Below are 70,883 nucleotides of genomic sequence, written 5' to 3' on the forward strand. Positions count from 1 at the left end.
GGACAGGACACTGAGATGGGGGAACACTGAGCAGCGTCTCAGACACACCCGCACCTTTGCAAGTCTGGCCCAGATCTCTCTTCAGAACCCTAGCCCTTGGCTCAGCTGCTCCTGTGGCATCTTCGGTGGCCAGGGGACCTCAGGAGTGCCTCACACTTCCCTCGTCCCAGGTGAGCACACACTGGCAGCCCCTGTCTTCTCTCAGAACCCACATCTCAGCCAAGAGCCAAGTGAATGGCCACCCAGCGCCACAAGCCCAAAGCACAGGAAAGGCTCCCTTGCCCTCTCTTTCTGTCCCACTTTCAGTCGCCATGTTGGTCCGTCTGACCTTCCCTCTGCTTCTGTCTAACCTCAGGGCAGCCCCTAGTCCAAGCTACTGTCCTCGTTCACTCAGCCATGGCTGTTCAAGTGTGTCGGAGTGACAGGCCTGTCTTCCCTTGGCAGGTCTTCCAGCGGCGCAACACTGGGCAGCTGGATTTCTTCAAGCGTTGGCGGACCTATGTGGAAGGCTTTGGGGACCCCATGAAGGAGTTCTGGCTTGGTATCATCTCGGGGATTCCGGGAGGGCTGTGGGGGAGGAGTTGTTTCCCCCTCAAAGGCTGTGTGGGCAGGTCTAGAAGGCCCCCCACGTTCAGGAAGACATCCCAGGGACAGGGACAGGACACTCGAGGAGCCTGCCCACCAGGATGTCGGTTGGGCCATGTTGCTGGGAAGGCTGTCGTGTGCTGGGCTCGTGACGGGGTGGGTGCATCCCAGGGGGTCTTCATGCTGTGTGTCAGCAACACGGGACCCTCCCCGGGGCCTTCACGTCTTAGAAAAGTTGGCCCACTGGGATTCGGGGCCGTTCCTAGAAGGTCATGGCTGGAGCCCTGTGGCTCTCCAGGCCTGCCAGTCAGTGTGGGAAGGGTGTTCTCCCTTCTCCTCCTGCTCGAACGTGCAGCAGATACTCATGGGGAGTGAAACAGCCACAAACATCCACAGGGAAAGGAAGAATTAAAGAAATTGTAATCTGGAGACTCCGTGTCTGAGAGGGTAGGTCATGGTCATGGTCAGCTTGGCCAGGAATTCCTTCAGAGATCTTAGGGTGGTGGCTGACATCCTCGTCCACGTGGTGAGATGTGGGGATGAGAGGGGGAAACGCTTCTGCTTTAGAGACAAGGAGTCGGGGGCAGGTTCCCCACCTGGTTGCCCCCGACGGCTCCTTCCCAGAGGACACGGTTTCCCCACTCATAAACACGGCTGTGCCGAAGAGAGAACAGGAGGAGAAAACAAGCCCCCCCAGCAGAGACAGAGTGAGCAGAGGAGGGAAAGTCCACGGCAACTCTCCGTGCTGGCAGTCACAGATGGTAGCAGGCGTGTGCCTGCACACACTGCCTGATCGGTTACTGGGACCCCCTCCGTTGCTTTCAGGACTCGACAAACTACACAATCTCACCACTGGCACCCCTACTCGCTACGAGGTGAGAGTGGACCTCCAGACCGCCAACGAGTCCGCCTACGCCGTGTACGATGCCTTCCAGGTGGCCTCCAGCAAGGAGCGGTACCGGCTTTCTGTTGGGAAATACAGAGGCACAGCAGGTGAGAGCGCACCTCTCCCCCCGGGCTGGGGTCCCTGGCTCCCAGTGTGTCTCCCGATCAGACTGCCACGTGCCATGGTTCAGGGGGTGGTGGGGGGAGAGGGGATGTGCTCCGTGGAAGTGAGCTGTCCTCACTGATGGCTGAGGTGGGGCTCCCTGCGGGGGGCAGCGGGGGTGCGGGGGGGACACCAGAAGTTTGCAAGCAGTCCTTGAGGATCTTAAAGTGGGAACTTTTGTTCATTGTGGGTTGACTCCCACCCCCCACCCATAAAGACCCTTATTTCACGCTTCCCTGGTTCCGTCAGCCAAGGAGCCCACATCCCAAGTGACTCATGGGGCCTGTGCACCTGTCACTGGGCTCCAGCAATGGGCTGTGGTCCTTGCCCAGGAGTGTGTGTGTGTGTGTGTGTGTGTGTGTGTGTGTGTGTGTTACTATTTAAATATTTCGCAGTGCTTTGGTGTAAGTAAATGGAAAACCGAAAGGTGCTGATTCGAACAGCAAGCAGTGTGGGTCTTACGAACCCTGTAGAGCTGTGACGGCACAGGGAATGTCTCACCTCCATTAGTGGCTCAGAGGACTCAAGCCGGCTGGTGGCGTGTCTGTCCAGTTGTGAAGGAAGAGAACAAAATCAAGCGATGTGACCGAAACACTGGGGTGATATATCTGAATATTCTGTTTCAGAGGACGTGGTGGTTACTGTTTTAATATCCTATCTTCCATCTGGATTTATAGTTTTTAAATGCTAACAAGTAAGTCCACTGTTTGAGCCTGCGTGGTTTTGACTCGGGGGTGACTACGTAGGGATGCGGTACCAGCCAGATCCGCTGACTGTATGGGCCGTGGTCTCTCCCTTGAGACTGTCCTGAAAGCAGCTAAGTCACAACAGAAAATAACTTCTGCAAAGAGCCACGTAAGTGGTGAGGAGAACAAGAGCTACAGGGTGTGAGAAGAGGGGGGCATTGAGTCTCAAGGTGTCACTGAAGGAAGTTCCCCACCAGGCAGTGGGCTGGGACTGGGTCTGAAAGGGTGGGACTTAGATGGGAAACGAGGAAGGGGTCCCCAGGCCTGGGGGCATCCATGGTGAGCAAGGACTGAGCAGAGTCCAGGCAAATGGGGTGTGCTCATGAAGTCAGGCCACTCTAGAAGCCCTAATGGTGGAGGACTGTGAACAGATGCCTCTTAGTGTCTGGGGCCATGAGCCAAAGTGGCCAACTGCTAAGGCAGTTTCTTGTAGGTCTTATAATTTAATTGTTTTTAAAAAATTACGTGGATTCTGCACTTCCTCTTGTTTCCTGGTGCTTAGCACGGAACCCGGTGCAGAGCAGGTGAGCTTTAAGTGGGATGTTGCTAGCCAGAGCTCTCCATGCAGTCCTACAGATGTTTTGTATCGGGAAGGATAGTCTCTGAGACCCAGGTATCTTGCCTCGGGGTCAGTGAAGGCGTGAGCTTGGTGACATGGGGACAAGAGACGGCACCCCATCCCGCATCTCTCCCCAAAGCCCAATGACTTCCCTCCCTGCTGCCTGGGAACCCTCTGGGGCTACCTCTTCTCCTCTCTTCTCTCATGTGCATATACGTGTTCTGAGAATTGTCTTAAAATACCCAAGAAACGAACTGATGCTAATGGGAAAATGAGTGAAAAGGAGTCAATATATTCGCGAATTAATGTGATTCTCCTCCCAGGGACTCTATTCGCATTTTAACTGTGATTACGGGATAATTCCCATTCTGAGATTGTTCAGGCCCACAGTGCTGGTCAGTGGTGGATGTGTTTTTCCACAGGAAGCCTCGGGAGACTTTCAGATCACATGGCATTTAGCCAGCGACCTGGTCTCCCCGATGTGCCACCGTTCCTTCTTGGAAACTCTGAAATTGAATGGTGGGCTTCATGGTATTTTAGCTTTCCTTATATATGCTGATTGGTGCCCAGGAGGGTTTTGAAATTTAGGAAGCTTCTGGCTGCTCATGTCCTAAACGATGAGGTCGTGTTTAGAGGAGGCGGCGTTCAAAGAGAAAGTGAACGGTTTGATGTCTCTCTGCATGTGCCAGCTCCCCCGATTAGAGCTCTGCTTAGAATCGGGGGTTCATGGCTGTGGATTAAACATGCCTAGAAGGATCACCATCACTCCCGCTGTCCTGCTGGGCCCTCAGCTTTGGCTTTCACTGAAGTCCCCATCAGAGAGCCCCTGATTCCTCCACAAGGAAACTCCAGCAAGACAGTGCTGGGTAAATTTCGTTTCTGGTTCTGAATCTTGGAGTGGGGCAGGGAGGACATCCAGTGAGTGCTACCTTTAGGATGCTAGTCATCTCCTGAGAAATTATCATGAAAACAGAAACAGATGTTTTGGAGTGGTGCAGAGTGACTTCTAAGGTAAGGGCTAACCCACCATTTACAGCTGGTCTCACGTCCCACCTCCATGAGACAAAGTGATGCCCACCCAGGGATGCGTCCACACCCTGGGGGCACTTGGAAGCGAGACTGAAGAACTCCATCGGCGTTTGCTGGGCTGGGGCCAGGGATGCCAGAGGTCCACCGTGAAGAACAGCTCTATGCAAAATTGCCTTCCTTGCTTTGAAATGGATTTTTATATACTGGTGCTTAAAAGGAAGGGGAAAAATTGTTAGGTCTGTGGACAAGAAGGGAAAGCCCAAAATGGCACACATCGTTCTTTATTGGCCCTTTCTTGGTTCCAGGGTTTAGAGTCCAGACACGTGGTCCTGTGGGACTCCAAGGGGATATGCTGTGGATGGCTTCCTTGGGTCTGAGGTGGCCCAGCTGCCTTGGCCTGCCTTCCTGCCTCAGGAGGTGATGGTGGAGTTACGTTAGATGAGATGGGAGATGACCAACTCAGTGGCTCCACCCTGGGCTTTTTTGAGCCTGCCGCCAACCCCTCCAACCCACCACCCAAGGAGAGCCAGCTGCCCACCCCAAGTGGGTAGCACAAGTTAGGGGTGCTTATCTCTCATCCGAAAGCCCTGAGAGACGGGAGAGGGTCTGACCACCACTGGCTTTTCTATTCTGTCTTACTTAGGGAGATAAGCTTAATAAATCAGAACACGGTGTTGGCTGGGGGGGCTTGACAGCCAGAGAAAAGTGATTTTTTGATTCATGGGTACAGTCGCTGTCTGTGCTCTGAACGTCAGCACGCTTTCAGTTTCTGGAAGCAAGGAAATCCGTCTGTGGAATAAACTGCCACACTTAGCCCCAAACCTGCTTCACTGTTCATGATCCCAGCGCCCAAGGTCAGAGAACCACAAACAAATCGTTAAGAAATAGCCTTTGCACAGACTCTTTGAAAACAGCTCTAGGAACTTGAGATGCAAGTTAGGTAAGCTGTGCTCATTAAAAGTGTCACCAAGGGAGCCATCGCGTGTTATTTTAAGCTGTAGTTAACTGTCTGCCAGAAAGCTGAAGGGGAGAGGAGATGCGAGCTAGAGGGAGAGCGACAACATGCCTTTCCTCAACTGGAGGAAATGAATGGGGGCAGAGCCCTTCAGCTGACTTAGCTGGAGGGGCCTCTGCGGCGGCCCTGTCCCTGCTCCCCCAGCCCTTTTTGCTGGGTAAGGGGTGGCAGGACCCACTCTTTGAGCTGCCAAGCCAGAAGGACAATCTGGGAACTTCTCTTTTCCTGGTGTGTTGTTCACTCTTCCCAGAGATCTGCCCCTTGCCAGCCCCAGCGACGTCCTTGAGAGCAGGCCCCCTTGTCTGTGTTCCCAGAGCCTCGCGTGGTGCTGAGTCCTGGCGGGGACAGGGGAGGGTGAGGGGGTCCCTGAATAAATGAAGTTGCAGACTACATACAATCTGCAGGTCTCTGACGTCACCTTGCACTCCAGGGGCTTATGAAAACACGGACTGCCAATGGGTTCTACCTTCCTGGTTTCAGGTTCGGTAGATCTGGGGTGGGCCTGAGAATGCGCATTTCTCGCCAGTTCCCGGGTGGTGGTTGCTGCGGGCTGGCTCTTGTTAGCATAACTAAAGATCCCTGCAGAAAGGAGGAAGCCACCAAACTAAGAGCCCTGGGCTTGGAATCTGAGGCCTGAGGTTTGAGTCCTGACCTCCCCCCACAGCTGTTTGTGGACTGTGGGGCCTTGCCAAGTCCCCAGAACTCTGAGTCCATTTCCTCCTGGGACCAAGAGCTGCTGCCCCACCTCATAGGCTACCCTGAGGGGGTCAGAGGAGGGTACTTAGGTGAAGAGGGTCCGTGGCTCAGAGACCTGATGAAAACCAAGTGTTATTGTAGGAACACGACTTGATTTAGCTTGGGATTGATATAGGCCCTTATCGCATCTTATGAGCTGAATTAAAAAGCAGACTGATAAGAAGATGACAAGGATGGTGGGGAAATAGTAGAGATACAAGTCAGATGAGGTGAGTAAATTTCCAGACAGATGTCATGAAGCTCTAAACCAAGCCTATGTGCCAGGAAGTCTCCGGAAACTCAGGTGTGTGTGTGCGAGGAGTGCGTGTGCGAGGATTGTTAAGGAGACTGGTGCTTCCTCGGGTGTGGGGTCCAGCTGGCCTCTGAGGAATGGTTAGGATGTGGACTGAGGAGGGCAGAGGGATGCTGGAGGCAGAAGCATGGGGACAGATCCGGGGACTGCTCAAGGTGCGCGTGCCCGTGGGGACAGTGGGCTCCGAGACTGGGAAGCTACAGCTAAGTTCCAGGCCTGCAGAGCCAGGAGAGAAAGAGCAGCTCCCTCCAGGCGGTGGGAAAGGGGACATTAAGTCTGAGGGCCTAAAAGTGGGTGCGTGTGCTTCAGGGAAGGCTGGGAGGGCTGTTGTGTTGAGATAAGTGCAACCAGAGGAGCACAGGCTGAGTGAGGGCATCTGTGAGTGATCTGCAGGAGGAAGGCCTTGACAAAGGGGTTTGTCAGATGTGGTTGGGGGTTCAAGTTCAGGTGCCTGGGAGGCTGGTTGAGCAACGACGCGAAGACAGGCAAGGGTTACCCTGCGGAAGGGGTATCAGGTACTGTGAGGAGAGCCGATGGGTTTGGTTTCCGATGTTTGGTTACTTCACACGACTGCAGGGCCTCCCAAGTGCGAATGCTTTTCAGGCTCTTGGAGAGACAGGCCCTAAGTTTGGGTAACAGGCCAGTTAGGAGAATCTGTTTGTCTGTATCATGTTCTCCTCTTGGCTGTTTTGAGAGAGGAGTGATTCCCTGTGACGTAAGTGGCTGGATTCCTGGCAATTTTGTGCCCAAAAATTGTCCTGCTGAGTCCAGAACACGATCACCATCTCAGGGGCAAAACTTCAACGTTCACCTCTCATCTGTCCTCTCCTGCAGGGGATGCTCTGACTTACCACAATGGATGGAAGTTTACAACTTTCGACAGAGACAATGATATCGCCCTCAGCAACTGTGCCCTGACCCATCATGGTGGCTGGTGGTACAAGAACTGCCACTTGGCCAACCCCAATGGCAGATACGGGGAGACCAAGCACAGTGAGGTAAGTGACAGGGGAATTTTTTGGCTCAAGATCTCCTCAAAGCTTTCCATTCTCAGGGACACTCTCCAGGCTGGTTTGGCTACCCCTCTCCTTCTGATGCCTCCACTCAGGACAGGAGGGCTTCTTCTCCAGGCTCCATGGCCTTGAGGTCAGGGCCTTCCCTGCCCATCTATAGAAGCTCTTCCCCCACCCCACCACATTCCCACCGGGGCTGCACGCTTACTTAGTGTAGGTGGGTGGGAACTCAGGCTGTCCGCTGCTGGACAGAGACAGATAATGTGGATTATGCATGTCTCCATGTACTGGTTCACACATAGACACTGTCTTAGTAATGAAATACCGTAGGCTGGGTGACTTGAACAAAACACATTTATTTCTCAGAGTTCTAGAGGCTAGGAAGTCCAACATCAGATTATTAGCAGATTCAGTTCCTGGGGAAAGCTGTCTTGAGGATGGTGGCCTTTTCACTGTGTCTTCATATAGTGGAGAGAGAGCTCTGGTCTTTTCTTCCTTTTCTTATAATGGTAGTGATCCCAGGGCACCTGGGTGGCTCAGTTGGTTGGGCGTCTGACTCTTGGTTTCAGCTCCGGTCATATCTCGGGGTTGTGAAATTGAACCCCGTGTCAGGCTCTGTGCACTCAGCATGGAATCTGCTTGATATTCTCTCCCCCCTCCCTGTGCTCTTCTTCCTGTTCATTCTCTCTCTCTCTCTCTCAATAAATAGATAAATAAAATCTTTAAAAAAAGGGGGTGCTAATCCCATCTTGGGGCACCCACCCTTCTGAGTTCATCTAACTCAATGTAACTCACTCAACTCATGTAACTTCAACATATGCATTGGGGGCAGGACACAAGCATTCCGTTCATAACAGACACTTCGTAATTCTTTCTAGTTGTTCTCCCAATGAAACCAGAGCTATTTTTCTCAAATCCTTTGATCACCAGGAAAACAAAGTCCTTTCCACCTTTGAGTAGACCCACCTATGGATCCGCTTCCTCCAAAGCCACTCAGAGTCTACTCAGAGTGTTACGCTAAACTCCATCTGAGCGTTCTCCACGGCTCCTCTCCCCTTCCTTGCTCTGAAATGTTCCTACCATTGATTTCTCAGACCTCTATGAGCTGTGGGCATCCTCTTGACTCCTTGCCAGCTGTGGAACAGCTCCTGGCTGCCCCCACACAGCTCCTTGAAAATGGCATCCTTGTTCCCACTCATCATGAATCCATCCCCTCCACGAGCTCCTCCCCACCTTGGGTTTCTGATTTCCCATCCTGGGTCCATTCTAGCTTTCAGGAAGCCAGCTCTCCCCAGAACTCACCTTGTGACTGGTATTACCGTAAATATGAGCGCATCTCAAGTCCGGGTACAGTTTGATTACTTTGGCCTCCACCAGGCAGCAGGGACTCTCAATCCTTGTGCGATTCTTCAAAAGGAAGAAGAGATTTTCCCCCAGGGAGGCCGAGGAGGGTGGGCCTGTGAATCATGGTGGCAGCATGTGGGCTGACCCAGGGAAGCCTGTGATCAGAGATCAAATATTTGAAATGAGCAGCCAGCATGCCCTAAACCATCCCCATATTTGCTAATAAAAGACATTCATCTGCTTAATGTGCTTTTCACAGTCTGCAAGGCATTTAAGCTTCTTGTTTATTATTTACCTCACAAATTAAAATACATAAAATTGGTCACTTGGGCTCTTTATTGGCCAGGTTGCAAGGTTATTAAGTGAATTAAATATTATTGCGCTCACCAGTCAAAAGACATAAAATGAAATTTAGTTTCCAGCAGGTTATTTGTTACCCCAGAGCTAGTATCTAAACAGTCTAAATTGAAAATGATTTTACACGATTGACCAATTAACATGTTTATTTTTGCCTTTAATTTTTTGGAAGGAAAAGTACGAGGCAAAGATAATGGGTGTGTTGCTGTCCAGGTTGACCATGTATTGACTTTGCTGCTGCCGTGGTCTCCCCCATTGCGCTGGGCTCACACCCCATCCTTCCAACTACTGGGGTGGGGTGGGTGGGGTTGGGGCCTTCCAAGTCATCAGCCTATCAGACCTCAGCTGCCCAGCAGAGGGCGCATGTCTCTAGTTTCAGCCCTACTTCCACAAGGACCCCAGTGACCACTTGTCTCACTTTTTCTCTCCCCTACCAGGGAGGGTTTTCCTGGGAAAGAGGCATTCCTTCCAGCGTAACCCACCCCTCCTTCCTACCAAGTTGCCTCTTCTTGATGCTGGCTTTTTTTTTTTTTTTTGTAGGGGGTGAACTGGGAGCCATGGAAAGGACATGAATTCTCCATTCCTTATGTGGAGTTGAAAATCCGCCCTCATGGCTACAGTGGGGAGCAAGTCCTGGGCAGAAAGAAGCGGACACTAGGAGAAAATTCGAGAGCGTTCTGATGGCCTATGGAAGCCGTCATCGCACGAGGCAAGACTGGCCTGGGATTGGGGCTGTCTAGGCTTGGGGCAGGGTGGGTAGGAGTGACTGGTTCATGGACATTTGGGGGATGCTCCTGGCCTCTGGTTTCTCAGATGGCTGGATAACCTTCAGGACAAAGCACGTGACCAAGCTTCAGACTATACAGGTCACTTCCCTGTCACCTGCATTTTTTCCCTTCTATACTGGGGGCCTGAAAATCAACCAGTGGTAACATATGAGAAAGACAACACCAGACTGCAAGGTTTTCCAGTCTAGCTTCAGGAACAAAAATATGGGATTAGTGGGGAAAAGGAAAAAAAAGAATCAACTTGCACTTCACCAATTGGAAATCTCTGGAAATTGGTATATGTATATATGTAAAGCTCTGCTACTAGAAACCTTTTTCTTGGAAAGAAGCACCAAGGAGGGGTTCTTTTTGATGGCCAAGGGGCTAAAGTGGCCTAATGCTTGTTACCTCCCATCACCACTGGGTTTTGAGAAAAAAGCTGTAAATCTTTCCCCATTTAAAAGATGCTAGTGTTGGAGGAAGAACAAAGGGACCACAAGGGACCAACATGGATTCCCATCTAGCTTAGTTGTGACCAGCATCCAGCATGCTGGACACCAAGCTTCTGTGTTACTGCTCTTCTCGAAGGCCCCCTTCCCACCTATTTGCATAATCACTTGCATAGATCTGCATATGTTGTGAATAAATTCTCACTCATTTCAACTTTAAATAATTGGACTCTTTTGATGACTGATTCCTCCCAAAGACTCTTCTGTGACTCCCTTTCATGTCCTTCGGTCCTCAGCCTCCCCTCCTTTCCCTGGCCCCCCACATGGTCAGACCCTTAGGTTTTCTGCAGCTTCTCTGAGACAGAGGCGTACTGTTTGAATGGGCACTTGGCCAGTTGGATCCTTTGGGCTTATTTTCCTGTGACTCTGGAAGGTTTTTCTGTAGCAAAGTCCATGATCATTATTAAAGTGACTTAAATTCCTATTCAAGAAAGAATAATAAACCACCTGATTTAAAAAACAAGTGCCTTGTGTTATTGAACTCACATGAGTGCACTCAAATTCTAAATTTAACCTAAGTGCACGTAAAGGTACAGTTTGTGCATTACGGTGGAATTTGGTTGGCCTGTGGCCGCACACTTGGGTGATAGCAAACAGTGGGGTTTGGAATGAGGAGAGGTGAGGAAGTGGGAAGGGAGGCACGTACCCTAAGCCCACAGCACTGTTCCAAGACTACGGAATCCTTTCCTGCCTGGGCTTCTCTAGGCTTTAACCTCTGGCTGAAGGCCAAGCCATACTCTTGAAATGGTTCACGTCACTGCTGTAAGTTTTCAGCATCCTTCTGCAGCCCGTACCACAGTAACTGCTGGGTCTGGTGAGGATGGTCCAAACAAGAGGTCAAGAAGAGTTTGTGTCTGCCTGTTTCGTCCCAGGCAGCGTGCCCTGCCCTGGGGGGGAGAGAGGTGCCATCGCAGAGGTAAGCGAGCGGAACAGTGTGGGTCCTGTCATTCATGCCTTCAGTCACTACTCATTCCAGCAAACGCTGATGGGGCCCTGTTAGGGGCCGGGGCCCTCTCAGAGTCCCAGTGCTGAAGAACTGCAGACAGTGCACCATTCCTGTCCTTGTGCTTCAGTTCTATCGGTGGAGAGGGAGAAAACCAACAAATAAATGTACCAGTCCAGAGGGCCTAGCTCTGTCAGAAAAATAAAATCAGATTAGGAGGTGGAGGTTGGCCTTGGAGCGGGAGACAGCGCACGTCTCTCCAAGGAGGAGACATTTGCAGAGACCTGCCACATTACTGGGGTCCCGATCCAGCTTTGTCAGGGCTGGGGCTGAGCTGATTTCCTCGTCCTCTTGACGGTACCTTGGTCCGGCTTCTCGGTTTCGAGTCCTCATGTCCCCTGCAGGCCCAGGAGGGTCCTCACCGTGATGGGTCAGGAGCTTGGTGCTCAGCCTGGCAAAGGCAGGCTTTTTAGAAAAGGAGGGCTTCTTTGCAAAGTGGATCAAGGCCCAGAATGACTCAGGGCCGGGTGGTGCGTGGTGGGCATGCTTTCTGACTCCTGACATGCTTGGTAACCGAGCTGGGTCAAGCAAAGATCGTGGGGCCCCTTCGTTAGGCCTTGGGCCTTGGAAGGTCTGAGCTGGGGCTGCTGCCCTGTTGGAGGGGGCTCCTGGAGGAGCTCGTCTCTGTTTTGGAGCTGCCTGTGAGGCCAGCCGCCCACCCCTGCATTCACCCGCCACAGTATTTTTCCACCGCCAGCAAACATAAGAACTGGCTGGAAACGAGTAAAGTCTTGCTTCCTTTTTCCAGCAGGAGCCCTGCTGACCGAAGGGACAGGCAGAGAAAACAGCTGCTCTGTAAGCTTCTACGTCATGGGGCAGAGAAGGAAGTCGAGAGAAGTTCATTTTTAAAGGGTATTTATCTGACTGAGGAGAACATTCCAGTCCTAAATGTCTGTGCTGGATTCACTGTAAGGGAACCAGCTCTAGCAGCCCCACGCTGGGGTCACACCAGAGTGTAGGTCCTCGGGCAGTGTGTCTGGACAAACCTGCTTTTCAAAGGGGCACCTCAGAGTCAGATTATGAGCCCCCAGGGGTTTGAAGGTGCAGGGGCAATCCGTCCCCGTGAGGACAGACTGGAGAGAACAACAGCTGTCCCAGAAGGATGGGCTGCAAGTCAGGCAGGGGCAGAGCAAGGACAGAATCATCACAAGCAACTGCTGACGTTTCTGAGCCATTCTCTGTTGCAAGATGCTGCTGGTCAGGCCATCACGGACAGAGCCCAGGCCCTGTCTCTAGTGGCCTCGGATGCGGCGTGGACGGACAGCTGTGGGCACAAACCACGGCAGCAGGAGCACGTCAGGGAGAGTGAGTCGGCAGGGGTGTGGACTGACCCTGCGAGCAAGCATCATGGACATGATGGTCAGCATTAGGTCTGGAAGAAGAGTCTGCGTTGTCTGGGAGGCGGGGCACCTCGGGGGAAGGGAACGCGATGGCGAGGATGGGAAAGCGTGGAGGGTGGTGTGGGTGAGGGAGGAACGTGGTTTCCTGGTGGGATGAGGAGTGCTTGGTGGGAAGCCATGCCAGAGAGGTGGGCAGGGGCTGCTCTCTGCTCGCACCGTGCATCCGAATCAGCTCTGCTGTAGTTATATGGAACCTGCTTCTCCTCCAGGGACTCTGTCTAAAGGGGTTTCAGCTGAGCCCTGTGCCTCCAGGGTTTCCAAAGCCATCATACCACGGGCCCTGAGGACCTCTGCCGGGACGAACGAGCCGGGCAGTAGAGGGCATTCATGGGTGTTGAATCCTGCAGTCACGCTGGTGGTCAGGATCGCTTTTTGGACATCTCCGTCTGGTGGCAGGATGGAGAATGATGGGAAGCTGCTCAGGGGAGTTTTGGGGAGCGGGTAGGGATGCCCAAGCAGGTTAAGGGCTCTTGTGGTAGACCATGGCTCTTGGGTCTGTGGCAGAAATGGTGGGAAAGGGGAGAAGGCACAGATTAAAGAGATTTTTAGGAGGAAGGATCAGCAGGAACTGAGGGGCCTGGGTGGTAAAGGGAGGGCTCCTTTCATGGCACGGTTTAGAGCTGGTTGTTTCTGACAGCAGGTCCTCTGGGAATGGGGCCCCAGAGTTTATGTTTATCTCATGACATCACAAGCTCTGAGCTTTTCAACTGAGAATTCTTAGGGATTCAAGGATCATTAAAGCCAGAACACGCTGAATGAGCCAGGGAGAAACACTAAGAATGACTCAAGGGATTGTGAGCACGGGGATGTCAGGAAGGACAAGCACCAGGTGTGGTGTGGGAAGAGAGGATACGTGGACGGGGAGACATGCGAACGGACCTACAGCCAGGCAGGAGGAAAAACAAGCACAAGGAATGAAAAGCTCTCGGCAAAACATAGTCGTTTGCTGGAGCAAGTCCTCTGCTGACAAAATTTCCAAATCATTCCTTTAAGCTTTCCACCAGGGCAGTGAAGAGGATCAGGAAGGAGTTTCTGCCCACAAGGGACATACCCGCAAAGTAGACATGCTGTACCCACACAGGCCAGGAGATGGCAGTGTTGTCCCATTAGGAGCATCTCCCTTCAAGGCCACTTTCCAACCCTCTATAAAGAGCCGTTCTGGGGGTCCTCACTTTTCTACCTTCCTGAGTAACATGGCCTGGAGAATCAGCTTAGGGGGGATGGCCCAGCATCCAGCCCATGCTCAGTGATGGTGCAGGTAGCGTTGCTGCTGGACTAATGCACAAATCAGGAAACTGGGAAATACTTTGAAGGGATTGGCTAGTGAAATCTGGACTCTAATCCCCCCCAGCAGGTCTCCTGGGCTGGTGCTGAGACAGGAGATGGGTCCCCCGGCCTGATGAGAGGTGAAGGGGGCGGCACCCCCGGAAGAGATTTTAGGCAGCTCCTAATGTGTAAATGTATCCACTTCCCAAAGTCCTTCTGTTGGTTGGTTGTTTCTATGGGGGAAATGGGGAATGGGTAGAATTCCACTTCCAATGTTCTATAAAGAAGTTAGGTTCCCAGGTTAGCCCATACATGCCTGTTTATTCTATAATGCTGATAAATTGCAGTGCACGTGTAATGACAGAAATAGAAAACGATGGTATTGCAGTATTGTAATTTAAATAAAGGAAGGAAGCAAAATGGGGTGGCAATGGTCCTTTACTTGGGTAAGTGAAGAAAACTACGTTTAATTAGACCAGAGAAGGACGCAGGTGAGGCTTGCTGTGGACCACCTGAAGGAGACATCTGAATACTGTGAAGGCTTATGGGCGGAGCCCTTAGGTGCATTCCAAAGGTTTCCGACTCAAAGGAGGTATGGCAAGCCAACGGTCTTTGAGGAGCCCAAATCCGTAGACGAGCCTGGGTCAAGGTGCCTGGCGTGTGTGGAAGGGGCACTAGGATAGGATCCTGGAGACTTTGGCTTCCATTGCAGGTCTGGACGCGTTGCCATCTTCTCTAGACCTCATGTTCTTCATTTATAAAACAGGAATGAACTCAGTCCCTGATGTTCTCCCTGTAAGAATCAAATGAGATCCTGAAAACACTCTTATGTAACACATAGCACCCTGGAATGGTAAGAGGGCTTGGATTTTGGTGCTTATAACTTTGGTGCTTATAACTGCAATCAAAACATTTGGATCTTCTCTCTTCTTTAATAACGGTGTACCTCTAGCCAGCTCTAAGATGTATGTGCCGTGGATAGCCAACAATGGGATCGTCACAGATCACAGATGGAAGGAAGGGAAAAGGCAGAGTGAGAAAGAATCAGACAGGGGTTCCTGGGGGATGATATGAATTGAGTGGTACAGGAGCTCTCCACGGCAGCATGTCCCCAATAGTGTTCCTTGGGACCCTCGCCCCATCCAGGTCTGCTACAAAAAGAGGTTTCATGGCCAAATAAGATGGGAAAACTCTGAGTTAAGGAGAGTTACGCTAGTTTCTTTACTATAGTACCCATTAGAACATTTAGTATGAGGCATGACAGATAATATGAGGCACCCACAGATCCCATGGAGTGAAGAGGGGAAGTCATGTAGTTATGTAGTATTTTGCAAATGTATTTGACCATAAGATTTTTTTTTCCTGTTCTTTTCTGAGTAGATAATATTTCTCAAGGTGTGGTTCAGGGATCACTGGCAATTACCCAGAGTGCTTGTTAGAAGAACAGGTGGTCTGGACCCACTATAGACTTAGTAAATCTATCCAAAGGGCAGAGGGATGCAGAATCTGCACGTGTAAGAGACACCCAAGTGATCCCTTTACTCTTCTTCCCCCCCCCATCAATACATTATTTAGCATATGGTATGCACGAAGCTCCGTTCTAGTCATTGGAAATAAGGTGGTGAGTAAGAGAGTTACTTTTCAGGCCTCATAAAGGCTGCTTCTAATGAGGATGAGCTGGGAGGGGAGCGCGGAAAGACAAGAACACACAGAGCGTAGCATGGTCTGGTCTTGAGATCCAGAAGACTCGTGTGGTTAGGGACATCTTCCTGGAGGCAATGATGTACACTAGAAACACCTCACCAAAAATGTGTAAGGACAATTAAAACTCAGGGTTATGAAAATCCCCCATCTGTCAGGGGAGCATGGCAATCTTGACCCTGACGGATCTGTGAACATCCCATAAAACCCGGAAGTCTTTAGCCCATTTAGTTTGAAGCCCAGCGGTGGAGCTGGACTGATGTTCTAAGGGAAACGCCACAGGAAGTGGAAAGATGTTGACCCGAAGTATTTCTCAATCTGGCCACAGAGGGCACTGTCACACAGGGTGGCTTGGTTGCTCGCAGAAAGGGCCGAGTGGGTACCCTACCCATGACATATTGCAAACTGGGAGTATCCGTATTACTGTAGATTGTGCAGCGTGTGGTGAAATTAGGGACCCTACCACGCCAAGAGGAGTAGAAAAACGCACATTACGTTCAACCCCTATCTCCTTCGATCTGTCTGTATCATTTGACTCTATGGGCTCACTTTCTTCTTAAAAGTTTCTTCTCCTTTGGCTTCAAGGATACAACTCTCTCATTATCTTCCTTCTACCCTTAATTACAACCGCTGACGTTTACAGAGCTCTGCGTCGAACGCTTTATATGCTTTATCTTATTTGCTGCTTTGTCCCTGTCTCTTTGAGAGAGGGACTTATCATTAACTCTCCTGTTTAGGTAAGAATTTACAGAGATTAAGTCATGGCCTAAATTCCATAACCAGGGGACGATGGAGTCAGCATCAGATTCAGGACACCCTTAGTCCTGAGTCCTAGCCTAATGTGGAAGCAGTGACCACATTGGGCTGTAATGGTCTATTAGCTTGCCTGTCTCCCCAGCTGGGCTGTGAGTCTCTCCAGAAACACTCTGTGTTGCTGGCATCTGCTAAAGAAGCAAAAATGCTAACAGAGTAAGTCATCTCAAAGAGGGAGTTAGATACATGCACGCATGGCCATTCCCCAATGAAGGATCACAGGTTTCTGAAAACATCCCTTTGAACCCATGATGGGGACAGACAGCTATATTGAAGGAACTCTTTTTTTTCCTTAGTCCATGTAATCCTGTGACTTTGAATTTGGGGAGAAATACTAAAATCAAAGGACAAGGGGCCAGCGCAGAGGGTTCTGGTGAGTTGAGAACACTCAAAGCCTTGTCCAGATCCACACGCCCAACGCTGCGGGCAGGGCTGAGCCTGGGCAGGTGGGGCTGGTGGCCTTTAGCCCTGGTGTCCCCTCAGGTGTGCAGCAGCTGCTTCCTGCTGGTTTCTGGACCACAGTCCCTGCTCTGTACTGGAAAGTTTGGAAGTCCTGGAGGAAAGAACAGAGGGCTGGACGAAGACTCTCCTTGGGCTGCTGTGAGTGTGTGGCAATGAGGAAGGGAGCCCAGGAATCAACTACCTCTACGGAAGTGTCAGCCCGCCCGGGGGGAAAGAAAGCAAGGGGGAGCCGGTGCTGTAGGCCTGTCTTCCTAGGCCCTCGTTGAAATGCAGTAAACACGGAGTTTTACCAGCCTGTTTGACTCTGCCACCCTCGTCCCCACCAAGCGATCAGAAGCTGGCAGCCGCACATAGCCCTTGAGCGCTTGAACTGCGGTGGTTATAACTCACCTACTGGATGGTTAATTTAATTTAATTTTAATTAATTTAAATAACTACCGTATTGGACAGTGGTGAATGCTACCATATTGGAGAGTGTAGATAGAGGACATTCCCATCTTCTCTACTTCTACTGGACAGCACTGGTCTGGAGGGCTTCTGCTTAATGGCCGGCTTGGCATCATTGAGGGAGGACTCTGGAGCATTCCATTTCACAACCAGTGCGAAGCTGTGGTCCACTTGAAAAAGAGATGGGCGTTTATACATAGGTGTGTGTGTGTCTTCCTGGCTGGCTGGCTGGCTAGCTATGTGTGTGTGTGTATCTAAGTACCTATGTCCGGAACTATGAACATATGTATGTATCTATGTCTCTGTGTGTCTACTTCACTTTGGAGCTCTCCCCTTCCCAACACTGGGTTTAACTTAAAGGTCGATTTTTTTCTTAGTTTTTGCTATTTTCCTCTCTCTCCTTTAAGAAGACATTGATGGACCTCATTGAAGGGAATGCTAAGAGTTTCCAGGCAGCATCAGTGTTTTTCCCACAGTTGGCACCTCTCAGGTGCCTGGTCTCCGAGGTGTCTGCCCTGCAGGCAGTGGAGCGAGAGCCTAGTCCTGGTCCTTTGACCTATAACTTTGTCAGGGATCCTGGGACAGCCGGGTCTTCTGTGTCCTAGTGGGAGTCACTGCCTCTGTCATTTCGGAGTGATGTCTGGGAGAGGGCAGTATCTGATGTCAAGAAAGTAACTGATGCCAACAGGTAAGGATGCCAGGCATAGCTTTTTATTTTCAAAGTCTTTTATTTAAATAAATTTTTCTTTTGCATGTGTTTGAATTTTCCAGAAAAAAAAATACTGACAAATACTATACAGATTGGACCATTTATACTCTTCTTGAAAAGGTGACTACCCTTTTTCTACATTTTCCCTTCCCCCCATCCCTTCCCCCCAAGAAATAAAAAAGCAAATGCATTAAGCAGTGGGGAGAAGACCACCTCTGATGGTGGTGGCCGAGTTTGGCTGGAGCTGTTCCGATCCCCGAGCCCGTGGTGGTTTAGGAAGCCTCTTCTTTATCATTCTTTTTGCCTCCATTAGCTTAAAGTCTCCAAGATGGGCCAAGCAGACTCTGGTCTCAAGGTGCCCCTGACTGCCAGTGGCAGTTCTGGGGAAGAGGCTGGGGAGAAGGAGTAAATGTGAGGAGGAATAAAGAAAGGGCTGGACCTGGCATGGGGTGCTGGGAGAAGCAGGAATGAGAGAAGAAGAAAACACAGGAGAGAAAGATGAAGATGGGCGGGAAGAACAGGGAATGGCTCCGATGACTGCCTTGGGTTCCTTGCATGGATCCATGCATTCAAAAGAAGTTTGGGGGCCTAGGGTACCCCGGGCATTGTTGGAGGGTCCCTGGTGGAGGTTGTCAGGAGAGGCTGGGGAGGAGAAAACCTAAGCCTCGTTCAGCAGCATCTGGGTCTCCTGAGTCTGAGGCTATGGAAGCAACAGAGGACGGTTTCTGGGCATTTCGTGCCTGGAGGTAGTTCAAATCCATTTGATTAGGAAACAGCAGGGCACTGCACCTGAGACAGAGGCCTTGTCATGGCAATGACAACCGACTGCCGTCTTAATTCAAACTAGCAGCCAGTTGCCATGGCAACCATGTTCCTTGTGTGGTCCTCCGATCGGAGCGATCCTCTCTCCTACATCACATCTGACACACAGCCTTGGCCATCAGTGCTGCGTCTCCCCCAACTCATCCATCTTATGGGGCTTGAGAGTTGGAGGCAGGAAGGGCAGCTGCTCCCAGTGGGCAGTGGCCGGCATGGGGAGGCACAGGAATTTGGTGTGGGGTGATGGGAAGGGGACGGCTAGATGTTCCCTGACAGGCTGCCCATGTACAAGGGGACAGAGAAATAGAGAGTGCTTCTTTCTCTGCTCAAAGGGGTTAAGGAGTCAGGGCATTTGGGGCCCCTTGGTGCCAGAAAGTGGATGTGACTGGTTCTAAAACACATGAGGGCCGGAATTATGACTCACAGGGTCACTTGTTAGAAGACCTTGGTGCAGCGGTCACCACCAGACACCTGCCCTCCTCTGGCCTGGAGTCTACCTGGAGGGCATGTGAGCACGGGGGAGCCCCAGGGAGCCAAGAGCACACATTTGTCCACGAACCCAATCTTGCAGAACAGCTATCGAAGTTTAGCTAACATTGTTCATTAAATTGCAATTTTACTGTCACCCAGAACGGCCTCCGTGGGGAAATATTTCAAGAGAGCTACCCAGCAGATTTGCAAGTGACCTTTCAGAGCACAACCTGCTCCCAATTTGGGAAGTCTGTCTTTGTAATATGGTCACAGTACAATCAAAATACCAATCAGTTTTTCCTATGAGTGAATTAACTCGGCCTCCCAACCTCAGCCTGCTGCGGGGACACTCTCCCCAACTCCCTGTGGACCTCGTCTACCTGTCATCATGGGGCTCAGGGCACCCATGTCAACCTGGCTGTTGGTTCTGCAGGCGGCCTCTGGGGAGCATTCAATGCCCACCTCCCGTCCTTTGCAGCAATTAGTGGGCTCAGAAAAGAAGGTCACTTGGGGGGATCGGTAAGGCATTAAGCATTTACCCTTAACATCATTGCATATCCAACAGCAACCACAGACAGTTCTAAGTACCTACTGTGTGCAAGGCATGTGCCTGAGCTTCGAGATAAATAAGCATAAACCTTTACACAGCTTCATTCTACCTTCAGTGACACTCTGTAACTTCCCTATCCCTTCGGCAGCATACCACGCATCCAGTACAACCTTACAAACATGATTGCAGTGTGCCTTCTGGGAGACTGCACCGGAAATTGTCTTAATTTCTTCCTTGCTTTGGTTACACAGGAGATCCCTAACTCAGGTGGAGCATTCCTTCCCCGTCTGTAAAAAAGACACTGCCCAGGCCCACTGCTGGAGTTCACTGAAGTGGATGGAGTATGCCTGGTTTCCAGAGCATTCTAGAAGTCACTACCAAGAGCTGTTTGTTGGTGCTTGGAGAAGGGTAGCTTGCTGAGTGGTTCTGGGGGTAGCATCTCAAAGAGAGGTCTTAGACAACATCAGATGCCCCACAAGGAAATGGGAACCTTGTCACGGGTTATAAGATGGAGCTTTCAGTGAATTTAGATCCTTCTCACTTTGAACTTTACCTCCCAGATGGGAAACACGGGAACTGGGCGTGTCTGTGTCAATATACAGGGATGGGAACTGTACCAGGTTGCTGGAATGTCCGAAGAGGGGGATTTCCAGTAAAAGGTTATGTAGGGACAAGAACAGGAAAGCACATATCTCTGAGTGGTAGACGGGTAGGCAGTGCAGAGGTACCTTCCTGGTTATATAATTGTGCATGTGTGCTAGAATCTGGCCGGGCCTTCCCATGAGACATTTCTGGGAGAGCAGATAATGTACTTGCACCAAGTAGATATTCAATGACCATTTGATGAACAGAATACGTTAGCCCAGGCACCCGTTGCCGGAACGTGCGTGCATGCATGTATGTGTGTGCGTGTGTGTGCATTTCAGAGACACGTCAAAAGGTCTGAACATTCTTTGTGCTTTAGCATCTGGAGCTTGCTGGAGACAGGTGGAAGGCATGCCTGAGTCGGTGGCATTGCTATTGGACACGTAGCTGCCTTGACAGTACCCAAGGATTGTCTCGAATTCTTCCCGGGCTGTCCTCCGTGGGGGCACTCAGCCTCAGCTTTGTCCCTTGGTTAGTTCCTCTGTGGACATGAGTGCCTCACATCAGGGCTCTCTAGCCTGTGGTAGTTAGCAGGTGACTTGTTTCCCGAGGGAGATGCCTCTGCTTCCTGCCTAACTAGACAGGCAGTGATGGCCTCTTTTCCATCTGGAGAAGCTTAGGCTGAGCAGAGATCCAGAGGTCCTCTTCAGCCTTCTTCTTCTTCTTCCTCTTTTTCCCCTTGTTTCGGTCTGGCTGTTGGCCATTCTTGCCTGACCGGCTCCAGCAGCAATGACAACAGATGAAGAGGAATGTGATGACCACTAGCAATGGCAGTCCCAGAAGGATGCCCAGGCAGATGGTGTTGAAGAGGCCCTCTTGGTGTTTGGTCAAGATGGTGTCCCAAATGATGTTGAAGAAGGAGCTGATTTTCTCCATGGTGCTTGGCTAGACTGGGGCCAGCGGAAGCTCTCAGCTCCCTAGCAGGTCCTGGGCTCGAGAGAAGGCAGCCTTGTCCACTTGTCACTTACTCCTCTTCCAGTTTTGGGTTTGGGCATGCCAGTGTCAGCAGCTGAAGAGAGCAAAACAAATAATTCAGGAGAAATGCAGAGGGAATGATCTATGATTTTTAACAACATCGAATTTTTTAGGCATAGGAGAAGGGAGGGAATTGGAGATTTCCAGAGTTCACGGAAGTGGAGTTGAAACCCAATAAACAAAATAAATGCATGCATTTAACTACTAACTAATTCATATACACACTATACAGGGCTTAGTGTACAAGAATTAGTAGTGTACCAGGCCTGGCATGTAGTGGGCGCTCGGCATTTGTTGGATAAATGAACCAAGTGTAGAGTCAGTGTTCTGGGTAGGGGTCAGTGCCTCTCCAAGAGCAGTTCTCATCTCCTCTCCCTGCAGCTCACCAGATAGGTGCTGAACACATACTCCTCACAGCTGCGTGTGACTTTCTCTGAATACAACTTGCCGTTTTCAATAGTTACTAAAGCTTAAGCACAAGGGGAAATGTCTAAATCTTGCCGCCTGTCATAAGGGGCTTGGACCTCCCCCAGGTGAAGAGGTCAGTGGTCCTTGTCCTGTCTCACCCTTGCCTTCACACTCTCTTCTCTGCTCCATGTCCTCCCTCCTTACATCCCACTCCTTTGCCCAAGGAGGACTCGCTGAGCTTTGCAGTGGGAGACCCTTTGCTGGTTCCCTCTGTTTCTACCTTCTTCTCTCTCATCACACTCATCTCTGCTTTCTGTCCCTCAGCCAAACATTCCCCAGTCTCCTTCTCTGCCTGGTCCTGTTCTTTGTGGTGGAAAGGTAGTCTTATGGGCTGCTCAGCAATGGTGTTTGGAAACTGGGATGGGGTCCCGGCTGCCCTCCTGAGCTCAACTTACAACCAGGGCTGTTCTGGTTGCTTGTACAGAGGGGCCCTTCTTCTACTGGTACCCTTGTCACCTCTCTACATCTATCTCAGGCCTCAGCTCTCAAGTATGAGGTCTTAAAGGCTCCTTTGCTTCTGGAATCCACAGGTTCCCACGTCTAAAGACTTGGGAGGGCAGCATGTTTCAAGGAAATTCATGAGACCTTCCGGTACAGACATGGCCTGGGACCCAAAGATCAAAGACTCATCAATTTTCAGGCTGGAGACCTTATGGATCATCCCAACCAATGCTCTCACTTAAAGATTAAGAATCTGAGCCCCGTATGGGGGAGACAACACGTCTAAGGCCACACAGAGATGCAATGAACACTCAGAGTTCAGGACGATGATATTACTTTATATTTGTATTTCACTTGATACTTTTCCAATCACTTCCATATGAATTATATTTTTAAAGAGAGCAACAGGATGGTGCATTGTCTATGGAGAAAAGGGCTGGGGGACCTGGGTTCATAGTCAGCATGAAGTCCAGGCTTCCTTCTGTTGTGCTGCACAGGGACAGAGATGAGTAGCCCCTCCTGGGTAGGGGGTTATCCTTGGGGGTTGTCCTCAGATGTCTGATTCCTTGGATAGCACTCGATATGTGTTCCGTGTACCCGTGTGTTCTTCCAAAGTCCATCTGAACTCGGTTCTAGTCTGCTGGCACGTGGACTCACACCCTTAGGGCGTTATTTATACAAATTATTCAGTTGTATACATTGGTACCACTCCTATGCCATCTGGTCCATGAAAATGAAGTAGCGCCATGGGATGGCCCTGAGATGCCTGTCACCATTCTAGGCACTTTCCACCAACTGACTCCATTCATTTCATCACAACCTAATGAAGCAGGTACGGTTATTTCCCTCATCTTATAGGTGAGCCCGCAAGGCACAGGTCACACGGCGAGTGCCTGGCAGAGCTGGCCTTACAGATTCCGGAAAACTTGATTCCAGGTCCCCGAGGGGTGAGCCTCTCACAGGAGTTGCTCTGAGCAGCCTCTCCTTTGTGTGGAATTGACCCATTTTGGCAAGTAGCCCAGGGTTTAGAGACTTTTATGATGTGTGGCCCTGGATTGACTTCGATGTTTATCCCAGTGCGTTGTGGAAAAAGGCCGCAGAGTGATTTACTTGCATTTTCACCTACTTCACAAAGGCACAAAGAGACACACAATAAAGATCCAGGCCTGCTCAGGTGGAGGTTTATAGGAAGCCTCTGACTGCCTGAACTTAAACTCAACATGCGACAAAGAAGAGCGTTCTGAGAAGTCACATCCCCTTGCCCAAGGCTCTGCTGAGCCCCTCGGAGGCCCTGGGAACATCAGAGGCCATGGATCTGCCCACACACCTTCAAGCCCACAGCCTCTTTGTTGAGAAAACACCCTTGGACCTCCTCGAACCCGCCATCAAGGCCACTCTGCTGCCTTGCTCCTTCCCACCCACTTGTCTCTCTGGCTTTTCCTTCTTGCTTTGCCATCACCTTAGCTTTTACTCCAGTCCTCGTTTGGCCCCAGAGTTTTCTGGCCCATCTGGAGGGATGGTCCTGCCCTGTTGAGGGAATGCTCTGGGTACTTCTCCCTAATTTGATCTGCACATATACGTTCCTGGGACCAAAGTCTCCTCGGACTGCATTTCTATGACTCCGATTAGACACCACCACCACCACATTCGTGGACAAACTCTTCTTGCCAGATACCACACTGGTCCCTGCAGGGAGAAAACACGCATCAGGGGCCCACTTTTGGGTCTGGCCAGGGAGAGAGAGGAAGGGTTTTGAGTCTTTGGAGAATATCAAGGCAGTTTTCATGAAGGTAAAGCCTTCTGAGGAGGACCTGGAAAGAGGAGCATAATCTTGGCAGAGAAACATGGGTAAAAGAATGGGCACAGATTCTAGGCAGAGAAACTTCTAGAACATGGCAGGAGAGCAGGGTGCTTGGTGAGCCTGGGGCTCAGGGTGGGAGAGAGGAGGACTATAGGCTGTGGCCAGGGTAGAGAGGGTCTCTATAGGGTGTGTGTTTATCTGGGGGCTTTGTAATAGGAGGATGCCCTTCAAGAAGAGAGAACAGGGGTGAGAACAGCTCTGGAAAATGTAGCAAAAGAGCTCTTCATGCATTAAACTAACAGTTATTAAGCACCTAATATGTGCCACGCCCTGTGTCAGGTGCTAGGATTCAGTGATGAGGGACAAGGACACAGAGCCTCTTCCAGGAGAGTTATTATTACTATGGAGGGATCATTCTGTAAAAGACAAATATAATAAGCAAATTTCTTTTTTTTTTTTTAAAGATTTTATTTGACAGAGAGAGACCACAAGTAGGCAGAGAGGCAGGCAGAGAGAGGAGGAAGCAGGCTCCCCGCTGAGCAGAGAGCCCAATGCGGGACTCGATCCCAGGACCCTGGGATCGTGACCTGAGCCGAAGGCAGAGGCTTTAACCCACTGAGCCACCCAGGCGCCCCATAATAAGCAAATTTCAACTTAGGTTGCTTAGTTGGCCAAAATAGAAGCATGCATTTGAATTACATGTTTAACTCAGTGTCCCAGGCCCTCCTACCCCTCCCAACCTTTGTCTCAAACTCGTCTATCCCATGGCACCCCAAAATAGCCTTTGAGTAAATAGATTTCTTTTCAAGTGAAAGCTAAGTCGATAATTCACTTTTGGATTCCTGAAGATACTCATCTGAGTCTACTCTCCATCTAGCCAAGGAGAGCATTCATTAACATTTGGGAGCCCAGTCTGGGGAAAATTCAATTAGGAAGGTATTCTTTATATTTTTTTAATCTAAGAATTCTCTTTCAGGCCCCCCAGGTTACTTGCTGAGCTCTGCTAATCTATACCGTTTCATTAGTATTTATGAGTCTCGCATTGTGAGCATTTCCAGGAAACAATCAAATATCTCCTTGGTGGTATGAATTAAAAGGTAGAACTTCCACAGACTGTTTTGCAAAAGGAGCCACACTTTGGGCCTTAGGAAAGCTCTCTGGGAGACCCCATTGTTTTGCTGGATCTCAAGTATTGCTGACACTATTTGAAAGATAATTAGTCTCTTCCTCCAAAACCAAAAATAGGAGCCAACCAAATTGATTGGTTCGTAGTTGTTATGGGGGGCGGGTGGTAGGACAGAGGGGAGGAGGGACAATACGTTCAGTTTCCGTATAACCAGAAATGACTCATCTTTACATCCTCTGTAGTATCTCTCTTCCAAGAGGCTTCAATCTGTCTGTACATAAGGTGTTGATTGGTCATAATGATCCCAGAGCCGGAAGACCTGAGTTTGAGCCTTGGGCCGATCTGTGTAACCTTGGTGAGTTACGGAACCTCAGCTCCGAAATGAAGTTAATGAGTTTCTTCTTAATGATGCTGTGAGGATTTAAAGAGCTCAATATAGTTAATGCATTTTGTAAAGTGTAAAATACTATAAAACAATCGAAGAAACAGTGGGTTATCTCCAAATGACAATGGACTAATTCTAGCCTTGAGCTTTTTTTTTCCCCCTCCCTTACCTCCAAGGCCAATCCTCACCACCAAAGAATCATGGGCCCCCCAGCCCATTTAAATGAAAAGAACTTCATGGGTAACCTTGCTGTTTATGGCTGGTCTGAGGGTCTGTGGCTGTAATTCTAGACTCTGTGTGAAGGGACATGAGAACAGCCTAGGGGAATGAGTAAGCAGCTTGGCCTGGAGAAGAGTCACAGGAAAGAAATGAAAAGGAAATTCTAATCAGGACAGGTGTCTGTTCAGTCCTTCCTTCAATGACTCCTTATGGAGCACCTCTGAGAGGCTGGGAACCGTGTCAGGTCCTGGGTATCCAGGAACAAGCAGACCAGGTCCCAGTCCTTTTTGGTGCTCCAAGTCTAGTGTGGGAAGAAGACTCATCAGAGAATCCCACAGACACATGTGAAAGTATAATATGGAAAGCGTGACCAGAGGAGAAGCCCGTGATGTTACTGAGTGATTGAGTAGTGCCTACCATGGCGGTAGGGGTGGGCTCTGAGTGGGGACGGCCTCACTGAGATCTGAATTAGAAAAATGTGGTCAGTACAAAGACAAAGACATAGTCGGGGTGTCTGAAAAGTCTCAAAACACAGAATAAACATATCTAAAGCATTTTCAGGCAACATGCTAGGTAGGTATGCTAGGTTTTTCTTCAGTGCTCACCTTTTCAGTGAAATGCCTCTAAACCGGAAACAATGAGTTCAGTGGTTAATACGTTATGAAGTGTCCCCCCAAATTCTAGAAACACAGGGAAATATGTGTTTTGTGCCTTTTCTCAGATGAACGGTGGGACCCACTGCTTCTTCTGAAAAGGATGTGAAGGACAGTGTGGCTGAATGCAGTGGCAGTGAATGGGGGTGACAGGGGGTGACATGAGGCCCATGGGGCAGGCGGTCCCACCCCCACAGGGCTTGTAAGCCATGTTAACGGCTGGTGTGTCCTGTAGGAGCCATAGCGCTTCAGCAAGGAGGGGACAGAATCGATCCGTGTTCTGTAAAGAACAGTGTCATGGAGGTGAGGGAGGTCAGGTTGGTGGGGCTAATAGTGGGAGGCAGGGTTACGGTTATTCACGGAAAATGGCAGCAGGGATGAGGGTGGGCATGGAGGGTGGGACAAGTGGCCTGACTCGGGTGTTCTCCAATGGGTGTGGTGGGCGAGCTCTCGGGCAGAGGGCCGTGAGGACAAGTCCCTGGCTGTGCTCCCCTCCTCCTCTTCCAACCCTGGTCCCCGGTCAGGTCTCTGAGTCTGGCATATTTTATTTTTCCTAGGATAAGAATCTCATCAGCCTCTACCTGACTTCCTGCCATTTCTCCTGGAGGTTCGGAATATCTTGTTCAGCCCCAGGCTTCTCCAACCCCATCTGCTCAAACCTTGCCCCTGCGGTCCTTGGAAAATCCCTGCGGTGACCATAATGCCAGGTACTTCAGAAACCAGGGCGCTCTGGAAGTGGGGGCACGGAGAGGACTCTCATTCAGCAGTCATTAACTCTGCCATTCTGGATATATATTTTCTTGACGGCTCTCAGCTTGCTAACCTGCCATGCTCAGATGCTCTCTAATAGATGTAAGTACTGTTTTGTACAAAAATGGTCAGATCACAGCAATAATCTGCTTGTGGAGAACTGTGTTTACAACTTAAATGTGGTTCCAGGCATGAGGAAATAGATACCTGTATTTTCCCTGGTGTAATTAATTGTTTCAAGTAACTAGTTCCAATGCAAAGTTGGAAGCTCTCTCCCCCCTCCAGTGTATACATTTATGGTGTGTAACTAGATATTGAGGATTAGAGGAAAACAGACAGGTTTTCCCCTCTGAATCAATGTTATAATTATGGTTGCAATTTTGAACAAAGGCACACAGAGGTCGTCAATATAAAAACGACTAAGGCACCGTGATTATTAAAAATAAGAAAACCATGCTTTATCATATAGACGTTCTGAATGGGAAGAATCATATATGGGTCCTTTCGGTGGGTACCCTCACTTTATTGATAAGGAATCTGGGACCAAAAGAGGCTGTGATTGCTGGAGGTCACACAGCTGACCATTGGTGGGGTCAGGGCCAGAACCAATGTCTTCTGACTCCCAGCACCTCGTCTTGCCAAGGTCTCCCTTATGAAAGTCTTTAAAAATAAAACACTGAGGCAGCTCTTGGCAAGATGCCCACCTTAACTTCATCATGGGCATAGGCTAGACTGTCCTTGTCAGTCCCCTTAAATCTTTGTAGGGCCACGTGACCGAGTTCTGGCCACAGGAACATGGGTCTGGCTCCTGAAATCTGTCCCAAGATTCTCTAGGCTCGCCCACCCTCCCTGGCTGGCCAGACGCTGAGGACCAGGCAGAGAACTTCAAGGCCCCCAGGGTTGGCCGAGAAGAAGGTGTTTGTGAACGACTGTCAGCAGGACGCCCCTTTAGACCACAGTGAACGGGAGTGACTGAGAAATAAGCCTTTGGTGGGTAAAGCCACCGATTCCGAGGATTATTTGCTAAAGCAGTTAGCCCGTCCTTGACTTACACAAGCAGCAAAGAGGTAGTGTTGGTAGAGATTAAAACACATACACAATGAGGCCAACAACTCTCCTAGAGAGTTTGCTCCTCTGACCTGAAAGGGGTTTAGCCAAGTGCTTCCAAGTGCTGGCTCTGGGACCAAATGCCCTGTGTTGGAATCCCGGCTCTGCTACTCACTGATTGTATCACATGGGGCAGGTCACTTCCCCTCTCTCCCTGGGTCTCAGTTTTCTCATCTGTTGAGTGGACTTGATAATAGTTGGCGGTTGTGAAAACTAAATGAGTCAGTAGACGGTAGACGTAGAGCTTCTCGGAGCTGAGCCTGGCCCTTCCTGTTAGTCCTTATTATCTGACTCCAAACAAACAGGCTGGTCCGAAGGAACATCCCTCAGCTCCTGAGCTCATAATGATTTTGTTTGTCTTTTTAGAACTGGGATGGTTCTGAAGTCATGACTTTGACTATATGGGTCTCCTTTAAAAAGCGTTTCCTCCACCCCTCCTTCTCTAGTTTTCTTATAGTAAGAAGATTCTTTCTAAATTGTTCCACTTATCATTCTTTCTTTTTTTTAAAGATTTTTTTTATTTATTTGGCAGGCAGAGATCACAAGTAGGCAGAGAGGCAGACAGGAGAGAGAGAGAGAGAGAGAGGGAGAGAGAGGAGGAAGCAGGCTCCCTGCTGAGCAGAGATCCTGATGCAGGGCTCGATCTCAGGACCCTGGGATCATGACCTGAGCTGAAGGCAGAGGCTTTAACCCACTGAGCCACCCAGGTGCCCCTATCATTCTTTTTCAAAGCAACCATTTCAGAATTAAAATACATACAGGGGTCCGTCAGAAGCAGCATTATGAGGACTTGGATACAGTCTATTTGCCCTCCCTCCCCTGGGCAGAGCAGGACACGAGCCTCTTTCCTCACCCCCACACTACACCGTCCTTCCTCTCCTTGCTCTTTCTTTCCTTCTGCCAGTGGATTAGTGAGCTCCTAGCATGCATTGTTCCTGTCCTAGACACTACAGACCCAGTCAGGCGTGACACAGATGTGGTCAAACTACTTACGGGGCGAAGGTAGACAACAAACAAGGGCACAAACAAATAAACCGAGCTGTGTTGTTAGTGCTCTAAGGAATTAACTGGTTGGCCCATGTGGACATGACTTTGAACGGAGGTCCGAGGAAAGGCGGGGATCCAGCTGTCTGCAGAGGGCCTTCCAGGGGTCAGGACAGCAGGGAAAGTCTCCGAAGGGAGAAAGAGCTAGGCCGACCCTAGGAGAGGAGGTGGCCAGGGCCTGGGAGCCTGTGAGCCTGGGTCCAGGAGTCCAAGGTGAAGCGTGGTTTAAGCTGGGCAGCTCTGGCTGTGAGTACGGAGGGCAGAGAGCAGTCGGAGAGGCAAAGAAGGGGGTCTGGGAAGTACAGAGGCCCTTTTCTTTGTCCCCATTGCGATCATATTTGTCCAAGCCCTCAGACTGGCTCCTGGTTCCTCCTTCCTATAATTCACCTTTCTGAAGTCTGCAAGTGGTCACGTGCCCAGCCTCTCTTCAGCTCTTCCTCTCTTACCTGATAATCACAGCTCCTTAGCAAGGAGGACAAATCCCTCATGAGCTGGTCCCTCCTATCATCCCAGCCTCATCTCCCACCACCACCCTTATGACCACATCTTCGTTCCTGCTCTCTTCCTTTGTCATGCGGTGACACACACCGTTCCATCTGCCTGGAACGTCTTCTCACCTTCTTCCCTCGGCCCATGCACGGGAGAACCACGTCCCTCATCCTCCTCTGGGAGGTCTTCTGGGACTCTCAGCGCCCCCCACACCTAAGCTGCCCCACATCGTTTTCTTTCTCTTCTGAGCTCTCACGGAGCCACTAACCTCCCACAGTCCTTATCTTACTGTATTACAGTGATGTGTTTTCTCTGAAAAATGATAAGAATACAGAAAAGTACAAAAAGTCATCTATATGAGTATTTTCTCTCCATACATTAATATATACAGGACTTGCTGACTTGTTTCTCTCGCCCTCAGCTGCAAGATCCTACATGCCAGTGATTCGTACTCCTCTGTTCAATGTGACACCCTCATTCAATGCCTGTCCCCCAACAGGTGCTAATTCATAGCTGATGAAGGGATGGTTTCTTTCCGTCTCAGACCAAGCAGAAGACTGTACACTCGGTTCCCCCAGTTAAGGGTGGAATGGTCTCACTTCCCCCACATTTTTATGTTGAAGTCCTAGCCCCCAGTACCTCAGAATGTGACCTTACTTGGACTCAGTGTTGTTGCTGATGTGATTAGTTAAGATGAGATCATGCTGGAGCGAAGAGAGCCCGTAATCTAGTATGACCAATGTCTTTCATAGAAAGGGAGGTTTGGACGTTGAGATAGACATGCACAGAGGGAAGACCATGGGAAGAGACAGAGGGAGAGGATGGCCTTTTACAAGCCAAGGAGAGAGGCCTGGAACAGATCCTTCCTTCATGGCCTTCAGAAGCACCTGACCTTGGTTTCAGATTGCTAACCTCCAGAACAATGCGAGACAGATCCAGTTTGGCTCTTTAGGCCACCCAGCTTGTGTTTGGCTATGGAAGCCCAAGGAAATTAGGAGGTCCCTTTTGCTTCAACCCCATCCCCACCTCATCCGTGGGTCCTATCAGCTCTGTCTCCAAAATAAACCCCCAATCCATTCATGCCTCTCCATTCCAAGGCTAGGTCACCATCATCTCTCACCCGGATTACCAAGACACTTCCCCCACCAGTACCTGCTTCTCTGTTTCCCTCTCCATGGGCTGTTCTCCCGGCACAAGCTAGGCAATGTTGTCCCCACCCCCACCCCTCCACACCCCGCCACTCCCCGCTGCATGGCTTCCTGAGACCTGTAGAGTGAAGTCCAAACTCTTCCCAGATCCCACAAGTGCCTCCTTCATCTAATCTCATCTTGCTCCCCTTTCTCACTCACTGTGTCCTGGACACATCTGACTTCAGGACTGCCCACCCCCTTGGGACCTTCTGCGCCTCTTTGGTACGCTGACTCTCAGATCTTCACGTGACTGACCACTTCATAACAGTCAGGGCTCAGCTCAGATGCATTTCTACCTAAATGGAACCTCACCAGGAGGCATTTTTGACTAAGAAGCCCAGCCTCCAGTCCACCTCTCCCACATCATCCTGTCTTAACCTTTGTAGTGTTTTCCACCCTTACATTTCCCACTCAAACAGAATATTCCGGTAACTTCAGTTTGCACATGTATTGACTGTCTTCCTGCATGGGAGCTGAGCTCCATGAGAACACAGCCCTGACCTGTCTCATTCCATTTGGATGTCCAGAGTTTGCATTATAGTTGGATCAACGAAGGAAGTCACGCCACCTAACCCGAGGGTCCCGAAGGAGAAGAGATCTCGAGAAAATGTGGATCAGTCAGCCAAGGTCATTAGGGAGAGAGAGCTGGGGCCAGGAAGAGCACAGAAACGTGACCATCAGTCACATCTGTGGCCGGACTTTGATGACAATGACCTGTCATTTAGCCCACGGTCCAGCCACATCCTCCAGCCAACTCACTCATTTCAGGTGGAAATAATGATCAAGAAAATTCCATATCGTTGAAAGCAGTAGGGAGTAGGGGGTGTGATTTATCAACTCCCACATTATCACCTACCTTCCTTTTGCTCAGTTATAAAGAGCTCATTGTAGCTGGGACTTTCTGATAACAAGGGATCTTTTCCTAATTACTATATGCTCTATTTCAGGTTCAGCAGAAAAGAAAATTAAAAAGCTCCATTTCACTCCAGGTTCAAGTGAGTCAATCTTTCAATCAATCAAGTATTAATTAAGCTATGCCAGGAAATACAGGGGAGGTAGAAGACATCTTCGCTCTACTCGAAGATGATCCCAGGGAAATAATTAGAAAATAATTTAAGAACAAAGAAAAGAGTTTAAAAAGGTTTCCATTTGGGCTTTCTCTGGCTTTCTGTGATGGAACGCCTGGAATCGCTATCCCCTTTCTTCCCCTTTGCGCCTTCTCGTCCCTCTTTTTGTCTCTTCTCATCCCTAATTACACTGTCTCCAAAGGGTCCGTGCTGTACACTCATGATTAACCTTTTTCAGTCACCCCTTAGAATTAGACATGCTGTCTCTCTGATTCTCTGAAAATTCCAACAGTGCTCTGAATATCACCTCTGCAACCTGTTAGCAGGTAAACAAATTCCTCTTGTTCATGTCCTTGAGATCATATGGAAATTTCCTGATGTTCCTACTCCTAAACTAGAAAATGTCCAGTAAAGAACTCTGCCTCCTCTGCTCACACTGGTGGGGAGTCTGGGCAACGTTCACTTAAACATTCTGAGTTTAGAATTTTTCTTCTGTAAACAGAGATATTAGCACATTTCTCAGAGGGTTAGGCATTTTTATCCACTGTACCTCACTGTTTTCTCCTCAGTACCTGGTACAGTGCCCGGTCTAAGGCGGGTCGACAAGAAGTACTTGTGGGGTGGATGGAGGGGTGAATGAATGCATCGCTAGGGGCAAAAAGAAAGAACGTGCGCCAAGCATCTGACCTAAGTGTATTTCACACAGCGGGGACCTTCAAGATTTTATTTATTTGAGAGAGAAAGAGAGACAGAGAGAGAAAGAGCATGAGAAGGGGGAAGGGCAGAGGCAGAGGGAGAACCAGACTCCCCACTGGGCAAGGAGCCCAACTCAGGGCTCGATTCCAGGACCCTGAGATCATGACTTGCGCCGAAGGCAGACCCTTAACCGACCGAGCCACCCAGGTATCCGTGTTTTAATCAGATTTTGATCAGTTTTTCCCTGAACTGGTTTAAGAAGTGAGTTAGCCAACTCCTGAGGAATCAGGGCAGACGTGTTTGCCTTCCTCCTGTTTTCTTGCTAACTTAATTTCTGCTCCTTTCCAGCTGCGTCTCCCTCTTTCAGCCCTTCTGACCTCCAGGATCTAGTTTCTCAGGGGTACCTTGTTTTGTCTGCTACGATCCACTTTCTCCTCCCCGTTCAGCTAGAATGCTCATTTGTTTTCTTTGACTGGCCTCTTTTGACACAGATACTTCAGGAGGCAAAGCCTCAAAACAGAAGGTTGGCAAAATGTCTTATCACCTTTCACAGACACAGGGAAAAATCTGCCAAATCAAAAAGTTACCATCTGTTGCATTCTAAGTGCCCCAGCTCTGTGCGTGGCGTCAAGGCTTCACAGACGTGGCCTGGTTCAACAGCTCAGGAGGTGGGTCTTTTTTATCCCCGTTACACAGAGGAGGAAACTGAGTCCATTGGAGATTAAGTAATTTGCCCGATGCTGCAGAGCTACTAACGTCAGAAGAGGTTTGACCGCCGTCTGATCAGAGTTGGAGGATCCTGCGGTGACCCCGACGCTTGTTACCCAGCTGCCATGCTCAGGAAACTGTGCTCCATCTCCAGACCCTCTCTTCTCAGACGATGTGGGTGTTGACTGCATCCGTCACCCACCAAACATCTGAGAGCCACATCCTAGGGATACCCTCTTGACTAATGAAGGTGTCTTCTGTGACCTCAAGGAGCTGATTTTTTTTAAAATTTTATTTATTTATTTGTCAGAGAGAGTGAGCACAGGCAGACAGAGTGGCAGGCAGAGGCAGAGGGAGAAGCAGGCTCCCCGCTGAGCAAGGAGCCTGATGTGGGACTCGATCCCAGGATGCTGGGATCATGACCTGAGCCAAAGGCAGCGGCTGCTTAACCAACTGAGCCACCCAGGCGTCCCAAGGAGCTGATGTTTTAATAGGACCACAAACGTAAGAAAAGAAATACAGTATCACATATGACAGCAGGTGTCAGGAACCCAGAGGCAGAAAATCCCAGAAGTCACGGATCCCAGAAAATCCCAGAAATCCCAGAAAATCCCTGTGACTGACCACTGACAGTCCAAGAGCTATTTCCAACCCATAGGCACTTTTATTTATTTTATTTTACTACGTTATTTTTTTCCCTCCTCTAACTTCATGTAAAATTATTAATTTTTAGCTAGCCCCCAAATTTGGCTACCAACCCGCAGTCTGCTGGGGCTTTAGAAGGGCCTGCATTCCCTCCTTAACCCTCATCCCACACCCTGTCCCCACCCTGCCAGGCTCACCCGGTCCTGTCCCCTACCTTGTACCTGGAGACACTGAAAGCCCGCAGCCCATGGATTACAAACGCCCTGGGCAGTAAGGGACTGCATTCCCTTTGTGCTGATAATGTATGTTGGGGAGAGCAAGGCCCTCCTTCTGAGGGGCTTGAAAAGGAGAAATGAGGACAAAAATCAAAAGGCAAGCCGAACTCGCCAGCCACCTCCAGAATCTTGATCTTTGGCTGATCAGACACATAGTAAGGATCTGGGATGTCTGCAAGACAGATGAATGAGGATCAAAATGTCCAGAACACAATACAAAAAGCTAGCAGAGGGGTGCAGCACAGATAATATGGAGTTTGGAGTCAGAGGATCCAGTTCCAGTCCCTGCTTGGTTGTCCTCCAACCCTCTGACCTTGGGCAAACCCGGCAAGCTGGCTGAGCCCTCTCCTGGTCTGAGAAAGGAGGCCATTCGCTGCCCCAGATATCTCTCAAGATTGTTGTGAAGAACGGCAAGACAAGAAAGATCACCCAGAAGGGAAAATTGTGACCGAAATGCAAGGTAGTAGAGTTAGAGGATTGCGCTGGAAAACCGAATTAAAGCTACAATTAGAACCCTGAGCTTCTCCGATGGATGGGGCACCCTCCAAACCCCCGAATCCCCCACCCTATCCTCTATGAATCAGTCATTAGGGGCTCGGTTTCCAGTTTGGAGAATTTCTGGGCGCACACACTGACACCACTCACATTCGTGTTTGCTGCCCTCTATATATGATCAACCACATCCTGGTATTAGTGCTAATAAACCCGTAGCCATGGTTACCGTGAATTACCTGGCTTACAACAGCTCTCATTTTCCCTTTTCCAAACTATTTGGTCAAACATTTCAGAGCCAGATTTTGCGGGTGTGGTGAAGCGCCCGGGCGCCGCTTTATTTTTGGAAAGTGTGAGCTTGGGGTCTGAGGTCATCTTTAAGTAGGGAGGCGGTGGGGAGGGGCGGTGCCTTCCCTGGTCCTCAAATAAAGGGAGCGCTCTGTGGCTAACCCCGCAGGACGCACACTTAAGTCTGCAAACGTCACCTCCTCTCAGAGAGAAAGAGCGTTTTCTGGGAAAGCACGAAGACAATCAAGCACTTGTCTGACTCGGGGTCTCCCACACCGGTGGTCATTAAAAAATAGGCCTTAAACTGGAAGTCGCGTAATTCTCCTTAATATTAGAGAACTGCGCGTTCTCACATTTCGCAGCCATGGCCCAGTGACTGACTGATTGATTTTTCTCAGTGGTGGTGGAAGAGAAGTTTACAGGCTGAAATAGTTGAAAACCAATGGGGCGGCACAGATATACAATTATGCCACTGAAAAGCAATACCGATGTGATTTTCCTTTCTTTTCCATCTCCTCCTTTCCTTTGATGTTCACTAAATTTTAGGGCAATGACAGGTGAAAAGCTACCTTGCCATAAGATTAAGGCTGAAAACATAAAGGCCGAATCGTAGAGGGAGGAAGCAGAAATACTCTCATTCCAGGCATAACTCACCCCTGCGGAATGCATGGTGTGGGATATCTCTGACTCTCCAGGCTTTGGGCCCCAGGCTCCAGCAGGGTTGGGGGGCGGGGGTGCGTGCGAGGAGGAGTGCGCGCTCCAGGACCATGGACCCTCACTTCCTGTCTGCATGGGTTTCCATCTGCATCCCCAATGTCATATGGAGAGTTTTGTGGTTTTTCTTTCCTTTTCTTTTCTTTCCTTTTTTTTTTTTAAACAGTTTTGGTAAATAATGGTGGGTGAATGTGGAGGACATACAAGTCAGTCTAGGGACAGTGCCCTGTTCCTTTGATACATTGTCTCAGTCAGTCTCATCAAACGAGGCTTAGGGGCCTTCCTGCAAAGAGCTTGTTCTTCCTAAACTCCTGTTACGGAGAAATTGTGGAAGTGACTGTGGCTTCGCCGCACCCATAATCCTCTGCCTCGTGCCCCGAATGTGTTCCCTTGGCCCCTGAAATGCCCTTCTTATAGGTACTGCAAATACGTGATTTGGGAGTAAGGGTGTGAGAAACTGCTTAGGCTGGGGCTTGTCCTGGGAAGGGGGGTGTGGGTAGACAGCACTACACACACACACACACACACACACACACACACACCCCCTTCCCTCAACCCCCACTCCTCCCCCTCCACCACCTCTGCTCCATCCTTGCCTGGAGACCTCAGAGCTTTATGGAAGACCCTCTAGAAAGCACAAGGGGCGTCTGGGAGTGCAAGGAGGGTGGGCGAGGCTGGGGAGCTCAGACCTTGGCTCCGAGCTCTCCATGGGTGGCCCCAGGGCTGGGCTGTTGGCAGGCTCCACACCAGCTTTTTGGTTTTATCTCCCATAAGCAGCCCAGAATAATTATTTATTTATTTATTTATTTTTAAAACTCAGACCAACTCAGTATCAGGGTCTTGAAGAAGTAGGACATTGTATGGAAACAGTTTGATAGAGCAAAGGGTCTGAAGGTGTGGCCGTGCCTCTGCTGGTAAGAAGGGGGGCCGGTGTCCCAGGGTTGGGGGCTGGCTTACAGCAGCCACACAGGGAGGAGGCGTCCTTGTAGGGTCCTCATAGGGGAGGCAGTTCTGCCCCTCAGGAGAGAGCCTCTGGGGCTCCAATTCTGGCTTTGGTCTGGTTTTGTTTGTTTATTTATGCTCCTGTAGGTTTTCATCGGAGCTAAATTCTTGGCTGAAAGACAGAGAGCTGTGACTGAAGGGGAATATCAGAGACTGTGGGAGAAGTCAGCTCAAACTCTCACTTGCGACTTAGTGTGCATCCTTGGGAAGGTCATTTAGTCGCTTTGGGCCTCAGTTTCTCCATCTCTCAAATGGGGGGAAAATCTGGACAAATACTCAAGAAAGTGCTAAGATGTGTTGCCTGGATGGAAGGACACTGGGGACAGGGCTGGGCGAGTGCCTTTGTCTCATTCCTCTGAAGGTCCCATCACACAGACATACCTCCTGGGGAAACAAATAAGTCATAGTGAGCTGCCTCACAGAGTCCTTGGGTCAAAATGGAGTGTACGTGAGCTCACTCCCAGGCTGTTAGGAGCTGTACAGATACCCAGAGCCATAATCGGTATCATTCCTGGCAGATGCTAGGACACGTCAAAAAAAAAGGCCACGCCTCAATTCTTCCAGGTTGTCAAAGTGGCCTGAAATTCTTGGGACATTGGCTCCCATGCTGGGAGGTCTTCCTGTCTCCACCCCAGTCTGGATGGACGGACCCCACCCCCACCGCTACCCCACCTGGCTGTGCAGAGGTGCTGGGCAACCTGGATCTCCTTTTTGCCCAAATGACCCCTGGTTTTCAAGGGCTAGCCGAGCATGTCCTCCCCGCTAAGCAAGTTCTGACAAGCACATTCCATCCTTTGCCAGGGGGCCTTGGGGCCCGGGCTGCTTGGTGAGAGCAGAGGGAGTGCTACCTGCATCTGTGCCTGCCCTTGGATTGACCTGGGGGTGGGGTGGGGGAAGAGGTTTGGATGGAATGTGTGTGAGTCTCCCTTGGGTTGTTGACAGGGTCACCATAAGACCAGCAATGTTGCAGGCGTCTCGTTCTTTGTATCTGAAGACGCCGGCAGAACTTACAGCAACTATTTCCATCAATAAAATCTGCCATTTGAATTACTCTTCCTGAAGTTGCATGTGGATTTCATTTCAAGAAATGTTAGTTAAGAAACTACTATGTGATCCACTCAGGGCTGGAGGAGCACAGAGGTGTATGGAGGTCCCGACCCTGGGAGAGGTCAGGGAACAGAGACCGTGCAGGTCCCTGCACAACCCCCCCTCAACTGTGAGCACCCCCCATTGCAGTTGGGAAGGTAATAACCGCTCTGACTTCCTGCCCCCTCAGCCTCGCTCTGAAAGTCAAACAATAATATGCATAGTTCTTTTATAAACTGAAAATGCTCTTCCAAGTTTTAATTTTCAAATATAATAAAGGCAGTTAGAGGCTAAAGTAAATATCAGAAAATGCCAAAGTGTACACACCATTAGGAGGGAGAGGGATCAATGCTGGCTTGGGTCGAAAGCGGGAGGTCCCCTGCACCCTGGGGTGGGAGGCTGTTCTGACTCCTGCGAGGACGGGATATCCTCGTCACAGGGAGGTCGGTCGGTTGGGTGGGGAAAGGGAAGTTGGGGTGAGCTGGCCAGGAGGGGGAGCAAGGGTACAGGTGAGAGGCCCCCACACACAGAAACCCCCTGAGGAAGAGTGGGGAAACAAGGTGGTTCAGGCAGGGTTGGGGGAACTGCAGAGGGCTTTGAAGCTGAACCCAATTTCGCTGTCACGGGTGCCAGGGAGGCCCTGAAAGTTGGGGAGACACGACAGAATCAGGGTTTCAGAGGCCCTGGACTCTTACCCCAAACCCTCTGGTCATCCGAAGTGTGCGGTGGCCGGAGTCGGGGACGGTGCAGGAGTCAGACCCCACTCCTGGGCTCACGGACAGTCTGCCCTTTCCAGCCAGGCTCAGTAATCACCAACATTACAATTAAACACAAAGTTTTATTAATAGCCTACTTTCCTTGCACAAAATCTGATTATGAACTGAAATGAAATATCACCAAACCCATCGGAAAGAAACTACAATTTATCTCGTGATCCCTTGGGAATGTGGGTGGTGGGGATAAAACCCTAATGCGCTCGCTTTTGGAGTCTGAGAACTGATGCCCCGATGGGCTTGTGTTTATTTATGACTGGGGGAAGTCCTATCAAAGACCTTGCACTTAGAATTCGTTTTAATTTCTTAAGGGCTTCTGCAAACATTTCTTTACTCAACCTACAGTAATGTAAGGAGAGGAGGAATTTCTTGCCCTATTTCACAGATGAATGAACCCAGGAGCAGAAATTTGTTGAAAATTGCAAAGCTGGTTAGGGGCCAAGGGCAGACAGGGTTGCAGTCTTCTGGTTTCCCAGGGTGATGTTGTCCGCCCTGCACTAAGTCCTATGAAGCCATGAGAGCGGGGCAAATGATGGTGACGTGTCATCTTTTCAGTTTACTTTCTGACTCCCTGAGCTCTGTGGTCCCTCTCTTGCTTTGGGACCCCAAAAAGCTTCTCCCTCTAGAGCCCCCAGTGCTCCCCCAATCCCACTTCAGCCACTACCACCAAATCTCTGGGCTTCTATTCACTGGAGTCTCAGAGAAATATGGTCCCAGCACCCCAACTGTCCTCATACCGCTAACCATAGCCCGTACCTGTTTTTGGCTAATGGTAGATTTAATCATCTGTCTTCCTTTCTAGACAGAATCTATTTCTATTGTGGCATCTGAGACATGTTTGCTCTTGGAAAATATTTGCCGAATTAATGAATGGGCATTTTTATAGGTGAGAAAACAGACTCACTGGATTAAACACCCAAGGTCTCATAGATGATCAAGGATGATGTGGTTGGTCATTTTTCTTCCCCCAAATATCCAGTGCACGTTCCTCTCTGCCATGCTGGTTTCTGGGTTCACACACAGCACTGTGGTCAGAAGGAAGAAGATACTCGGAAGAAAATCCACCAACTGGATTTTCGATAATCTGGGTCTGGAACAGGGTTTCAACGGGAGCTCAGAGTGCTTACGTGCCAGATGCTTTGGACATTCTAGAGTATCGGCAGGCTCTGCAGGCCTCTTTGGGTGACTGGCTATTTCTGAATGTCCAGCTGGGCTATCAGTGCCAAGAAACAAGATGACAGCAGTGATCGGTGGGCTCAAATGGAGATTGCACTTGACCTCACAGGGTGCCATATTGAATGTTACGACCTACCACCGTGTTCTTGAAAAGCCCTGGTTAGATGTCTTTCTGACACACTTTGGTGTACATGACTTGTACATTTCATCTGGCAATTTCTGGTTGCCAGGCTGACGGAGGAGAGAGGATGTGTGTGTGTAGCACTCTCAATGTACATCTCTGTGATTACTGCAAAAGGCGCCCCCTGCTTCTTCCTAGAGGGAGCGACTCCCCTTGCTAGCTCTCTCCTTCCTTCCCCGAGCCTGCGTTGTTGACACAATTGGGGCTGAAGGGACCAAGACCTGCCATCTTCACTCTCCAGAGTAGAGCAGCAGATTGAATTCACCCCACGTATGTCTGGTAGCTACCCTGTGCACGAGGACCTTCTCCCTTTCTAGGCTTTTCCAGACAACGCTGCCTCCTAAGAAGCAGAAACCTGCTAACTACCTGGGTAAGGAATTCCAAGCTGAACTAAAGATGTAGACCGTGGACTTCAGGAATTTACTTCTTGTTGGGGAAACAGAGGAACATAGAAGAAGAACCACGAAGCAGGACAAGTTAAAATCCGCAGGGAAAGGCAAACGAGTGGTTATGGAAGCAGCAGCAAGGAGGAAGCTGTCAATTCCATGAGAGATCCCCGCAAGGCTCCAAGGAAGGTGTGATTGGGCTTGGCATCTGCCCAGAGAGCAGGATGGTTAAATGTAGTGAGGCTGGGAATAAAGGCATTCCAGCAGCTCGAGAAAGCACAGCTGGCTCAGACAAAGAATCCAATCAAGGTGGCCCAGATCTGGCGCCTTCCAACGTCCTACTGTTACCATGGCAACACACAAACACCTCACTCCAGCCCGGCCCGCCCTTAGCCTGTCTCCAAGCCCCAGACTCTAACCCTGCCAATCCAGTGAGCAGCCCGGCCTACGGCCCCAGGGCAAGGGTTCCTCTGGGTTGTGGCTCGAGAAGGAGGCCTGCTACAGGGAAACTTTCTCTCCTGTCCCAGGCCACCTCACCTCTTCTGACTTGAAGGCCCAAGGTCAGGGCTGAGAGTGGCTGGTGATGCGTGGGGCCCAAAGCCCTTCAGATGGTGTTTTCCGTGGCCAACCTTGAAGGCAGATTATTGTGTGAGGAAACTTGAGGAGGCTAGTGAGTTTCGGCCCCCTTCTCTCCTGGCTCCAGCCACAATGTATTCCTTTCTGTATTCTTAAATGTGGTACTAATCCTGATTTCAAATCTGGGGTCACAAGCGTAACTAAAGCTGGTTCCAGTTGGCACAAGTTCAAAGGCATCTTTCTCTCTCTCTGCACGCACACACACACACACACACACACACACACTCAGTAGCTAGCCCACCCATGGAACAATACTGCTAACGTTTAGCACAAGGTCTGTGGAAACCAAACAAGATGTCCACCCAAGAGGGGCAAGACCTACCTCAGAGGCTGAGAACTGAAAGCCCATGAGGTAGACATGACCGGTGACCAGTGGCCAGATTGTGTTTGATCTGTGGCTCTCTGGTTCCACAGCACATCCTCTCCATACCCCCACGCCTCCTGCAGTACTATTTTAGGGACACCAGCGGGGGTTGAAGCCGGCCCCTCCTCCATTCAATGGCTGCCTCACCTCAGAAATTGTTTCTCAACGGTAAAATGAGGGTAAGGAGAGCCGTGGCATCACAGGACTGCTGTGGAAATCAGAGGAACTAAATAATTTGTATAATGCGGCAAAACCGTGCCTGGCACAAAGTAGATGTTCAATAAATGTTAGGTTCACCAGGCCTCTGGGGCATCCGTCAAGGAGGGCTCTGGCTTGTGGAACCCCAGCAAGGACGGGCCTTGTGCAGACCCTGGTGGCTGGGAGTGAGAGAAGGAGGATTTGGTGGCCTAGGGGCTTTCTCTGGAATCATGGTTTATAGAGAGATTACCAGAGCTGAAAATTTCATCCCCCTTCTCCTGCCTCCCCTCCCTGACGAGGGGGAGATTACCAGGGAGGTCAGGCACAGAAGCTGTGCCACGCCTACTGTCCCACTTGCCTGGAAGCTACCGGAGAGCTTCTCCTCCAGGAATCCCCCTTGCTTCTCATTGGCACATTGTAGATGCTCAACCCTGAGCCTGCCTAGCTCACATGTGCTTTCTAGAGGCCTCTGCCAGACCAGGTCGCAGGTGGTATAACAGGTCAGGCTACAGCAGGTGGAGGCGTCCAGGACCCCTGGGCAGAACAAGAAGGTCTTGCTGTGGGTCGTGTTTCCACACTTGGGGTGGAGCCCAGAGGAACAGTTTATGGTTAGGCCAGTGGGTCAGAGCCTGGAGAGGCCGCTGACCCGAGGACCCGGGCATCGGGGATGTTGAGAGTGGCACAGTCCGGAACCTGGGTGGTGGCCCTTGTAAGCTGAGATCCCAGGAAACTCTCACCCCAGGGAAGAGGCTGTTGCTCAGAGCCACGCATGCGAGGGCCCGGATTCGCTCCCAGGTGCTTACAGCCTCCCAGGTGGAAGGTGGGATCTCTGCCAGCCTGCTCTTCAGTTTTGTTTTTTAAATTCCCCGTGGCGTCTAGCGTCATGCCAGGCACACACGAAGTTTTTAAGAAATGTGTATGGAAAGGCAGCCGGAGTCACGTTGGGGCAGCTTCTGCCTTCTAGAGCGAGGCCTCCAGGCCTCCTAAGAATTTTTACAATTCTCCTTTTGCAAACAGGAGCAGGAGGTGACTGACCAAAGGCAAGCCAGATCGCACGGATGATCTCTGGTACCGACGGGCAAGAATTACCCGCTGGGAGACAGACCTTCCCATGAAGCTGCTGCTTCTTGTACCTGCTGGCTGAGGTGAACCCCAGACCCCGCACAGCCATCACCTAGGAGGCACTGAAGCAACCCATACCATCTTGAGATGGAAGGAGAAATTACACTTTTAGGAAGTGGTTTACCAGTTCATTTAGTTTCTTCCTCAGAATTCCATGCAACCCTAGAGTCTCCTGACCGGGGCATGCCAAGATCTCTTCATGATGCCCTTTGCACGACCTCCTGCCCCTCTCCCCAGCCTTCTTCCCCTGCTTCTCCTGTCTTCTCGTGAGTGGACACGGAGCCTGTGCAGATGCAGAGAGAACCACAAAAGCCATTCTAGGCCTTTCTTCATCTTCTTCCCCTGATCCCCAGGCCATATTGAATTGAGAAAGCCTGTGAGACAAAACGTAGGCCCGAGGTATAGGAGTCACATAACAGTGTGACAGGGGTTAGAAGCTCTTCCTGCAGAAGCACTCGTGTCTGTTAGCATGTGTTTAATGAGCAGCTACCATGTGCCAGGCCCTGCGCCCTAGGAACATAATCACCAGAGGCTGGCACCGAAGGGGGATGGGGGAGAGCCAAACCGTACCAGGGTCAGAAATGTTTCCACATAAACTAATACACTTCGATTTTATCTCCTCTGGGAAGTCTGTCACCCGGAGCTGGGCTGAATGGTCCTCCTTTGGTCCCGGAGTCCCTGTTGTGACACCTCTCACGGCATCTATTACACTGTATTCTAATTGCCTCTTTATCCATCCGTCACGATAGACCATGAGCTCCTGATTCACTACTGGCAGGAAACCTGCAGTTTCTTTGTAGGAGAGGCTAATGGATAATCCTCTGGAGCCACAGGAAGAGCACTTAGCTCTTGGGAGAGAGCTCAGTTTTCTCATCTGTAAAATGGGCCTAACAGTGGAGCCGTCCTGAGCACTGAGTGAGAGGAAGTCAGCCGAGTCCTTCCCGCAATGCCCACCATGCCACAGACCGTGCTGCAGGGATGGTGTGGTTGTAAGCTCCGGCTTCCTCTTCAGTCACACCAAGAAGAGTTTATAGTTTATCCAAATATTTTCTTTCTCAAGCTCCAAATAACTCCATCTCTAGGACAACAAGGAGCAGGATTTGCAATCCCTCACTGAAGCACAACATCAAAGGCCACAAATTAAGAGGCTCGGGATGGGAAAGTATGCTTACTTAAGATGCTTGTTGCCATCAAGGAAGGATGATGATTAAAAATGCGGGAAGAGGAAAAAGAGTTTGGCAGTTCCTCAGAATGTTAAACATAAAATAACCATAGGATCCAATTCCACTCCCGGGTAGGTTACCCAGAACAACCGAAAACAGGTGCTCAAACAAATCCTCGTCCGGGGTTGCTCACAACGGCCAAGAAACAGAAACAACCTGAATGTGTCTCAACAGGTGACTAGACAAACTGATGGTTACACACGAAAGAATATTATTCATCCACGAAAAAGCACGGAACACCAACACAGGCTACAGCGTGGCTGAATCTGGAAAACATGCTAAGTGAAAGAAGCCAGACGTAAAGGCCACATACCGTACGATTTCACTTACATGAAATATCTAGAATAGATAACTGTAGAGAGATGGGATTCAGATCCATGGTTGCCAGGGGCTGGAAAGAGGGAGCATGGGGAGTACCTGTTGAATGGGGACAGGGGTTTATTTTGGAGTGATGGGAATGTTCTGGAACTAGACAGAGGTGGTGGTTACACAACATCACGAGTGTACTAAGTGCCATTGAACTGTTCACTTTAAAATGGTTAAGTTTGGGGCGCCTGGGTGGCTCAGTAGGTTAAGCGTGTGATTCTTGATTTCGGCTCTGGTCATTATCTCAGGGTCTTGAGATGGACCCCAGCGTCGGGCTCCACGCTCAGTGTGGGATCTGCTTAAGATTCTCCCTTTCTCTCTGCCCCTGCCCTCATGTGCATGCTCTCTTGCTCTCAAGAGAAAAAAAAAGAAAGAAGAGAAAGTTAAGTTTATGTAATGTGAACTTCACCTTCCAAAAAAAATTGTGGGAAGAGATCATGTAAAATTTCTTGAAAGCTAATAGACGGTAAATGGGAAAAAATGGTGGTGTTCTTTTTAGTAATTAAGAAGTATAAAAGAGCATGGATTCTTTCTAGTGTGTATTTATTCATTCACTGCAATACCAAATGTTGAATGACCACATATCTCAATGATTTCAGTATTTGTTATTGAAGCAATCATATTTTTTAAGCCACTGCAAATTTATTCCTGGAAAATGTCCATCAGGGACATCAGACCTCCTTCCCCATGCAGCACATGCTCTGTGACTGTGTCCTTTTCCCTCATCCCAGACAGAGTGGGGAGGGATGCAGTGTTTCCATCTGGAAGTGAGATAGTCTTTCCGTGGCCAGCTGTGAAAATCTGTGCAAACCCAGTAAAAAGCAGCTCTTCCTCAGAGATGTCAATAATATTCCCGTTCTAATCTACCAAGAGCACGATAGTTGGAGATCACCAAGTATCCTGAGGCACTCGGCACATTGTGGCCTCTTTTTTGAACCAGAGAAGGTGTTGGGCCAAATAGCCCCACAGGACGGGAACCGAGTTTCTCCTTCAGAAACCAGGAGAGCTCGGAGCAGGTCATGTCTGGATGGTGTGGGGTGCAAATGGGCTGCCCTTTCCCAGAGGCCGTTTCGTGATGGGATAGTGTGGGTCATCCTGGCAATGAGGCTGGAGCTTTTACTGTAGAGCTCTGCTGTGCAGTGCTGGTCATCACTGCTGAGCAGATGGCAGGCCTTGGGCGGGAGGGAAGGTTTGAGGTCACGAGTGGAAGGCAGAGAGAGAGGGGGGAGGGTGTAAACCTCAGTCATTTACAAGAAATGGGCTTGACAGATGGGGTAAGTCTGCATGGCTGGCCTTCAAAGTGGTGGGTTTCCTTTCAGCTTTGCCACTTTTCTGTCCCATAACGTTGAATAAACAATTCTGACGTGCTCATAAAGCAACCTGGTGGGGGAAGGGGGGCGGGGGGGCTGTCAGATTGCATGCCTCAAATTCTTAGCTCCACTGTTCAACGAACGACTCTCGAAAGCCTGGCATGCACACAAAAAGTGTGCGGGAACCAACAAATGGTTCCCTGTACATTTGTTCTCTCCCAGTCCCATGTCACCGGGAAGGGGACTTTGCCCACTGTGAGTGCCTGGGGGATTTTAGGCCACTGTGCGTGGGTGGCCCGATGGAGCCTCTAGGCTATGGCCAGGGCTTTTTGAGCAGAAGGGCTTCTGAAAGCCCATACTTTGTCCCCCTGGTGGAGCTACAGAAGGTGCCAGAATTAGGAAACCAGGACCAGAAGAATAGAGACTCAGGGCCTCACTTGGGTCGGGGAGAGAAAAGCAAGCTCCTGACTTGTACTAAACCATTCTCTTCTCTGTTTACGACAGCCAGAGTCACATGTCGTGCGGGTTAAGACACAGCATGCCCACTGTGTGTCTCCTGTGCCCATAACACGACAGCTAATGGAACTTCGCAGTTTCCACGGCTTCTTCCACTGACTTTAACCCCCAGCCTCTGCACCGACCTCAAAACCCGTGTCCTGTGTTCTCAGGACAATTTGAAGACTGAAAGTATTATAACACGCAACCATCCTTATTGCTGTTACATTTTTCCCCTCTCTCCTGCCAATTTTCTTTTAGGACTTGCTTGGAAAACTAAAGAAGCTCCTGATGGGCTTTTCTTAAGCCTAACCAGCTTTGAAATCAGGAGTGTGTTTGAGGCGAATAAAAGTCAACTGAAAAACATCCTAGGAGGAAGACACTGTAGACAGTTAAGAGCAAAGGCAAGCCTGCGATGGCTTAGAAACAATCTACCATTTGACCAAGAAATACAGCAATGATTAGGGTTTCTTTCATTTCTTAGCAACAAGCTCCATGAGGCAGCTTGCTTACGATTGTTGGGGTAAGTCTCTTGCCAGGGGCCAGGATTTGGTTTGGACACTGCCGTGGCCCCTTGGGAGTTGCCCCAAGAAAGAAATGTTGTGTTTGTGTGAGGTTCGTTTTGGAACTCAGCTACGTTGAGGTCCGCTCACGTTCCCAGGTGGTGTTCTGCTCAGATGGCTCAGGCCAATGCGGGTGGAAAAGTCAGAAACCTGAGCTGGTCTGTGGCCCTGGGGATCGCCCTTCAAAGAACTGGCTGTTGATTTTCCTCTTGCTGCCTGGAGAGGGGAAAAAAGTCTATCTGCCACTGTTTTCTCTCTCTTACAGTGCCTGGGATGAGTCCCTTGAACTCCCGTGATTCACCTGGAGCCTTTCTCATGGAATGCGGACATGTGAATCAGGATTTGATATTTAATGATGACCTGTCCACTCGTCTCAAAACCATCTTCCTGACAAGTTTAATAAAACATTAAAGGGGTTTCGGTTAATTTAGGCACCCAGTGCTATCTCCCTTTTAGAGGGGCATTTGGGCATTTTTATTTTTTTAAGATTTTATCTATTGATTTGAGAGAGAGAAGGAAGGGGGCAGAGGAGGAGGGAGAAGGAAAGGGAGAGAATCTCTAGCAGATGCCATGCTGAGCCTGGCTTGATCGCATGACCCTGAGACTGTGACCTGAAATGAAACCAAGAGTCAGACGTTTAACCTACTGAGCCACCCGGGTGCCCCAGTATTTGGAAATTTTGCGAAGTTTAAGGACAGAAGTTAAGGAAACAGAAGGGATCTGTGTGGCATGGAGACTGCCTTAAAGAGATCTGCCCCTTTCTCTGCAAGATCCGCTCCTGGTTTTCCATGGAGGCCACTGGGTGGGGAAAGCTCAGCCCTCAAGTGGAGTTTTTTCATGTTGCATCTCTGCCAGCTGTCTGAGTGCCTGTGTGTGTCCTCTTGAATGAGGTACACAAGGTCCAGGTGATAGAAACCCTAGAGAGTGTCTGCTATTCCTGAGCGGAGAGAGACAGAGCTTGGGTTGTGGTCCCTCCCCCGCCCCCCTTCACCAGCTGCGGAGCCAGGGACACACTTCAGCTCTCAAACCTGAGTCTGCTCATCTGTGAAGTGAGGGGCGGGGCTGGCTCATTTCTAAGTGTTTTTCCACTTGAAGTCTTTGAGCCTGTGGTTATTTCCTTTTGCTCATCAGCAGCCAGCCCTCATCAGAAGTCGGCTATATCGAAAGTTTGGGTGTCGGCGTCAAATTTGAGCTTCAAAGGGGTTGGACTAGGTCAGGCTTCCTTGGTTGGGACAGAAAAGGACCACAGCTCCACTCAAGTCATCAGCTGACGCTCAGATTCAAGGCCAGTGCTGGTTTACCCGGCACCTTGCTGATGATTAGGAAAACAGCACCCCCTCTGAGAGATCACTCAGTGCGACTGCAGTTGGGTCCCCGCGCTGACAGGTGCAATCCTGGCTCCCAGGAGTCCTTGTGCTGTGCTAGAGCTGCACAAACAGAGCAGTTACGTCCTTGGGCTCTGACTACTGAAGATCAGGAATAAAAGAAGTGGCCAGAAGAGATGCATGCCATCGATAAGACAGAAGGAGACTTTTACGATATAGTTAAAAAGCTGCACGTCTGGGCCTATGATACTCCCCAGATCCTACATGTACACAGTCCGTCTAGCTGGCAGCTTCAAGAGGAAAGATTAGTAATAATAACAAAACAACTTACATTTTTATAGAAACTTGCAGATTATGGGGCACATTACATGTATCTTTCTTTTTCAGTTTGGTTCTGATTCTAACTATTGCCCTGGAAAGTAACAATTACCGCCATTTTTAAAAAAGGATTTTTATTTACTTATTTGAGAGAAAGAGATCTAGAGAGAGCATGAGCAGGGGGTGGGGAAGAGGGAGAAGCAGGCTCTCCACTGAGCAGGGAGCCCAATGCTTGACTCCTGGGATTATGACCTGAGCCCAAGGCAGATGCTTAGCCGACTGAGCCACTCAGGCGCCCCCAATGTAACCCACGCGTGTCTAGTTCCAAGTTTGAGGGTTTTTTCCCCTTCCACACTGGGTCACATGATTTCCTGATCTGGGCCATGGCAGCCACGCCTTAAGTACTATTCTATGAGGGTTTAGAATCTGTCTGAGAAAGTTATCCTTCTTGTTCCAGCGATGGTAGGACTCTCCTATACAGATACGATTACTAGGCTTGGGGTATGAGTTCTGGGGAGGTCTTGGCGACTCTTGAATTTGAACTAAAGGACGCATTTCTCATGGGGTGAAGTGATTCCTGGAGACTCACTTGTTTGGTTAAAGGCATCCGTACTGCCTATGTGCCATTAACGCAGGATACTTGCCAACATATTAGGGATCCCCCTCAAGGCATCCTGGGAAGGCCTTGGAAGTCTAGAGAGTCACCATACAGTATGAAAATAATATCTCTAGGCCAATCAGTATTGGCCAAATCCAAGCCTCTTCAGTGTTAACATGGTCTCACTGGCAACGTTATTGACAGGCTCTTTGGTCACCTTCCACACTGCTTTTATGCATATCATTTGGGGCAGTTAAATGCGAGCCCCCTCCATTCTCCCTGAACTCCAGACCTGTATCTGTAGACCACCACCTACATGTGTCTACGCCTGGGCCTCTCCTGGTCACGTCTAACCTAAATGTGTGTAAAGTGTTCATCGATGCCTTTGCCCACAATCCACTTCCCAAGGCCACTGCTCCCTTAGTTCATACGATCTGCATTCGGGACATCACAGTGGATCCCCCCCACCCTCAGCTCCACACCTTATAATCATCCTCTGTTCCACTCACTCCCCCCTAACCACATTGACTTGGTCATGAGGCGTACTTTGACTCTACTTCCTAAACACCACTAACATCTATTCCCTTTCCTTCATTCCCACTGTCATGATCTTAGTTGAGGTCCTCCTTATCTCTGCTTTCCATATCTCCAAGCCAGCTGCCATCCTGGCCCTTAGTTCTCTCTCCAAACACAAACCTGACCACACCATTTCTCTGCTTGAACACCCAAAATGATTTCCTTAGTATAGTACTATGACCACAATTTCTTGCAGTTCTCTCACCGTATCCTTGACTTTGCATATACTCTTTCCTCTGCCTGAAATGCCCTTTCCCTAATCATTTCCAACATCTCACTCATCCATCATTCTTGCAGTGTTGACTTCCAGATAATTCCTGGGGGAGTTTATCACTCGCTCCTTTGGATCATTTCAGTGTCCCATAGCTACTGAAACTATAATGTGTATTCTGTGTGTGTGTTTTTTTTTTTAAGATTTATTTATTTATTTGAGAGAGAGAGAGAGAAAATGGGGGAGGGGCAGAGGGAGAGAGAGAATCCTGAAGTGGACTCCCTGCTGAGCATGGAGCCCAATGCAGGGATTGATCCCAGGACCCTGAGATCATGACCAGAGCCAAAATCAAGAGCCAGCCACTTAACGGACTGAGCCATCCAGGCACCCCAACTATAATGTGTATTATTCTGAACTATAGTTTGTTTCTGTATCTTGTGTCATTTATCAGATTGTGGGTCCTCAAAAGCAGAAACGATCTCATTATCTTTGGAGTCCAAGGACCTGGCATGCTGCCCAGCACACAGTAGGTATAGTAACTATTGTATGAATGGATGAAGTCAGTGACTTAACTTATTGCGTATTTATTATTCTCTAGAGTTTAGTTTTCATAGAAAAGGGCAGAAGTCATTCTTTCTTTATTCTACAGGCTAAATATTGACCAAGTACAGAGGCCGGAGAAACATTTGTTTTGTCCTGTATTTCTTTCCTAGATTGTATCTTGGGTGGGAATGGGGAGCCAGAATTTCAGAGGAAATGAAGGATTCAATCAGATTTCCCTGCACAGCTGCCTGGCTCGCCCAGCACTGGGCAAAAGGAAGGCACATCAGAGTAGGAGGATGATGGTAAGACCCTTGCTAACTTGACAAATGACACATCAGTGGTTCTTTTCAGACCTGTTCCTTATAGTGCAAGGCTCTCCCATTATTCATCCTTACTTTCAAATGAGGGTTCCTTAAAATTAGCTTCAGATTCTTACAAACTTTAGTTGAGTGAATGGAATGCAACTGCTTTGAAGGATGGGGTTTCTGAGGAAGGAGTGATCTTCTTTCCCCCTTCCTCATTGAACAGACTCGGTGGAGAAGTCCGGCCAGGTAGCTAGCATGTGGGCTGCCCGCAGTCTCCTCTCCGTGAAATGAGGACAGTGCACCTCGGGGTTGGTTTCCCTTTCGGTCAGGCAGGACACGTGTTCCTACTAGCTAACGTATATAGCTTATTTAACTCGATTATTACACAATGTATTCTGCGAAGCTCTTAAAAATACTAGGGAAACAGGTCTTTTTGTGTCCTCAATTCTACCTTCATGGGTGATCTGGGGGGCGGGGTGCTGGGAGTGGGACCATCTAGAGATTCAAAGAAATTAGGAAGCAATCTGTGTCACAGTAAATCCCCTGGAGGCTCAGAGGCTAGCAGGCAGGTTCCCATTCCACCTTTGGCTCCAGGCCATATTTTCGTTTCAGCTGGTTTCTTAGCCGAGTTGAAAATTTGGCTTCACTTAGAATAATTTAGAAACATCTAGGACTGAGATGCTTTTTAGTGGGTCTCAGGCCTTGACTTTTTCAGTAGCAAATAGAATGTCCCGCTGTCCCAAAGCACCTACAGGCCATATTGTCAACTGGACTAAGGGAACTCCACCCCAACTCCCCGACCCACGAGCCCGGTGGACTCAGCCCAGAAGCAGATGTCAGCCTGCAGAGCACCCTCCCAAAGAAGCCAAACAAACTAGAACCAGAGTCGTGAAGGGCCATGAGGCTATTTAGAAATGATCCTTAGATCTCACTTATCTCTGGGGCTGGTCAATCCTTATAAAGAACGAAAGTGAGCTGAAAGTTCCCTTCCAAACAGAGAGCAACTTAAACCACACACACACACACACACACACACACACACACACACTCAGGCACACACACCTAAAGCTATATTAACACACATGGCTAAAAGTGTAGTCAAACACACATATGCAGGTTAAAATGTATTCACACACACAGCCTGAGATATGTTAACACACACACACACACACACACACACACACACACACACACACACACACAGTCTGGAAACTCACCTTTCAGTCCCCCCGAGGGCTTCCTGCAGGCGCCCGGGGGAAAGGGGGTCTCCGTCTCCCGCGCGCGCGCGTGGCGGGTCTGACAGCGGCGGGGTCCCGGGTGAGGTCAAGGTCCCAGTGAGGAAGGCCGCCCCCCCCGCGGAGCCAGGTGCCGAGTGGAGGGGTCAGCGGGGGCCGGGCGCCGCGCGTACCTGCCGCTCGCCTGGAGGAAGGCACCCTCTGCGTTCTCTGCCCTCCCGCGGGCCACGCCTCGCATTTTTTGAGGTTTCACTCCAACTCCGTCCTGCCCCTGATGTCAGAGACACAACTTCCTGAATCCGACTCGCCCTCTCTCCCGCCGCCTGGGCTGGGCCCCAGCTCCCCTCCCGGGCCCACAAACCGCCGGTGCCCTTGGACTCGGCGCCCCCGCCCCGCCGCGCCCTCCTCCGGGACTCCCGCCGCCCTCCGCCCCTCCGCCCCCGCCCCCGCCCAGCCACCGCGGGCTGGTGCCCCACCAGGGCCGGAACACGCCTCCTGCGGGACCCGCGCTCTCCCCGCCCGCGGCGCCCGTCCTCAGTCCATTTCACAGACGCACCAAGTTCCCAGGGGCCTGGGACAATTCCGGGGCAACTCTGCTTAGGTGAAGACAACCCAGTGTTGTCTCAGAGAGCGGCCTTCTGGGCAGGAGGAGTGGAAGGCATGTGGGAGGGAGGCCCTGAGACAGATCGGGCGCCAGCTCAGTGCCGGCTCCCAAGCCCTATCTGGAGGAACGAAAACACCCAGCTGCCTCAGTCAACCGCTGGGTGCGGTTGGGGGTGGGGGTGTGTGTGCACACAGCCCTGGTGCTGCTCCCTGAAGGCTGTAAGGATAACCCTGTGCCTGGGTGGCTCAGTGGGTTAAAGCCTCTGCCTTCAGCTCAGGTCATGATCCCGGGGTCCTGGGATCGAGCCCCGCATTGGGCTCTCTGCTCAGCAGGGAGCCTGCTTCCTCCTTTCTCTCTCTGCCTGCCTCTCTGCCTACTTGTGATCTCTGTCAAATAAGTAGATAAAAATCTTAAAAAAAATAAAATAAAGGATAACCCTGCACCACCTGAGCTGTCTGAGCAGAGACCAAGGGGGAAACTGCCTGCAGAAAGTTCTCAGAGGTTCTTCTCTGTTCTCCTCAGCTGCCCTCCATTCGCTTTTTATTGATTTCTGTGGGTCCAGTTTGGAGCATCTGGACCCTTGGCACAGAGATTGTTCAGTGTCTCCAAGGTTACTGGGGGGCAGGCTGGGGGTGGGGTGGTGCCAGGAGCTGGCCCTGGAGGGGCCTCCTCAGAGCCATCTGGGCAAGTCCTTCCATGACATAGACCTGAGGTGCTGCCCGCTTGACCGTATTTGCCAGGTGCTCAGGGACCAGGTGCCAGGTGCTGAGCGGGGTCTTGCCTTCTCTGCACGTGGGAATTAAAATGACTCTTGAGGTCAACGAGACTCCTTTTTGTTAGTGCTGGAGAAACCAAATGGCTCTGAGTTGAATGGCCAAAAAGAAAACCCAGCCCTTTGGTCAGAAATGCCAAGAATGAATAAGGAAAAATAAATTTTCTTGCAGCGGAAGGAGATGAGACGAGACTGTCTTTCCAGAAATCCAGGTGGAGTGAATCTAGATCTGAAGGAGAAGGGGGAAAGCGGATTCAAGAAGCAAGTGGGCTAACAGGTAGTCCCAGCAGACATGGGAAGATTGCGCTTGCAAGGCTGCTTGGAAGTGTCCAGACTGAGGGGCTTCCCTCCGTCGATGGGTTTACCACGCTGCCCAGTGGCTCCTTCTGTAATCATACTTTGAGCCTGCAGATGTCCACCTATGTAGGCTTGGGTCCTCTAACACTCCTGGAACTTAGAGGCAGAGTGTAGAGTCTGAGGGCGTTGAGAAACCCAGATGGGTGTGGCAGGGGGTTAGCAGTGAGGCCTTAAATGCTGGCCAAAGTGTTGGGGAATGGTTATGTCCTCCCATCTTGAGGAAGGACACAAGATACCGTGCCAGGTGCTTTACACATATCACAAAACCTTTCACAACTCATTTATGAGATGTAGTATTCTCGTTTTATGAGGAAACAAGTTCAGAGAAGTGAAGCAATTTCCTCAGAGTCATAGAACTAATAGATGGCGGAGCCCTGATTGGAGTTCCAGTGTTTCTGAACTCCCCAGCCCATCCTTTTACTACTATACCATCAAGTAGAGAAGTGGCTCGCCTTCTGGGAAGGAATTCCACACTTGAGCAAGGGTAATGTTCAGGGCTGCAATGAGTCCTACCGAGGGAAGGCTACAGAAAAGACTTTTCTGGAAATCCAGAGCAACATTACAGATTGGCTATTTAAGGTTGCCTTTGAGAGGAAACAGAGAGAAACCGAACTGGAGAAATGGAGACCGTTGGCTTGAGCTGAGAGCTTCATGGACATGGTTTTAAAGGGCAGAAAGAAAATCAGAGTCCTATCTGTAAGGTGGTATCTCTGTGAGGTCTCAGTGAAGCACAGAAAGCATACAGCTTCTGGCCCAGAGAAATCAGTGACCCACGGGCGAGCAAGATGGCAGACTGGCTCATACTTGGTTGTTAAGGCTGCAAGGTCTGCCAAGTGGCGGACCTTACTAGGAAGATGCAATTATAGTAGAAGACAAGGAGTGGGCATCTGGCCAGATGTTCTCACACTGTGCGGATGATGTATCCCTTACTAAAAAGCAGGTTAGAACACCCACCTCCTGTCTTATTCCCTTGGCAGTTAAATCCTAACTTTGATGAACTCATAAATGGCCCCGGGCAACCGCAGTGCTGTTACATTTTGCTTAATCCTCATTATTTCTCGTGTTTTCAGTAAAGATATTTGAAAGTGGTCAGGGGGTTAGTGGGCTCTAAATGGAGTGAATCAGAGCATTAACATCTAATTAAAAAAAAAAAAGAAGCCAAAATAAGCAGATATGTGAACTGAGACTGGAAATTGGTGTGATCACCCCCTACTAATTTAACACCTGGTTTCACATCAGTATGTTGGGGACAAAAAGCTTCCCTTTCAGCGTCATGAGAATCAATAGGGTATTTAGTGTCCAACCATAGCCTGCTATGAAGGTGCCGACTGTCTACACTTTTCTTTTCTTTCTTGGCCACGCCCTGTTTTAGCCAGGTGGACTGGCACTACTGGCCAGACTCAACCCGCCGTGTGTGGCCTCCATCCACATTCTCCCATCAGTTTGCAAATACCCTGAGTCTAGAAGATAATGTGTTTGTGCCCAGGACAGTGCTGCTTCCAAATGGGCATATTCTTCAGGTATGGAAAATATTACATTGAGAATCTTATCTTACTCTCCCCTAAAACTGTGGCATATTCTTACCTGTGACACTTGAGTGAGTATCTAGAAGCATAACAGGGGTCCAGAAAGTCACCAAACGGCAGCCTGGACATTCTGAGGAACCCAATGGGAGTCAGAAGGGCTTCTGACAAGGTGCAGGCTGTTTGGAGGGAATGACCCCGCCTACAAACGGTATGGAGAAGATGAGCACAGACTTGTTCACCAGATCCTGAAATACATTAGTGTCTTGGAACCACGAGAGAGGCAAGTTCAAGACAAGTCAGCGGAAATGCTATACCACGTAGCAGGTAATGAATGTATGGAATGGGTTATCTCCCAGAGATGGCACCAGCTGGCAACATCAGTGGATTCCAGAAGGGTTTGGACAGACGTGTGAATGGCAAAGCCATAAAGGAGAGCTTCAGGAAGCTAAGATCTACTCCATGGGTTGGGGAGTTCAGGGTGGCCCAGCAGGTCCTTTCACTGTGCGTATATGGGGTCTTTGTGGACAATAGTCCTGGCCTCGCTAGAGCTGGGATTTGAGCCAATCGGCAGGGCCAGTGCTCCCTGCCCAATTCCCAGTCCCAGTGGCCTTTGCCTCACGAAGGCAGCAAAACCTTGTGCTTTTTACCTTAGCCAGGGATCTTCTGCAGATACCGTGTTTTATTTTTAGTCTCGTGCGTGTTTCAGTTTTAGCAGGTTATCTAAAACCCAGCAAGTTCTCTAGCTTAATTATAGCCATTCTAAGAAAGCATTTCCTCTGCTCCAAACCAGCTTCCCTCACAGCCCTTTTAAAAGGCATTGCTTTTTCATTTTGGCTTTGGACTTCTGAAGAGATCTGGAAAGCCCGTTTTCCTACCATTTATTATATTTCCCTCTTGTGATTAGATTTCTGTTCAGACATTCCCTTCTAAACTGTTGAATTCTGACAGAAATTACTCTAATTATGAAAGCTCCTCCTAAAAGAGCAGTGACAATTACTTTTCTTGGGAACTCTATTTAATGTAACATCCAAAATACCTTCAATGCTGCATCCGGGATGCCAGGAAAAATATTACTTTTATGGCTGTAGCTCCAAATCTTGGCACTCGGGAAAGTTGCAGAAATTCTTGGATGTCTCTTTTGATAATCCACGTGTCTCCCCATGCATACACGTCCCACGGCTGCGTGCGCTTTGCGCTTTCTGTAGGGTTCCTACATGTTCCAAGGCCAGAGCACCTTGCCCTGCCGCTTCCATAACTGGGGATGATGGGGTGGGGGGCAAGGGCTGGCTTGGAAAGCCCTTTGTTTATACGTCTGGGGCGTGAAGGGGCTCAGTTTTCCTTTTCTGCTTCTTGTGTGTAGCCCCCCAGAGTTGTGTCTTGGAAGCTATGTTTACCGCACCGTGGCTGGCTGTGGTTAAACTCTCCAGCACTACTGTTCCACGCTCTTTGGTGCAATTCAGCTTTGGTTTTGTTCAAATGGAAACAACAGGCCTCTGGCAGGGGGTCTCAGGGCTGGAGGACAGCCCCCCAGAGTTCTCATTTTGCCTCTTTTGTGGTTCCCCTTGTCTTCTGCTCTTCTCTTGGGGATGGGTTTATGCATCATTTTATTGAGTGAGCCCACCATGTGTGTGGGTTTCAGGGAGCATTTACATGGATGAGAGAAAACATTTCTTGCCACTTTGTCAGTGAGATGTCTGGGAAGCCCCAGCCTGCCCTGCCTGGCACATTCATTCTGGCAGAAGTTTTTGTGAAGGCTGAAATTGTTTATTCCTCTTGCCTGTAGGGCCCGTAAAGTAACTGTGCCTTTGAAGTTTGCTTCCTTAACTAGTTCAGTGACACAGAACCTCAACGTTGCCACCAACAAACTTCCTCTCCCTAGGCTGGCTCTTTCATAATAGGTAAAAGGAAGGGCTGACAAAAACACGAAATAATGGGATAGCCTTCATTTACTAAGTTGCGGATATACACTCCCCCTCTCTAGTTTTACTACCATTGACTTATTGTTTTCTATGTGTGGAGCAGTGTAGGCACATGCCTTTACATTTCTCATAACACTGTGACATACTATCATACCGGTCTAATAGATGAGGACACAGGGATTTGGAAAATTAAAAAATTTGGAAAATTTAATTTGGAAAATTAAAAATTTTTTTTTCCAAAGAGCAGGTAAATGGTCAGTAATGATCTTACCAGTAAATGGTAAGATTCTGAGAAATAGGAACACATTTATTCAGCACATGTATGTTCCCAGTAGTATGAGAAAGATGAGATATACAAAAATGTGTCAGGCTCTGGCATGGCGGAGCTTACCCTAGGGTCAGACTTGAACCCAGAACTTTCTGGATTCAGAGCCCCACGCCTGCCCACTTGAATCAACTGGGACACAAACAAAATGATCTGATTCTGGGACGGTAACAACAATAATACTTCCTGAAGCCTATATGTAAGTTTCAGTTTACAAAGACATTTCGCATGTGTTGTTTAATTTAACCTGATCTTTATTAGGAGGGCAGGGTGAATGAGAAGCTGGGGCTTGAAGAGGCTGGTTGCCCACTATCGTCGCATAATTGGACAAGAACCAAGGTGTTCTGGCTCCTAGGCCAGTGCTGTTGTATGCAGGATGAATGACGCACTCCAGGAATATTTCTTAGTGGAGTGTTAGACCTCCTGGTCATCTGAAAGTATCTAGAAGCAAGGCCTAAACTGATAAACTCAAGCAGAATCTGGATATCTGCCTTGGAAAATTCCTGCCCTTGGAAATGCATGGGCTACAAAATGCTTTTCAAACTTTTCCACCAAAGTAGCCCTAAAGGGTAGGAAATTGTTGCTTTAGGAAGACATTATTTGAGATCTTGTAGCTTCATATACACTTGACACACTTTCCTATACCTCCAGGGATGTCCCCCCCCACCCCAGTTTGAGAAGCATAGGAAGAGACGATATATGACACTTATTAGCTGTGCTCTAACCAGCTGAGCTAATAAATGAAACTTAGTGGGATTTCAGCCAGCCAGCCAGCCACGGGCAATTGTTTATGGAGAATCTGCAGTGTTCTCTGCATTGCACTAGGTAGGCACTATGAAATGGCCCTTAAGGAATTTACAATCTGCTGTGAAACTGACCCATGTAATGATTAGCAGATATTAGAAAACTGCCCATAACGAGGTGCTCAGTTTTAAAATTTGGATTTAAGGGAAGTAAGGGCTGGAGCATTCATGGAAACCTTCGTGATAGAGCTGGACTGGGCAGAATTTAGGAGATGCAGAAGAATCTGAAGATGGGGAAAGAATGTGAAAAGTTTCTGGGTTGAACCCAACATAGACAAAGGTGTGGAGAGGGAATAAATGGTAGGTATGTTCTGTAAATTACATTGATTATTTGATAACCCTTTCTCAATCTCTCTGTCTCTCTAATGCAGAAAACTAGGGCAAGACTCAAAACTATGAAGGAGAAAAACCAAATATCATCTATAAACCTGGTGACCAATGATAACCATGGTTACATTTTGATATGGGCTGTTCTAGTCTTTAAGCAGGAGATTAGAATTTGTATGGTGGTAGTTGGGGGTCACTGCAGACTTTGAACAATGGACAGACTGCTCTTGAAAAAAAAAAAATTTCAAGCTGGTGGGCTTTTGTAGGATTTAATGCAGTGTAGAGAGATTGAGCGACTAGAGTCAGAAACTCCAGCCTGGTAGGAGGCCACTATATACTCTAGCTCCTGCCTTTAAAACGAACTAACTAGTTGCCTTGACCAGTGTAGAGCTCTCTATCCCTAGAACAATTCAAGCAGAAGCTGGGTGGCCACCTGTCAGGGATGCTGTGGAAGGGATTGCTATCCCTGGAGATTTAGTCCATATGATCTCTTTCAACCCCAAGTTCTAGGGCTTACATTGTTAGCTGTGGAAATCCACATTCCAATAGAGAATGATACTCTTTCTTGTGATTGGATCACAATTGGTTTGCTCAGTAATGTCATTGGGTGACAAGATAAATGTTACATGGAGGTAGAAACCAACTTTATTTGTGGCGCTGGAATTAGTTCTTGTCTATTTTAGCCTTGCTCTCTCTCTCGTCATATTATTTGGCAGCTGCTCTTAAATGAGGAGCCTTTGAAGAGATATTCCTACCCTTACCTCATCTCTATCTGCCTGAGTCCCTGCTTAGCCACTATCTTCTCTGAAAACATCTTGACTCTCCAAGACTGAGGAAAAATCCAGGCCTTTGCATTCTCAAGGGACTCTGGGCTGATTCACCATAGAGCCTGCCCACAGTGAGGAAATCACTGCTTATTTGTCACCCATGCTGGGCTGGAAGCTCTGAATGAGCAGGGTGGTACAGTTCTCAGGAAAACATAGGCCGGTGAGGGAAGCCCCTTGGCTGTAGGGCCGAATCTGGGAGGTTGTGGAGTCTTCCCCAAGCGTGGAAGAGCATGGCGCCCTTCCTCTGAATTTACCTCCTTGTAAGCACCTGAAGAAACACTGGGTTCTTTCCTACGTCAGGAAATTGGGGTCTACAATTCTGTCTCCTCACAATGGGCTGAAAATATAGCTGGGATGATGCATGAAAAGGGACACACGAAGGGAAAAGAACATAATTAAAAATGACGTGGGGTCAAGGCATGGCAGGGCTAAAGGGATTAGCGTGGGCAAATAGACTTCCTTCTGAAATCAGATCAGGTACACACTTTTCCTAAAGCTGCTGTGACATTTATCTTAAGGAAAGGACCTTTCTACCCCTCCTCTGTGGCGGCCTTGGATCACAACACCTGGTTCTGTTCCAGGGAAAAAGAAAAGAAGAACAAGATAGCTTCTGTCCTTCCCCACCTCCAGCGTTAGGCTTGTCCTTTGTCAAGTTCCCGATGCTGCCAGCTGTCAGGGAGGGGTGGGCAGGAGAAAATGCTGCAGGCTCATTGAGAATTCTGGACACAGTGTTTAAACCTGGAACACGCTGGAGCTGAGTTCCTGTGAGATTCCCACAGGTTCTGAGAGCCTGAGTTAAGACAAAAAACGTCTCTACTTCCGAGTGAGCTTCTACTCCTCTGATGGAGTCACTAGGCAACAGTTTTCTGTGGCTCTAAAAACCATGTGGATAAAAGATTATTTATCTCTATATATGGCCAGAAAAGAGCCCAATCATGGGCCGGCTTCCTGGTTGACCCTGTCCAGTTTTTCCAGACCTGCAGACTCCAGAGACTTGTAGGCTGGACATTGGTTTCTGTGGCCTCTGTGTAATTGGGCTCAGCCTTGGAAAAATCTGCCTCCCAGAGTGACGGCCCCCAGTTGTCTTCGTCCCCCACCCCTCTCGCCTTGCCTCTCCTCCCCTCTCCTCTCTCAGAATGCTGCAGCTAAAATGCAAATAATGAAGCTCTCACAGCTGCAGCCCTGCTAAAAATAGAAAGTTTGTTTATTTTTATGTTCGTGAAGCCCTTTTCCTGCTGTTGCTGTTGTTATGAGCATAACTCCCAGGCAGGAATGGGAAGGACTCTGTGTGCTGGTCACCAGCCAAATGAATTCTGTCCTGTGCTGGGGGCTCAGATCTGGAAACCTATTCCAGCACCAGAGGACCCAGTGGTCTGTTTTCTTATTTGAGCCTTTCCTCTATTAGCTGACACCTGCCCTAGAGAATTTGGGCTGTGGGTATCTTGGTTTTTAAATGATCTGCATGAATGTACTTCCTTCTCGGAGATAGCCTCGCCTTTATGATCTGCTCACAGCAGATGCAGAGGCCCAGGGAAGGACACTGGGCTAAGGGGCAAAAAGCCTGAGTGATCTTGGGCAAGTCACAACCTCTCTGACCCTCAGTTTACTCATCCATAAAGTGGGCATAACGGTGTTCTCCTACAACTGAAGTGCAATAATATCTATGAAACAACTTTGAAAAGTTCAAGATATCTGCAAATGAATTGTTTTCTGCTTTTGCTAAACAAACCCAGGCTTCTCACCTCTGTCCCCAAGGTAGAGCCTCCCGTTGCCTCAAAGGGCTTTTGAGTGGCCTGTCCCAAAAGGAGGAGTAGAAGGGGGGGGCAAGGAAACAGTACCTGAGATGGTATGTTTGGATCATATTTCTTTTGAGATCTGAACAAAATGAACTCCTGTTGAAAACACTGGAGAGGTGATCTACGCTAGAACAGAAATTCCTAGGTGAGGATTCGGGACATCGAGAAAGGGGACTCTTCCACATTCTGTTAGCTTGCTGGAGGTTTTGGAGGGACGACTCTCCTACTATGTGTCTTATGTCCCTTCTTATGATGTAGAACTGTTATTAATAGTTATCTTCCAGCTAGAAGGGATCTCCACTTGCTCAACCATCTACGTCACTTGGTTTATATCCCACGCATGGAGCTTATCACCTGATTTGCAGACAGTGTCCTGGGGTGACACTTTCTCCTCGAAGATCTAACAGCTGAGGGCAGGGCTGTGTTGGATGCCTCTTTGACTCTTCTGCAGCCACTGTGACTATTATATTGGCTTGGTTTTGGGGGAGAACCCTGGCATACTCGAGGCTGGTCCTGGAGCCTGGGTCACCCTGGGCACCTCTATCCTACAGGCTTCTCTGTTGTAAGCAACAAAGTAATGACATTGGCTGATTGAAGCAGAAAAAGAATGTATTTAAATTAAATTTTAATTTAGTTTTAAAATTAAATTAAAATTAAATTAAATTATAATTAAAATGTAGGGGTTCTGCGAGTTGGATGAATCGCTTCTTTTGGTTAGTGTTACACTGAGTTTAGCATTTCCAGGGGTGCCTGGGTGGCTCAGTTGGTTAAGTGTCTGGCCCTAGCTCAGGGCATGATCCCAGGGTCCTGGGATCTAGACCTGAACCGAGCTCCTTGCTCAGTGGGGAGCCTGCTTCTCCCTCTGCCTGCTGCTCCCCCTGCTTGTGCTCTTGCTCTCTCTCTCTCTGACAAATAAATAAATAAAATCTTTAAAAAACCCTGAGTTTAGCATTTCCATAAGTTTTGAATGCAGATAACAAACCAGGTTTCTGATCTGTGAATTTATTACTGTTAGAAATCATAGATATTTTTAAGTCAATTTCAGTTATGGCAGACATTTCAAAATGTTGCTTATGCTCATTATTACTTCTGGGTAAGAGCAGTTTATTAGACCTACCACTTGATTTATTTAATGCACTAATAAAAAAAAACATAGTCATCATGCTATCATATATTTGTTTTAAACAAACTTCTAACTATATTTCAGGATTGTTGGCTGTTATATTTTGCGCATTTTAAAAACATCCTTGGGATGCCTGGGTGGCTCAGTTGGCTACACTTCGGACTTCAGCTCAGGTCCTGAACTCAGGGTCATCTAGCCCTGGCGGGGAGACTCCAGACTCCAGGGTGAGGCTGAGCTCTGTACTCAGTGGGGAATCTCCTCCTCCCTCCCCTCCCGCCCCTCCCCCTGCTTGTGTTCTCTCTCTCTCTCTCTCTCAAATAAATAGATAAAATCTTAAAAAAACCAAAACGTTCTCCATATACTTCATAGGCTTTACCAGGCACACAAAAGGTTAAGAACTCCCTGACCTAAAGCATATTAGCTAGCTTACAGCAGGATTGGCTACATAACTTCCAGGGCCCTGAGCCAAATGAAAATATGAGGTCTTTTGGTCAAAATGTTAAGAATTGGAAGACAGACAACAGAGCATTAAACCAAGCAGGAGACCATTCTGAGCCTGGGGCCCTGTGTGACTGCGCAGGTTGCAGACCCATGAATCCCAGTTCATAGGCTCTGGCTTGTAGAATTTCCAGGAAGGTCAAACGGCCAGACTCAGGGGCTCTGTGGCCAGGGGAACGACCCAGATTGTGCAGGAGAACTGGTTGGTCTCCTGAAGACCCCGTGCTGCTCCTACTAACACAGGTGCCGAGGCTTGTCCCCAGGCCCCACAACAGTCAAAGCTGGAAAATGCCCCCGGGTCTGGTGTCACTGGTACGCCAGTCAACTGGATGGAACTGTCTGCGTTGTCAGAACGGATTCTGTGTGACTCCTGCTCTTACATACCATGAATTTCCAATTTCAGGTCTGGACTAGATGGAGGTGATTGGTGGAGCCTGGTTCATGGTCATTCCTTTGGCAGTGCAGAGGTTAGTAAGCCGATGTGTATCATCGCTCACCTCCGTAGACCAGCTCTGCATTATAGGGAGAGGGACTCCCCAAACTCAGAAGGGGTTCAGATGCTAAAGTGGCCAAAAAGCATGAGGAATGTCCTTGATAATACCCACATTCCCAACAGGTACACTGACCACTGGGTACGCTTCTGAAGGAAGCCAGGAACAAGTGGCAGCCTCTAGGTAGACGAGGCTATTGGGAGAGAATACACACTGAAACATTTCAGATTTCTGGAACATTTAGATGGTTGTTAGGATAATAAGCACGGATATTTGGAATAGAGATTATTTAAGAAATTCGCAACGTATGGAGGTAGAACATAAAAGCTTGGGACTTTCACCACGTCTTCTCGATCTGCAAGAGCAGACAATGCCAGGAAGAACGGAGGGGCTCTGCAGGGTCACACAGTACAAGGTCTAGTTAATTTAAGCATTTCCTGGAAGCAAGAGATGGTGAGTCAACATGGATAAACTTAAAGTTGAGTCAAGACCAGGGGAGGGAAGGCTGCCGTAGAAATGAACTTCCCGTGACATAGCTTGGTGACACTCTGTGGGGCGGGGGCTGGGTCCTCCAGCCTCAGCTCGTGGATCATTGTCTCCCTTCTCACTCTACCCAAAAAACAAATCGGTAACTAAGGGATAGGCTGTCCTGTTTCCCTATCCCCACAGAGGGATGGGCGGGCTGTGATTTAGAAAGTGGTGCAAGGACAGAGCTACTCCCAGAGGGCTGGAGAGGAGCCTAGCAGAGTGCAAGCTGCTTTCTAGAAGGCCGGCAGAGGGAGAGACTGCAGCTCGCTGAACAGGTGCTGCGCCATCTGGCAGGTTCTCCAGAGGCCAGCAACACAGGGAGCCCTGGTGGCCAAGACAAAGGAGCCCTTCTTTCCTCCCAGAGGAGGCTGACAGGCCTTGCCTGTGGCGCTGTCCTGAGAAGGGGTAAAGGGAACTAAATGCCCCTCCCCCACCTCCTGACACGTGTCAAGGGCTCTGCATCCATTGTGTCCTTTATTCCCCACAGGGACACTTGAGAAAGAAGCTGTTTTCTCCATTTTAGAGACTGGACAGCTTGAATCCTAGAGCAGCCAGCTCTCTTTGCCTTCCCTATGCGTTACCTTCAGGGGAAAAGGAATTGGTTGCCATCTTTTGGTTGAACTCTAGTCAAAAGCTGGAGGTTTTGTCTTTTTAATAGACCTTTCCCTGGGGAAAGAATAATGATCCTTCGCCTTCCCACCCATCAAACGAAAGCTCTTCAGCAAAGAAATCTTGACTTACTATTATTATTATTATTATTTTGCTACTTTAAAAATAAAGTGTTGAAAAAACTCTAGAATAATTTTAGATTTACAGAAGGATCTCAAAGATAAATACTTTCACTCAGTTTCCCCTAATGTGAACATCTGTTGTAATTGTGGTGTGTTTGTAAAAATTAAGAAATTAGAGTGGATAGTATACTATTCACTCATCTATGGAATCTTTGGGTTTTACCAGCAGTTTACCCACTAATGTCCTTGTTTGTTTGTTTGTTTTAGGATCCTATTTAGGGTACCACCCTGCTTGAATTTTAAGAGAACTTTCAGTGTGCCCATGGAGGGTTTGAAGCAGGATAGAAATGGTTTTCTTTATATCTTCCCTCATTTTTCCTACCAAAGTGCCGTAAGTTTTGTGGTTTCTACGCACCCTTAGTGGCTTCCTTGGGATAGTAATGCCAGACAAGTTGAAGCGGTGTGAGGATTTCGGAATAAAGATTCGGCCAAGATGCAAAATATTGTGGTCTTGGATTGGAAATTTGAGGTATTTGAGTCCTTTTCCTCCCCTCAGATTCTAAGTACTAAAACACAGTTGCTTTTCACAGAGACTTCTACCTCACATCTTCCGGTGAAGTCGTGGAAGTTTGGGCTGAGTCTTGCTGTGTGCTGAAGGGAAAAGACAGTAAATGTAGGAGAGGTATTGTGTGAAGCGAATCGTGCGGTTGGCTTCCCTGTGTTATTCTGACCATTGTTGATCGTCCCGGGTGTGAGCCGGCAACATTTCAAGTCGCGGAATGTCTTTACTATATTTAGGCTTCTGCTTATTGATCGGGCATCCTTACTAATATAGTTTGTTTTCTTTTGCAGTGGAACTAAAAATGGCATCACCGTGAGGTACTGTTGAGTCTACGACAGGTCCCTTTTTATCGTCTGCTGGTTTGGGCTCCTGGTGCTTTTGGAACTCTGTGAAATTTCAGGAGCTGGGCAGCTGGTGGGGGAAGGAGGGGTGGTGAGTCCTTGTCATGCTGCTATGGAATTGAGATACCACAGAATACAATGGGTATTAGAGTTATTTATGAGGCTTTATGGGATAGATTTAGCATAATCCTGAATGCTCAACTGATGATTTAGCTCCCCTATTCCCAAACTTTAATCCAGCATAATATAAAAATAGGAGTATATTGTACAACGATGCATATAACACTATCCATCTGCCCAGCCCGCCTAACTCTTAGAGCTTATTTTTAGAATAGTGATAATTGCTCATATTAGTTGAGCACTTCCTATGTTAGGCAGTCTGTCATCTCCTTTACGTGTTTTTGCTTTGTGTAATTTTTCCACAGCTCTGTGAGGTAAGTACCGTTATGTTCATGCTTTGGATGAGGAAAAGGAAGTTAAGAAACTTTATTTTATCCGAAGTCACATGGTGAAGGCAGGACAAGACTCAGAGCTGTCTAACTCTGAACCCAGTATTCTCTTTAACCACCTTGTTGCACTGAGTCAGGGTCTGGGAAGAGTTGTTAAATACACTTATGCTTTCCCAGTCAATGGCTCTGTACTCCCCCTTGAAGCAAAGATTACTCAAGTTCCAGGAATCAATAATCTACACCATTTACTGAATTTTTCCTACATGCAAAGCTCTACGCTTGGTGCTGAAAGGAATAGAGAGATAAAAGGAAATTCACAAAGTATCAGAGTGGAAAAAGCCCAGGAGAACAGAATTCTCATCCCAGTGCTATCACTGATTGGTTTGGCCACATCATTCAACTTCATTGGGCATCAAATAATTTATCCGTGAATTGACCAGGTGGGATGAGATAAACTCCAAGCTCGTGCCTGTTCTTTGATTTTGTCCCTCCATCTTTGCGCCAGACATGGCAAAGGATCATGTCAGATGTTGTTCCTGGCTGCAAGGATCACGGAACAAAGTCTTCGAGCACAGGACAGAATTTGAGCCCAGCAGAGTGGTGAATTGTGTACCAGAGGCTAGAAGCAAGCACTGGACATGAACTTACTTGAATCTCTTATGTACTCAGCAGTGTTAGGCATGAAAGACATATGTCATCATTTCTGCCCTTAATAAGGGTACAAATTAGTTGGAGAAACAGGAAACAAGCACTTGGAACAATGGCTAATAGGACACATTGGATAATTAAGTACTAAATTGTGCTGTGCAGTCATTGTATGATGATGTAAAGTGATAACAAGCAACATTTCCTGAATTTGTAGGCATGTGCAAGATTTAGGGGATGGCAAGAAACCCTCAACAACCAAGATAAGCAATTCTTTAATGTGATATTTCTTTTTAAATTGAGCAATGCAAAAACTTCATGATGAACAAACTATCAAGATTTCAAATAAAGACAAGTTCAGTCGTGTTGAGTTTTCCTTCCGTCTCAGGCTCAAGTACGACTCAGCAGAGCCCTATGTGCTAGACCCTTATTGCTTACTGTGTGCTACCACATCTCACTGTTTTCCATTCATTGTCTTATTTAATCCTCACAATGACCTTGATCATTAGATCCCACTATTAGCTTCGTTTCATGGATGAGGAAGCTGAGTCTTGGATTGCTGAGGTCATAGAGGTGGTAAGGGGCAGAAATAGAACTTGAGCTTGGGTCTCTGGCCTCATAATTGTTGCTTTTGAACACTGTCTCGTATGCCCTTACAAATATACAGACAGAACTCTCTGCCCCGTGGAAAGTTGTCCCCCGGTGTTGCCGAGCTAAGTGTTAGCTCTGCCTGGGGCAACTCTGTGGGCCTCCTGGAGTGGTGCTTAGTGCACCTGTGTTCCTCACGCCTGTCGCTTCCTGGCTGGAACCCTTGGGGGGGCTGTTCTTTCCCTATCCTGTAAATGCCACGAGGCTGGGAACCACTGCCAAGGGACGGGGTTCCACCTCACACCAAAACTCCGGGTTACACTTCATACTCACTTTATCGGTAAGCAGGAAATCCAAGGAGAATTTCATCCAAATTGTGCTTTCTGCCTGACCCCACAAAAAGAAGGTTCTGTGGTGGTTACCAGTATGTCACAGCAAAGGAAACCATGCTGAACGCAGAACCTGTCTCAGAAACACTTGTCATCTTAGGCCCCATCGGCAGCATTGAGCTCTGTTTCCGGGCAGGAAATGAAACCACAGTGGGCAAGGTAAATCTTGAGCTTCAACTTAATTTGGGAACTGTCACCATCGTCTTTCAGCTTTATATCTAGCACGTGTTTGTCCAAGGTGGGGGGCAAAGACACTGCCCAGATGGGCCCATGGGGGCATTTCAGCTGAACTGGGCTGGGCCAAGAATCCACCCAGGTGCCTTGGGGGGCCAGGCTCACATCCCTGCTGCCCAAGACAATTGGCTGCGAGCACAGATAGAGGCTTGGGATAACTAGAGGTGGGGTAAAAAGAAAGTCAGAATTATGAACTGTCAGCGTGGGAATTGATTTGGAGGTTATCCAGTCCAAGTCTTCATTTCACAGGAGAGGAATTAGAAGCCCAGAGAAATTATGTGACCTTAGGAAAGGTCACATAAGCATTTCTGGCAGGCATGAGATATGAAATTGGGTAGATGACATTTTGAAGTGGCAATTTTAATGCAACCATAGGGCCATTTCGATGATGCCTAAAAAGCACTCTTTTCAGAAGTACAACACACACTTTCACTTTATTCGTTGACCTCACCTTATGCCCTTATCTCAGGTTCAGTGGGAAAACACACTAAGAGCATTTAGGGATTCCTGCAGCAGAGGCCCATGGGCAGCATGATCAGCTATTTCTGTAGCATAAATTGGGTGATCTGTCGTAGCGCAAAAGCCTTGGGTGTCCTGGGTCCTGCCATAAATTGGCATGTCTTGTCTTTGTTTGTCGTTGTTTAATTTTTTGTTTTTATTGTTTATTGTGATTGAAAATTTTCTATTTTCATACTGTGCAATCAAGAACCTATGGCTTGGGTTTCATAATGTATGTGGTTGATGCATTTACTTCTCACAGTCCTATCCTATTTCTGACCATGGCGAAATATTTATTTCTCCAGGATGTTGGGTTATTTTGTCGGGTCACTGGGAAGTTGTGTCTCTTTACCCTTCAGCTTCCTTCCTTCCCATCTCTCCCCAAGACTTCCATAATTGTGGGTGGCTGGTTTCATATAAACTCAAGAACCTATGAAGAGTAAGGCATCAGCGACTAAGGGCCATTTAATGACCTATAACCAAGAACAAGCACAGATATTCAATTTAAAAATATTAGGTGAGGGGTGCCTGGGTGGCTCAGTGAGTTGAAGCCGCTGCCTTTGGCTCAGGTCATGATCCCAGGCTCCAGGGACCAAGCCCCGAGTCGGGCTCTCTGCTCCATGGGCAGCCTGCTTCCTTGCCTCTCTGCCTACTTCTGATCTCTGTCAAATAAATAAATAAAATCTTAAAGAAAAATATTAGGTGAACTGGGCACCTTGGTGGCTCAGTAGGTTAGGTGTCTGACTCTTGATTTCAGTTCAGGTCATGATCTCAGGGCTGTGAGATGGAGTCTTGCATTGGGCTCTGTGCTGGGCATGGAGCCTCCTAGGGATTCTCTCTCTTTCTCTCCCTTTGGTGCTCCCCCACTCTCTAAAAATAAATTAATATATATTAGGTGTATATAAATATATATATATATATATATATATATATATATATATATATATATAAAAATAAGGTGGACCTGATGAGTTCATGGAATAAGGAGTATAAGTTCATGGTATATGCATCAACAAAATGGGCATAATTATTTGTTGCCAATTTCACAAAGATAGTAAGATATCTTATACATGTAAGTATTATATATACCTACATTATGTATGGCTTATAAATGACCCAGTTCTTATGGAACTATCCTGAGTTTCCCGATTTTTCCCCTTTATTTGGACTTTGAACCTTTGTCCAAGGGATCCCCCTGCTTGGACTGCCCTTACCTTCTGTTAGCATGGCAAACATCTTATCCTTTAAGGTCCAGCTCAATTGTTATTTCTTCTGAGAAATATTTCCTTAATCCTCAGCTTAAATGGTCCACTCCTTTCTTTGTGCTATCATATGTCCTCAGACATACCTCAAGCATAGCCGGTCACTCTTCACTTGAAATTATTTATTTATGTATCTACCTCTTTTCTTGAGGACAGGGATTATGATTCATTTATTCAGTGTTCCTGAGGCTAGCATGGTTCTTGGCATATAATAAAACCCAGTAAATACTTGTTAGGTGAACTCTGTCTTGCAGGGTGATGATGCTCTAGAAAGTCTTCTATTAGGTCCTTCAGTCACAGGTCCGTAGGACAACCGGGTCTCCTGCTCTCTGGGTCATGTAGAAAGACATGACAATGGATGTCATAATACACATGCCCCTTGATGCTTGGAGCACTTCTGCTTCCAATTTTGCCAGTAAGATACCAGCATTTTGGGTCCTGTGCCCGTAGGCATTCTTATAAACTTGAGGTTGTTAAAGAAAACCTGATTTTTTAAAAATGATTTCCAGTTTCCTTTACTATCGCTTTTAAGAAATAAAATACTTATTGAAGTATAATCATTATCCTGTGCTGATTCCAAATTACCTTTTTATGCTGTTACCTCTTCCCTTCTCTGTGATTTTATGCTCTGACAATACATTTGTCAGCCAATAAGTATTTATTGAGAGCCCTGCAGGGTATCTAGCATTTTTAACACACTCCATATTTTCCTTAAGTATTCTCCTGGTGTTATAACTTTGGCTTCTAATACTGCAGTCTAAATGAGAAAAATATTTCACTTGAAGGTGTTTGGAAGTTCATAATTTTGAGATTGGTGCTTCTGATAGGGAAAGAGACAGTCATAATTTATTGGCCTACTATGTGGCAGGAATTATGCTCCATGGTCTACATATATTATCTTACTTGATCCTCACACCTGTCCTACGTGTAGGTGGTCTACTATCGCACTTTATGTCTAAGGAAACAGATTCAGAGAGGGCAAGCAGGTATCATTGACAGAGGTTGGATCCAGGGCTTGAATTCCGGCCTGTCTGGGCTAAAGCCCATACTGTTTTCAATGCATTATTTTCTTAATTCATTAAATTACCCTAAATGGAAACACTTGGAACGATTACAGTTGTAAATTCCTCAAGGCTGGGACTGTGCATAAAACCAAAATGTGCCTGTTAATGATTTTGGTATGTCTTTGTGTCTCTTTCTTCTCTATACATGACAATAGGATTCATACTGGGGTTCCTCCCTAAGAAGCGAGGAATGATGATTCTCACCCTCCCTCCTTCCATCAGTTCCAGAGAGAAATTTAGAAGACTTAACCCCAAACTCAAAAGCTGGACAGTGATGTTCATGATTCCAACCACAAAATCATTCTTTTTTTGTTTGTGCTTTTTATATGGTTTTCATGGATCTTTCTGTTCTCTCTCCTCTCTCTCTCTTTCTCCCTGTAAAACATCCTGGAG

General features: G+C 48.6%; 2 protein-coding genes across 4 annotated transcripts in view; one reads left to right on the forward strand and one right to left on the reverse strand.

The window, feature by feature from the left end:
• The window catches only part of TNN (tenascin N), a 52,039-nt gene extending 41,858 nt beyond the window's left edge, over nucleotides 1-10,181 (forward strand). The window contains exons 14-17 of the mRNA XM_032838809.1: nucleotides 445-541; nucleotides 1,411-1,578; nucleotides 6,865-7,028; nucleotides 9,285-10,181. Of these exons, the coding sequence (XP_032694700.1) occupies nucleotides 445-541; nucleotides 1,411-1,578; nucleotides 6,865-7,028; nucleotides 9,285-9,425 (570 nt within the window). The 3' untranslated portion in view covers nucleotides 9,426-10,181. The remainder of the gene's footprint in view (nucleotides 1-444; nucleotides 542-1,410; nucleotides 1,579-6,864; nucleotides 7,029-9,284) is intronic.
• Nucleotides 10,182-14,418: 4,237 nt separating this feature from the next.
• On the reverse strand, nucleotides 14,419-52,234 carry KIAA0040 (KIAA0040 ortholog). 3 transcript variants are annotated; one of them, XR_004380440.1, is made up of 2 exons: nucleotides 51,814-52,234; nucleotides 14,419-14,482 (listed from the first exon to the last, which is right to left on the reverse strand). XR_004380440.1 is itself a non-coding variant. In XM_032838848.1 (2 exons), the coding sequence occupies exon 2, from the start codon at nucleotides 21,180-21,182 to the stop codon at nucleotides 20,883-20,885; it is 300 nt and encodes a 99-aa protein (XP_032694739.1). In that variant the 5' UTR covers nucleotides 21,183-21,315; nucleotides 51,814-52,220; the 3' UTR covers nucleotides 20,679-20,882. The 3 variants fall into 3 exon arrangements, 1 of the variants encoding a protein (XP_032694739.1); XM_032838848.1 differs by lacking the exon at nucleotides 14,419-14,482 and adding an exon at nucleotides 20,679-21,315 and having other exon boundaries at nucleotides 51,814-52,220; XR_004380441.1 differs by lacking the exon at nucleotides 14,419-14,482 and adding an exon at nucleotides 45,854-46,936.
• Nucleotides 52,235-70,883: the final 18,649 nt, after the last annotated feature.

Source organism: Lontra canadensis, unplaced genomic scaffold (genome assembly GCF_010015895.1).
Source record: "Lontra canadensis isolate GAN:19392208 unplaced genomic scaffold, GSC_riverotter_1.0 scaffold106, whole genome shotgun sequence".
NCBI lineage: Eukaryota > Metazoa > Chordata > Mammalia > Carnivora > Mustelidae > Lontra > Lontra canadensis.

Bases quoted from the DNA above. Each gene is read 5' to 3' on its own strand.
- KIAA0040 (XM_032838848.1), bottom strand. From the start codon at position 21,182: ATGGAGAAAATCAGCTCCTTCTTCAACATCATTTGGGACACCATCTTG.